Genomic DNA, 69,917 nt, shown 5'->3' with positions numbered 1-69,917 from the left:
CAGAATTGCTGAGTCCACACTGGCCTCAAAAATCAGATAATATCATGGGAAAACACAGGGATGACCCCTGGGGGAAGCAATCCTGTATTCCCAAAAGCCTTCTTGAGAGCGACTCTAAAGCTGTCTTCACTGCACATAATGCCATTACTTTCTGTAACTGCAGTAAATGCCTAGTTGTTTGAGAGCTGACTACTAAACACACTGCCTAGATCTGAGCAATTAAAAAAATACATTCTACCATCCAGCTGTTTAATTATCAAGGGTATTAAGCACAGCATGCCACTAATAGAAGAGCTTCAGATTTTCAGAACAAGCTATTCTTTCTGCTCTGCTTATTGGAAAGAATCAGAGTACATAACGGGACATGAGTGTGGTTTGTTCCCGTCGGTACCACCCATACTGGGGGCTGCAATGGAAATGCCACAGGTCTGGCTGGGTATGTGCTCTTTGGTATGCTCCCAAGGGAAAAAGTGGACTGAACTCCTTTTAAGAATTGGGCAAGATTCCCATTATGGACAGAATTCCCTTGGTAGCCTTGTACTACCCTGTTACCATAGTTGACTTTATGTCATCTCCCTGACCCCCCCTCATCTGCAGAGAGAGTTTTTGGTGGTCTGGAAGAGGGCAGTGCTGAGACCCACTGTTACTGGGGGATCTCACACTCCTCTGGCACTGGAAGCTCTCCAGGGAGATAGATAATGCTACCACTGAGCGATGAGCCCACTAGGACTGCTGACACAGCATTTCTTTTCAAATGTAAACAGTTGTTCATGGTCCAAGAAAGCATTTCACACTGCCCAGCCCAAACATTAAAAAAAAACCCTATCCTCCTCTCCCTGAGTCTCATTCAAGAATCTCAATTTAATTTTCATTAAGTTAATGAATTTGTGTTTTTCACTTGCCTTTTGGTTTCTGGACCTTCTTTGGGGTGTACTTCAAGTTTTTCCCTACAGACTTCAGGAGTAGAAATGCAGGGTTTTTTAAAGATAGCGAGCAGAAAAGAAAGCTGCAAATAAAACATCTGATATCGCAAGACATGACAAAAATCACAGGAGCTGGCAGAACTGGCAGGCTGCCCTCTCCTCCATCCATGGCCTATGTCCCTTTGTGAATTGGCCTTTGTTTGCTACAGATCCACTCTAGCGGTTTCTCACACCAGAAATTAAGCCCCATTTTATCCAAACCTAGCCCAGAGGGCCTTTGGCTCCTAGCCAGAACATACATAGCATTTATTTTATTTGCTCTTCCTTTCTCACTCTCTCTCCCTTCAGGGTCCTGTTACTATTTAAAAAAAAAAAAAATCCTGGATTTTGCTGATTAAAGTGCTTACTTTCATGTTGATACATTTGTTTTGTACTGCTTTTGGGGTCATAAGGCAGTACAAATTATTTTCGATTTAAAGGGAGCTGGGAGAAAGCTAACAAGAAAAAGGGATATTATCAAACATTCCTTTGGTACTGACACACAGGCACTGACACACAGGCACTGATATTAGCTTGGTGATGATTCAGGACTGGGGAGGGAAATGGTATTTGGATAAAATGAGATGGCCTGTGATGTGCCTGCAATGGGCTGAGGGAACACTCTGTTATCAGCAGGGCCATGCCAAAGGACGTGCTGCAAGTGTGGTGGGACATCAGGTACTGTCACAGCTGCTGCTGGCCTGGACACAGGCAGCACGCCTGGGCACAGGCATCTGAGATAGGGAGCATCGCAGTCCAGTGACTCAGCCGAGGCTGTTTCCTGAGCCCACTGCAATACACGCTGCCATTTTCCTTAGTGCCATAGCTTTCAAATTACAGGGGAAGTAGCACCCAGCAAGCTGGTCTCAGCACAAGCCTTGCATTCCAGAAGGGAAACAGATGCTTGACACCAGGGACAGTCACTCCAGACCATGCCTCTGCCAGATGGAGTTGCCTGCATCTGGCACACATGTGCAGCCAGTCTGGGCCAGACTCCTTACCCTGCTTAGATGTGTCCATGCTGCCAGGTGCTTCCCACAGGGCTGCTCCTCTCCTGCTGCAGAATGCTGGTTTCCTGGCTTCGCTTGCAGCAAACTTCTAGGCTGCTGCTGCACACCACCACCTTCCCAGAGCCAGGCATGGAGTCCTTTGCTGTTTTGCTGCTGCCCTGAGAGTTAAGAAAATGTCAAGTGAGGAATTTCTAAACAGAGACTGTCTGAACAAAGCAAAACCTGCTCTCTCAGCTGAGTTTAAGTGTAAGTGGCTTCACAGTGGGATGCAAATCTGCATCTGAGGAGAGCCAAAAAATTCTGCCCCTCTTCCAAATGTCTTCCAGAGACCTTTCTGATGTGCAGCTCACAGGTGCTGCCACCTTCCTAATTCCTGAGGTTTGAGGAACACAGTGCCAGTGGAGTCATAAGTATCCCAGAAGTCACTTACTGTCCCCTACACACTCACCCCACACAAGCATCTGTGCTCCTCAGGGATGCCAGCACCTTGCTGCGACTCTGGCCTATCTTTCTGGCTCTGGTTGCTCTCAGAGACCCCAAGACACAGGGAAAAATCTCTGAGGGGGAAGAATGACCAGAATCAAATGGGGAAATATTAGAGGACTATAGGACATGAAAAGTTTTCTTGAAGACTTAGAAGTCTTCCTTCCCATCCTCCTCTGCTCAGTTCCTTCTTCATATCTAATCACCATTCCTACCTGCAAGTTCTCTTTCCTCATCCTAGAGCTCTGTGTGCAGGCTGCTTCCAGCAGATGATTAGCTCCTACCTAACCCTAACCTAGCCCATTTCCTTCCTTCTTTCCTGCCTGTGATATGAGACCTTGTGCAATTATCTGTTTGCTCCCCCTTAAGAGCTGGCTGTACCACCTTGCCTTCACCTGATAAAACTTGGACCCTGTAAACATTTGCTGAAAAGCATGGAAAAAATAGTTACATCTACAAAGGCCTCAAGCAGACTAGAGAATGGTATCTTTATCCAAATCTGGAGTCAACTGTCTTTTAAAATCAATTTAAACGGAAATAAGATCCACTCTTCCCTTGTTCCCTCTCCAAAAATCAGCTGTAATCACAGAGCACTCTCTCGAAAAGGCTGGAGACCAGAATGTGCCTCTGACACGAGTACTGGGCAATTTATCACAGGAGATTACACTCAAGGAGGGTGCTCATGTGATTAGGATTTAACAGTCAATTAAATAACACCGACATTTCTAACAAAGAAGCTGGGATTAAGGACGGACTCCAAAATGACTCCTTTTCCTTCCCGAGACTGATGCCAACCTTGGGAATCTCCCTGTTATTAACCCAGATGTTCAATTAAAGCCAAACGGAACAAATAAAATCGCTTCTGAAATTTCACTACAATGGGAATCAGACAGTCAGGTCTGCCCTCGAGGCAGCCAGGCCATTAGGAAAGCATGCATCGGAAGCTGTCCTGGGTCTTGGACATTATGAAAAGGATTCCAGCCACACGTTTAGCGCAAGTGATTACACTGTTGCTGCTCATTTCATTTCTAACAAGCAGTCAGGGAAGTACTAATTCTTCTCAAGATTAATCACAGCCAGACAGTGAGGATGAATGCGGTGCTGCTGGTAGAAAGTACACGTTCAGCTGTGACTGCCCACGCATTTAAAAAGAACACATGGCAGTGCAGTGCTTGCACAGTGATCTGAATGTCCGGGCCCCACATAGCGTATAAATACACAAAACCTCTTCCTTCCCATTCTCTTTCAGCAGGCAGCAGTACCTCCCTCCAGATCTTAGTGTGGCTTTCCTTGAAATTTCCCCCAGGTCATGACCATTGAGCACCTCTGTCTTGTCAGCTGCTCACTCCTTCCTCACCCACTCCTCCTGCCTGCCTATGTCCGTTGTTCCTGCATTCATCCTGCTTTATCCCTCCTTACAAGCAGGGAAGGCCAGGCACGGGGAATCAACAGACCCACTCCAGATGCTCAGCAGACCTCCTGTTCTGGTGGCATCAGCTCCAGTTTCATGGCTTCCCTGCTCTTTATCTAACTACCAAACCACTCTGTCTCTCTTCACATCTCACCTCTTGATTTCTGTTCTGGTCCATTTGCCCTCCCTTCTTGGCCATGAGAGAGGGTTGCATCCAGCTGTAAAACATCTCATGCACCTAGCACAATGCATTTCAAAACAGTGCAGGAAGAAATGCATATCACTGTACCGTCTCTTCCACACTGTGTGATGCTGTATCGGGATGGTTGTTAAAATTTTAACACAAGATCACAGGCTCAACATTTAGGTAAGCAGTTCATTGCAGGACAGTAAGAGGAGCTCTGTGCCCAACCGGTATTCATCTTTCACTGAACACAAAACATTTGCATCTGCTCCTTTCTTTCAATGACTTTTTACAATAGTAAAATAATGATAGTGTCACAATTTTCTAACTTTATCAATTTCTACCTCTACATACTGCTCCCTGAAGCTGTTCTCTGGGAATACCACTTTGCACAGTGTCACCCCTGGTGCCAGAGCTGTTACAGCATTGGGTCTCAGCACACAGCTACTATCTTACCTTAGGCACAGACTATTTAGAAGTTATCTGGATATATAGAAGAACACAGCTTTTCTGACCTGAGTTTCATCACCACAGAAGTCAGGGAGGTGATATTACACATTTGTGAAGGTAGCCAAGATGCTGAATTATGGCAGAAGAACCAATCTTCCCTTCTCCATACCCCTACTTGCATTGGAAGCTGCACCACAGAGATTTGATGCATCTGTTTGATTGACTCACAAGTCCCACAGGTTCATACCTGTCCCTCCACTTTGTGGGGTGAGCCCAGAGTCTTGTTTTATAGGTTCATCCAAAATGCCAGTTATTCCCAGCAGCTTGTTCTGGAAAATCGATCCCAGCAGTACGTGACATATTGTTTCCCTAAAAGAGTATTTGATGAGGTCACTTCATCACCCTGATCTGTGTTCTGTGAGGTCATTCAAAAGTCATGACAGTGTAGGCAAAATCCCCTTACACTCTTTTTGGTGTCTTGGAAACCATAGAACTGTTTGCTGGAAAAGACAAAACGTGGCTGAAATAAATCCACAGATTTCCCCCTAATACAGTTGCTAGAACAATAGCAAGGTCATGACTCCCTCTTGCTCCTAGTAGTTGTAGCACACCCCTGAAAAGGATGGCTGATGACAATACAATTTTTTTTTTTTTCATGTAGCAGGAAGGAGCTGTTGAGGAATCACTTGGAGTAAATGAAAGTCAGTCTAAAACTGTACTTGGGACCAGCTACTTGCCAGGGAGGCTCATCTTCTCACATCTACATCATTCTTCAACAGAAAATCCATAGTTTTTCATAACAAAGCTGCTGGGTTTTTTTCCAAACAGTAAACATTAATTTTCTCCCAAAGCTCTGCCTTATTTTTATTAAGCCATAGTACTTCAAAACAAGTGCTTGAGGCAAAACCAGAGTTAAGATACATAGATTACCATGGTGTCATCTCATGTCCTCCTCCTCAAATAATCTGTATCTGCCAAGATGCAGGATAGCTCTGCAGCTGCAGTGATGATACCACAATGGTGACAGTGACGCAGCAAAGATGATGCTATCCATGTTTTCATGCTTCAAGAAGCATGAGGCTATTAGGTGTCTCATTGCAAGTCCCAGGAGAGACACTGAGTCTTCATTAAGATTTTTCGTATTCCAACAGACACTTTGGATTAGAAAATCACATCCCAAAGTCAATATGTAAACAACCTCCATACTTCTGGCATCTTGGTTTTGCCAATATGTTGTTTTACTAGTGCATTTTCCAGCCACCTTAGTGACAGCTGAACAGTAATTTGGGGCTGTGTACTGGAACAGTAACATGTTCGGCTCCTTCTCCCTAAGGCCACACAGGCACTCCAAACTAGCACCCCCGCAAACATTTTCCAGGAAGTAGTGACTTTTGGGAACCCAAAAGATAGAGTGGAAGTTGTTGAGCAGAACAAGCAGCTGTAGATCCCTTGAGGCAACACACAATGCAGAACGGGATGCTGCCTGACACTCTGTTTAAATTGGGTGGATTTATGAGCTTCTCTGGTAACAACTGTTATCTGGAGCTAGAATCAGTTACCGCCTCCTTTGCTGGAATTTCTCTTGGTTTGCTCTGTTCCCAGCTCGGAGCACTTCTGGAGAATGTCTAGTGTAGCTTTGTCTTTTGCAAATTCATGAAGATGGGAATCTAAGTCTAATCTTGCGTGAATTTGCATTAAAGGCTCCATTGACTCTAAAGATCCAAGAAGTTTCTAGACTGGGCCAGAGCACTAGGAGCAAACATGGCAGCTACAACTGTGTGCCTTGGAGCAGCAGTGAATTGTACAATGATCTGTCCCTTGTGCGATTCACGACTCCTGGGTGCCAGCAACTGATATAAAAAATGGATGACTGAGAACAGGCTCCCCATGAGTATTGCTTTTTGCATTTTGGAGTCTCCAAATACCAGAGGCATTATCTCAAGTTGCACAGCACTGTAGATCAGAGTCACTCTTTCCAGCAGTTGACTTTTATATTACTTTCCCTTTCATTACGCACCCACTAAAGGAAGAAAAAAATGCTCAGACGGTCCTACTCCCAAAAATGGTACTGGGTTCAAAACCAGAAAAAAGATATCTGGATTATTTTATCTGTATGTCCAGAAAATTGGTGGTGTAAAATTCCCCTGCTGAATACAGGATAAAACCAGGGGTTAAAATAGTAAATTAGGACATCTGCCTCTGGCTCAGCTCTGCTGAGTTTACTGCAGATCTTCTTTAAAGTATATATTACTTGTATAACAGTTATTTGAAGAACTGTGCCACCTCATACTGCATTTTCTAACCACTCCTCAAATTGATTCAAAGCTTCCTACTTTTTCATCACATCCATTTCAGAGATAGGTAAATTCTAGTGTAGGATGTGGCAGTTGGGAGGTCTTGCTCAAAACAAATGTCCCTGTCAGAAGTAGAAACTGGGTCTCCTGAGCCTTGGCCCCAGTGCTCTAGTTTTTCTGAATGCCTGTGATGCACACTTCATGGGTAGCATGCCAGGAACAGCTCTCTGCTCAGCAGAAACAAACAGCACTTTTTTTCTTTCTTTCTTTTTTTTTTAAAGGCACCAAAATCAATGAGGGTTGAGTAACAGAACAGATATGAGCTACAAGATACCTGATGAAGTGATGTAGTTTGAAATTTTTACATAACCATATGGAAAGCTGTTATACATATATGTATATGAGACTTTCCTGAATATTTAAAGTTTTCAGGGAGTTAAGACAGCAGTGAGTCAGCACTGGTTCCAACCAAGGCAAGGATTAACTGCTGTCAGGATAGTCTCAAACCAGCTTGAAAAAGCCCACAGAGATATGTGACAAACAATGTATTTTGGAAAACAAAAAATAGGCATCTGGGGCCTTAAGACCAAACCAGGTCTGATAACCAGCCATTCTGTAGCCAGGATCAGGTACACTGCCTCCTGTCCCACACCTGCAAAGCCTCCCGATCCCTAGACAAGTGCACCATTTGGGAGAAGGTTAGAAAAGTCTTATAAACATGCCTCCTTTTACCCTAAAAGGGTTTGTGCCTAACGTAGTCACACTTGCATCACTCAGCAAGAAGGTGACTGCCAAGTGATCAATTCCCTGTGTGATCAAAAGACCCAAAGCCTGGCACCATTATCTTCTGCAGGAGGCTGCAGGCTCTCCAAAGGCAGCGCTGTGTCAAGATGTGCTGGGTTTCCAGAAATACGAGCTCTGTGCTACAATGATCAAGCTCCCTCTCAGGTAATATACTTTGCAGCCTGAAAGCTGCTTCCTTAATCAGCCTTTTGTAGTTCACATTTTAATCAGCACCATCTGGGATTAGCTTCCTTTGCTTTACTTATTTTTGGGTACAGGCAGTCTTAGATCCTCAGATTTTGGTCAGCTTGCCTGGAAACTCTTCCAAGTTTGAGATTACCGCTAACGTACTGAACTCTGGGGTGACAGTTCGAGGCACTTGAGAGCAGACACAAGACAGCAGCAAAAGTGACCCATCAGCAGACACTGAACTTAACTGCAGTATCGACTTTGTAAGGTCGTTATTTCCTCAGCACAGCTGGCTTGTGGGCTGTACAGTCACAGATCTGGCTTGTGCACTTGGCTGAGTGATCTGGCACAAATGACCCCATTTTCCCAGGAATGCAGAGGGAGTTTGCTGCGAGCATGGCTCCATTGGCCAGAACAGAAATCAGGCATGTAAATCCCTTTCTTTTAGCCTCAAACTAGTCAAAGGGAGAATTAAATCCCCAGTCTTTCTAGCCCTTGTAGAGAAAGGAACTGAATGAACCAGGGACAAGCTGCAAGTAATGATCTCTGCCACCTCCCCAGTGCACTAACCAATTTATTTTGAAGCGCTATTTTTATTCAGCCTCAGACATTTGAAACACTTTGCCTAGAGCATGAACTATCACATTTCCCAGCTTGATGAGCAACCCATATAGAGCTGCGCTAAACACTTGATGAAAATGCTGTTTTGTGAAATAAAACACACAGTATCTCAGCATTTTTTTTTAACCTTACCTACTTGACAGGCACCGCAGCTCCTGAGAGTGGGTGACAATCTGAGTAACTTCCCATGGGGCTGCCAGTGCACTGCCTCTCTGTACGCATCGATAGGTGGATCAACGTGCTTCTCAGGACCCTGGTGCCCTATGAAAGCAGTGAAAAGTTTACTAAATTGAAAGCCAGACAAGCAACGGCTTAATTTTGATGTATGTGGTGTGTCCTAGCGCACAACTTATAATCAGCTCATCAAAATGTGAAGCATGACTTGCACTTCCATCTGGGCAACAATTCCCAATGAACACCCAGCACACCCAGCCACCCACCTGAGGAGCGTCCCTCATCCTTTCAGAACACCTGCCGTGGGTTAACAGATAACATACGTCCTGCTCCAGAGCTTCCAAGATCTGTGTTTTAATCCTGGTGCTATCCGCTGATGGATGGCCATGCCTCACTTTCCACGCACCATTGCTTTCCCGGCTGTGAAATATGGATAAATATACACATGTCCCCATAACGCTGGTGGAGATCTGCCACAGGAGAAGCACAACACAAACCTGAGACGTTGCTGAAGCCCGTCACCAGCTGTGGCACCAAAGGGTTTTATTTTAACCACGTTTTGAGGGGGACACGCGTTGTGCGGGGTGCGGGTGCCAGTGCTGGCGGGAAGTCTCTGTGAGGAGACTCGGGGCCGCCTCATGCAGCCGGTTCTGGCCGGTTCCGGCTGGTTCCAGCCGCCTCTGTCTGCCCCCCTCAGGGCACAGCCGGGCCACTCGGCAATGCCAGGCGCTGCTGGGAAAACCTGTGTGAGAACTGGAAAATGGGTGAGGTGAAAAAAGCCAAACTGGTGAGAGACAGCCCGGTGAGCACTGGGGGAGGCTGGGGAGCTCCAGGGGCCAGGAGCTCCGGGTGCTGGAGTGGGTGTCCCCCTCAGCCTGAACCTTGGAAAAGTGGGTGGGAGGGGCTTCTTACCATCCAACTCTGTTTTAATAAGCAATAAATTAATTTTCCTGTTTTGCCCATGATGGTAATTGGCAAGTGACCTCCCTACTTTCACTCACGAGCTCTTCCATCTTATTTTCTGCCCTGCTGAGGAGCGGGAAGTGAGGGAGCGGCTGGGTGGGTGCCCAGCAGCCAGCCATGGTCAGCCTGCCACAGGACAGCAACAACCAGCTGCTGCTCTGCCCCCCCGAGGGTCCGGAACCCTTGGCAGAGGCAGCATCTGCTGCTCTTCACAGTCCCAGTCCAGTGGAAAGAAACCACAGACCAGGTTTTATTATCAGGCTAAAGCTCAGGTCTCTAAACTGCAGAATAATATGGTTCGTTCAGCCCGGCCACATTTACTATCAGCTATCTGAGAACAGATGTTAAAATAATACATTTTTCATCATGATAGATTAAAAAAAAATAAAATCCCACATTAACCTTATTAACTATTCTTAATTCTTAAAATCTCAGTACCTGCAGTTCCTATTGAGGATTTAGTCAAGGGGAATTCCTGTCTGATATTAAACAATAGTGTATTTTCCAGCAGGAAAAAAATGCCTAATTAGTTTTCTATGTTTTTTTCCACGGATGATTAGTTTAACATACATATGGGGAAGCTGCTTCCCCTGGGATGCCTCAACACAAACAGTCACCAGTGAATTAACTACAATCAAAACCTCCCTTAACATGTTCAAGGTAATATTTGCAGCAGAGGTGTTTTTATCTCTCTGTATCACTAAGTGACAGCAACTGAACAAAACAGGAGATGGGATTAGATGGCTCTCCCTAACATCCAGCTGAAAAACAAAATTGCTGCCAAATCTAGTGTAACAGCTTAGCTCAGTCCCCCAGGCAGGCTTTCGGCAGCCTCCAGCATCACTGCATCATGCTTTAGGAAAATAAACTATATCCCTTGCAAGCTGTGCTAGCTTCTTTTCTGTAGGGAGCACTAGTGAGACAGCCTCTGCTCCACAAACTCCTTGGGAGTTTGAGCCAGGAAGCAGAGAGCAGCAGTAACAGATATACACAAAGGCAAAAGGCACTCTTGGTGTTCTTTATTCCTCTGAGTCACAGTGCCCCTTTCCGCAGTGAAGCACAAGTGATGTCAGAGAAGCATGTTGCTTCTTGTCTTCTCCCAGCCTTGGCAGCGTTTTGCCTGTTTGGCACCTTGCAAGCAAGGGCGATGTTATCAAGGCTGCTAATTCTGTGCCCCCAGGAACAACAGATGCAGTGGCCTCCTAACCCTAGACCTCTGGTCACAACACACTTACAGCCCAAATTGACTAAAGCAGCTTTTCAACACCATGTAGTTCATTAAAAGAATACCAAGGCTTGCAAGAAAACCCGGTGTTGTAAGACATCTACAAGCTCCTACCAAAAAAGACAGGTGGTTTAAGCAGTAGATGGGCTCTTGGCTGACAGCAAAATTTTGGCCAAAGACACTAAAATAGCCCCAGTTAAATCAGATGTCTTTAGGATGCCACTGCCAAGTCCTCCTAAGTAACAGAAAAGAATTTCACAACTTGGTGCAATGTAACCATGTAAGGGCAACTCTGCCCATCTTGTACAGTACAAGTACAGTTCATTCCCTTTCATGGCTCTAGATCTGAACTATTCCTGTTCCCGGAAAACAAAGCACATTTTACATCGCAATACTAGAAAATGCAACTCAAAATCGATTTTTAAAGGGACACGTGTCCTCCCTTTGATTTTTAAAGTGACACATTCTCCCTTGTTAGCATACTGCAAAAATTCTTACAAGACCTCATGTGCTATGCAGTCTTGGTGGTGAAAGTGGTGTGAACTTCAGGAAAGTGTTTAGCACAGTGCTAATCCATTACCAATTGAACTAGGGTTTAGGATATGGCACCATACCATTTCATAAGCTTATTTTGACAAGAAATTTATGAAAAAGTAATTTGTTTAAATTTTTAAAAATTCTGAAAAATGGCAACAATCAGTATTACAAAGCAAAGGAAGTTTTAAATGACAACGTAATTCTTAAAATACTTAATACAGAAGCATGTATTTGGTATCACTGTATGCTAATGGAGTCTTATTGCTTAAAAAGACATCTGAGAGACCTCAAGTTCATAGTGAACTTTAAAGCTGTCAGTTCATTTTGCCTTATGGAGGAATTCCACTGAAATCCACATGGATGAACGGAGTCTGAGGGGATTAGGAGCAAGTCAGCAATATTTAAACTCTGGTAAACTAGGCATTTATCAGCAGTAAACGATTACAGCTTTGATTTTAAGCTCTACCCTAATGCCAAAGCAGAGCAGCTAATGTAAGATATGTAAGAAAGAAAAATCAAGCCCAGTTAAAACTTAGCTCCTTTTACTGTGTACAAAGGAAAGTAATGAGATTTGGACATAAGCCAAGCCAAAATCTCTCCAGTTTGAAGACTTAATTGTTTTGCCAGAAAGTGTTTTCAGAGATTTAGCTGCTGGAAAAATGAATTATTTCCAGGAGAGTCACAGCTAATAGTGTTTGTGTCCCTGTCCCCCCTCATCTGCCCCCTCTGCCCCTTTTTTTAATGCATCTTTCATGGTTGACTTAGATGTCAGAAGAAAACATCAAAAATAAAGTGTGGGTTGGGTGGGTTTTTTTTCTGGTTTGTGGCATCTAAAAGGTATCTCTCTCACATGCTTTCTCTATTGCCAAGTTCGACATCAACATCAAGCCTTTGCTTTAGTCTTTTTAGCCGTTCCTTACTTGAAACATCCAGGAGTTTATCTTTTATAAGTTCCATTAGCTTGGAGAAGTAGTAAATTCAAGCATTACCAGTGGGAAGACAGAATGTGCAACCAAAGATGTTTTACTTTACAGCTATGCTAAAAAGGGCTAACAGCCTGTGGATTTGGGTCTTCTCTGAAGAAATTGCTCCTAAAACAAAGGTTTAGTTATGTACTTCATTATATCTATACAGTGGCTTATACTTGAAATCCTAATTCATTTTATGACTTGAAAATAACCCAAGTGAATTTAAAAAAACACACCTTAACATGGCCCGGTTTGCAATGTTTAAGATTCAATAGACGTATCTATGGTGTCAAGACAGGATCGTCCAGAGAAGTATATTGCATTTTGACATGTCTGAGAAGTAAGAAAAATACAGAAAAGGAGAAAGAATACACTTGGGTAGTTCAGCCATCCTTCTTCATTCAGAGGCGACCGCATCCCTATTCCTGTCTCTCCTGAGAGAAGTCTGAGGGCTGAAGTTTCCCACACTCACATGCATAACAGTAACTTGCAAACAAGTCAGAAATAAGCCACATGGCAACCAGCTCTACATGGAGACAGCTTAGAGCATAAACAGGAAAGCATCACCAAAACAGTTTCTATCACTTGACAAAACTTTGAGAGGGCCCATGCAGAGATTTGAGTAAGGACAACTGCAAAAATTGTCCTGGAGATGATCACACACGGTATCATCTGGATACAACCTCTCAGCAATTCTTGAGAATGCACAGATCAGAACACATCATCTGAAGGACAGCATGTGTATGGTTGTAATTATTATGAAATCAGTAAAATGCGGCTGACAACGGCAATTTTCAATACTAGTCATATCATACTAGCATATTTTAAAACTACTGAAATGATATATGAGTGACATTCTATTTAAGTGACAAGCACCAACTGACAAATAAACCTGCTGTGTGCAGAACCTACCAACACAAAAGCAGCACCTGGAAGTAAGGTTATAGCCTCTTCTTGTATCCCTCCTGCAAAGCAAAGGTCTGAGACACATCATACCCTAGAAAAGACACCATGCTTTTAAGTCCCTGTGGAATTCTAGCCAAAGTAAATCAGAAATTTCTTCCCAATAGGGGTGCCAATGATTTTAACTAGACACTTTTAAGACACAACAGCACAAAGCGTCTGTTCTTAACACCCTTCCCCTTTCCCATGCCTGTATCTTGCTGCCAGCAGATGCTTCTAGCTTAGCGCTTGCTGCAATTCCATTTCTCAATTTCTGCAGACAGTATGGAGAAAAAAAAAAAAAAAAAAAAGATTGTCAAGAGCTTTCGCGATTTAGTATGCTGCTTAACACTGTTAACACAGGAAAAAGCTGTAATACTGCCAAAAAGCACTGTGGCCCACTAGAATAACACAAGACATCTCGAAGGTTCGTTAGTACAGCTATAGCACCTTGGTATTGGAAGGTGCTATGTTCAAAGTCAAATGTGAAAAGCTGATCAAAGGGGAAAGAAAAATGTCATGAAGCAACATATTTCTAGCATATTTTGGAACACAAAGCAGGAGCAAGTTCAGAGGTGTCAGAAGATAGTACTGCAAGGTCAGGATTTTATCTAAAATGGAAAAAACAAAAGTTTTAAATTTTTTTTAAACACTTTAATTTGACAGTTCATCCATGTTCTCAGCCCTGCAGGATAACCAACCTTATTTCTATGACACTGGATTTATCAGAAGCTAACGCCTGACGTTAACTCAGCAAAGCTGGTGGTTTGAGTATCGGTGTAGTCTGACCCCCCCCAAAAAATCTTATTTTTCTTTCACAGTAACTACGTCAGAAGCTTTAAATTACCAGAAAACCAACCAGTTCAAACTAAAACTAAACACCTTAAGTACAACAGGCACAACCTTTAAGTAACTAGTGTGTGCCAGCTTAGAAGCCTGAAGTATGAAAATTAGCCAGAGAAATGAGAGATAAGAGAAGCAATGTCAGCAGATGTACTATCATTTCAACTGCTTGCCTCCTCCTTTGGTTCTGCTAGTAGGATAGCTGACAAAAAACCAAACCCACATCAGCAGGTAGAAAGTCTATCTAGCCATTAAAGGGCTATTAAGTAATTTCTTAAAATATTGCCAAATAGTCAGGTTATTTATCCTTAAATTATTTCCCTGCTGTTCAATATCAAGGTGTAATACAAGACTAAAAAGGTAAAACCTTTAAGAGTCTCTCTCACACGGCAATCAATCTGCTAGCATGCCAAGAAGTATTTCTGCTAAGTTTTCCACAAATTGCAGTTTTAATGATTTGCTTAAAGAATGTTGGTGGCAGAGTAAATACTGTGAGCCTCTATCAGCAGAAAACCCCCTGAACTTCTGCATCGTAACCAAAAGAATTGCCTTAGTCTTTCCAGTGAAAAAGCAGGAAGATGAATTAGATTGCTATATTGCAAAATGCTCCATTACAGATCAAAAAAGGAGTTGAGCTACAACTGCAAAGCTTATCAAATCCAGAAAAGAAAGATGATAGCGAACCAAAGAGTGATGTGAAAATTCTTGATTTTCAACTCTGGCACTGGCCTACAAGCTGATTCGTTTAAGAATTCATAACCAGAATTTGTGTATCTTTTGAAGACATGTATTTCTAAGTCTTTGTACACTAGCTGTAATAAATCCACTGATGTTTATGACTTGAACAAAGACACAGCACAATATAGGTTTGAACTGTTTATTTTACATCAGATGTTCCATACCAGAGTTTCTTCAGTTAGAAGTTCCTAGAAGAAAATGAAACAAACATTGTTACAAACTAGTTTGCTTCAACAGCTCAAGTAAATATTTTTGAACAACTGTGTAATCATCTTATAAATATAGTATATACATTTTCAACCCAAGAGCTAGATTTGGGTATGGGAGTGGCCCCTGCAGGAGTTAGAGGATAAGATAAACATACGTACTTGGAAACAATTCCATCATTTTTTGCCAGACGCAGAATGGAGTCATCTGATTCACCCTTTAAAAAACATAAAGATTATTCTGAAGTGACCAAGTAATTGCTGATACACATCAAAAAGAGGCAGCTGCAGCATTTAATGCTGGTAGAGAAATGCACAGCGTCTTCCACAAATCACTACATTTCATAGGCACTGATTAGTGTATTCAAAACAAGCTGTTAAATTCTTTGTCATCCTTTAGGATAGAAATAGTTTTAACTTGAAAACATATATAAGCTTGCATTAACAAGATTTATTTCTGAGTAAGCAGACTTCTGATGAACTCCAGGAAGTTTCATACCATGTTTAACAAATTTAAGCCATGGTAGTATCATTTCTAACAATTATAAACAACAGATAAAAGCCAGGTATCAGTAGCTTGGAACATTCTAAAAGAGAAAAAACAACCCACTTGCATCCACTTGCAGCGATAAAAAAAATTATGAACATACATAATTCAGAAAAACAGAAGAAACTGATTCTTCTAAGTAAATTTGTTCACATCTTTGTCCTGTCTTCATCATCCCCACAAAAGCTCTTCCTCTAGAACAAGCTCAAGACATATTGTGTTTTCAGGGCCAAACACAAATCTAAAAAGTTACTAATCAATATAAAAAGAAGCACAATCATTCTGCAGTTAAAGAATACTTTAACAGTTAAAGAAGTACTTACCATTCTACGAATTGCTCCACAAATGGCATACGTTTTGAACTGGCCATTTACTCTGCCTGTTACCTTGTCAACCTGTGATTACAAGCAAGTTACTCCATATAAATTCCTATAAAATGTTATGCTCTTACATACTTGCCAGGCACCCAAAGATAAAAATTACTTGTTAAATACTGCAACTATTTTTCTGCAAACTACATAAAACTAATGCAAATACCAAAATTAGAAAGACAACTACAGAGTATCTTTTCACAGCAAAGTTACAGTTAATTACATAGCGCAGCTATAAAATTTAATAGATCATGCAGCATAACAAGAGCACAATATGAAATAGTAGCTAAAAAAAATATTTGTGTTTTATAAAAATGGAAAAGTAAAGTTTACTTATGGATTTTACTGCCTCTGCTATTTTTTTCATGTTCCTTTTAATTAAGGTTGGTATTATGGAAAACTGAAGTGAAGGGGGCAGTCTTGTTACACAGGCAGTAAAATGCCCCCAAGCTGAGACACACAATTTGTCTCACTTCCTCCAGTTGCTGAGAAATTGAACAGGAAAAAAGACTAAACAATACAAATCATTAACAGTGTAGTGAGCCCTACAAAACCATGGGTGTGTTTTTGAATTCCGCTAATCTCTGATCCTTTGAAAACAATAGGGACCACTGAAGGAAAGAAACAGGGTGAACAAGAGAAATATTTGCCTTAACATTTACAGGAAATCAGAAACAGAGCATTTTTTTTTCAATTATTTCTTTAGTCAGACATGTAACACAAGAGACTCAGTTGTGTAAAAATATGGGATTGTAGTCTGTGGTCTCCCATTCAAGAAGAAATAAATCAAGCAAATAAATCAAGCTATATAGCACATAAGCTATAGGAACACCGAGTCCACAGAGTTCCTGCAAGGTGAATGCCAATAAACACATGGGAAAAAAAGCATGCTAAAAGGCGTTTAAATTAACTGGAGCCCTTGGGCATTAACTGGGATCCTGCAGGAGTCAAGGTCTGCTGTGGTTTTCTCAGCATGTATGTTAAGCTTGGAGGAAGTTGCAATAACACTACCCTGAGAAGACGAAACTAAATTTGGACAAGAACAAATTCCTTATGTTACAGAAAGAAAACTAAATGTACAATACCAAGTCAATACAAACAGCCAGCAGCATACTTCAGGAAAAATTCTATGCATCTAATAGCCCAAGCACTGAGTTAATGAAACCATAATGCTGCACACAAAACACATGAGCAATCTCATGTGTCACCTATCGGGAGCAGCAGTGTCAAGTATTAACAGGAAGTATTCAGGCAAAGCACAGAAGATGGCATTTTAGTTAAGCAAAGTAGACCAGAAACAGCGTTCTGTTCTGGCAACTGTATCTTTTGGATAAACTAGAAAAAGCACAGAGAAGATCAACAAGAATAAAAAATTAAAAACTAGAGCGCACAAGGACAGACTGAAGAATGGTACTTTCTTACAGACAGGTGAAGGCAGAAGGGATAAGAATCTCCCATAGACAAACATTTTGTCTCCTTCTTTCCTTCAGGACAAGGAACTCCCTAATTTATATTTTATATTTATATTTCATTAGCTAAAATATAACGTTAGGAAGTTGCATTTAGTTAAACTGTTAAGCACTGGAACAGACTGTACAGAGGTTTATGAAACTCCCTTAATGAATTATTTTCCAATAGGCTGAAAAATAACCAGGGGTGACACAGTAATATACTTGAATGTTTGAAAACCCTCAAGTTCTACACTTATATGGTCTCTAGTGAATTATTTGGAGATGCATCAAAAGCTGTTGTATTTCTTAACATCTAGCAAAAGTTTAAATGTGTAGCTCTCTGATCACATAATTCTGTTATGAAACTTACCTCAGAAATATTTATCTGAATAGAAGCATGATCCTTAGCACCGATTATTCGGTTGCTAGCAGAGCTAAGGAATAAAAAACCAAGACATATTTAAACAAAAGGAAATGGACGGTGACAATGAGAAAAAACTTAACCGCCACATCTACAAGCAAATTAAAGCTGCACAAGAAGTTCAGACCTTAACTGTTTAAGCTTTCAGTGCTTGGAACATTAAAATGAGACTTTAGGTACATTTAAAGGAGACTTTAACTTGGCAGCATCATGCTAAGTTGGGAATTATCTCTTCACTTTTTTTTATATGCCCAGTTCACCCCTATACAATGCACACACCAGCACAGCCCTTCAAAACACACAAGAGTATCAAGTCTTTTCTAAAGTGCAAACAATACCACAATGAAGGTAATTCAAGAGAATGTATTCTCTATACCTTTTTCATTGGGGCCATTACAGCTATCAAAAGACACTTGGGTTGCAAACCCTCAGAAATCACACATTGCAAAAAACATTCGACTTAACCCTAATAAAAACACATGTAACTGCTTTTTATTTTCCAGTCATTTTTTTTTAACGTACACATTTACAAAAAGCTTCTCACTGTCACTTTACTATAACCTCAAAATTGTACTTGGTTGCTGCCTTGATAGCACATGCTGATTCCTTAACAGCTTCGCTAGGACACCTTGTAGCACAGAAACACCAGCACACTGCAAACACCGCATTTACTTCTGAAACGAACCATGCGTGAGCCGTCACTGCTGCACTGTAAGGCTGACAGTTAAGCAACGGAAGATGCAGAGTATTTTCTTGAGCTTTAATCTTCCCTCCTTCACATATTTTACATAGTTTTAAAAATACAGAAACGGATAAGACCCACTTTCCTTTGCTGCAGATACTCATGACTACGAAAAGCCCTGCTCCTGCGCTGCCTGCAGCGGGCTACGGCGCGGGTCGATGCCCAGGGCCCGGCTCCGCGCCGACCCCCGCCCCCCCCAGCGCTGGAGCCAACCGCTCACCATTTGCGAGGCACGTAAAGGTCCACGAACTCCCCGGCGTCGTTCTGCATGGCGTTGTGGCTGGCCGAGGCGCAGGCACCAAGCGGTAAGACCTAGAGAGCGCAGAGCGGGGCTCAGGGGCCGTGTCCGCACGGCCTGGCCTGCGCCGAGCGCCACCGCCGGGCCCCACGGCCGAGCCGCTCCACGGGCAGCGGCCCCGGCCCGCAGCACGCTGCGGCCCCCCCGACCCCCCAGCTGCGCGGGAGGCCGGGGCCGAGCCCCCCTCGCCGTCCCCGGGGTCGCCCCGGCCGCTCCCCGCGAAGCGGCACCGCGACCGCGCTCCTACCTCGCGTGCGCCGCGGCGGAAAAGGAGGCGCGGCGCCGGAAGCGGAAACACGTCAGCGGGAGCGGACAGCTTCCGGCGCGGCGGCGGCCTCACCCGCGCGGGCGCGCAGCCGTTGAAAGACCGTTAAACGGCCGCGGTGGCCCCCGAACCCCACCCCCTCGCCGCGCTGAGGCGGCTCCGGGAGAAGGGCACCAGGGCCACCGTTCGGCCAGCGGATCGCGGGCCAGGGGCCATCCCCTGGGGGGCGGGGACCCACCCCACCCCGCGGGGCGCACCCCTCCCCCGGCGGCGGGAAGCTGAGGGGAACCGGCCGCCCCGCCCCCGAGCAGCCCCCGAAACCGACAGACCATTCCAAAACAAAGACTTTGGTTACAAAACATGTACCAAAACAGGTTTTATTTCACAGCATCTGAATTTTACAAGTTCATGGTGGAAAAAAAAAAACCCCACAATAAAACCGAACAGGCTACAACTCACGCTTTTAAATAATGGAGTAAGACAAAACCAAAACTGTATTGTTTACATAAAAATGTACAGCCTCTTATCAAGAGAGTTGTCCGTGCTGAGCCATCCCAGCAGCATCGCTACGCGGCACACAGCGCTAGGCCGCTTGGCCTGAACCAGCCTTTCCCTGCAGAGCAAGAGGAGCTGGACTGTGAGGAAACGTAAAGCCAGCAGATCCGCGTATTATTTTGGGTCCCACTTTCAGTTTATTAATGGTAATGTAATAATAGTCCTTTGCCACATGGTGGCAGCTTTTAGGTGAAAAGATAAGTATTCCCATACAGGACTGCAGGCTACACTCCGGAAACTGAAAAATCAACATATACACACACATGAGTTACCATATCTCTGCAGAAGGACTTTCTGCACAGATACCACAGCGGAGACACTGATGTACAAGCCACAGACTACACCTCTGGATGGCCCTGGCCCCACACTCTACCAGAGATGATGGTGCAACATTGGCTCCACCGCGTTGTTTTTGGCCTGCACACCCAGCTTCTAAGCTCAAGAACACTGCATGTTCCCAAGCCAACATCTAGAGTAACCTTTAGACAACATTCAGCATTCTGTAATTTAATGCTCCTTATCTTAATTTGTTCTTTTGAAAAACAAAACAAAAGCTTGCCCTTTGTGATGTGAAACCATAGATTCTGGGAACATAACTACAGCCCAAATGCCCACTGCAACCAAACTTCCACTGAATAGAGACTGCAAAGTGCTGCAAACCAAAGTATGGGTTTGGTTGTGTTTTGTTTTTTTTCCTTAGACTGTGAGAACAGGAAGTTAATTTTCTTACTTATATAAAGAGAGAAAACTCTTTATACACTAAAAAAAGAAGTTCCCAGCCATATTCTGATTTCATTCATACCAACCGGAGTGTTTTGCTAGTTCTGGAGATACCACACAAGCAATTTCTTTGCTCAGTTCTGCCTCTGTCCCCTCCCCTAATGACTGCAGGAAGTGGTGGCCCACTTCAATTGTCTTCACCACGGGTTGCTAATTTGAAGGCTCATTATAGACTAGATGTTTAGTACATCACTACTTCTTGCATGCAAGGACAGTTATATTCAGTAGAAAGTTTAACTAGTAGGCAGTTTTTCTTAAACCTTTTGGAAGATAACTGGCAAGCTTGTTTAATTTATTAGCTACAATCTCACTTATGGAGACTGGAAAGTCCTTCTGTGTTAGAGATAAATCACAAGCATATTAAATTTTACACAAATACCTTGAACCTACATACAGCTGAACACAGTTACAAAAGATTTGATAGTCACTGTAATTATTACATATGAAAAATACATTTTGAGCCCTACTTAAAGAGGAAGGGGCTCCAGTAAAGTTTGCTGCAATTCTAATGAAGCCAAATTAGCTTCAGACAAAACACAGCTGAAAAGCAAAGATTCAGCTTTGGTTTTGGCTACGACCAACATTTAATACAAGGAACAGAAATTTACATTACTTTACATATTAGATAGCAAGTCCGTTACCTCAGTACGAGATCTAGTATTTAATTTAGGCGCCAAACAAATCACAAATTTCTCAGTCGTAACAGCCAAGCATCAGTTTTGTTCCTTGCAAATGGACACAGTTACTTGTATCATAATATTGCTTCAGAAAATAAACCCAAGAACCAATATCACAGAAGGTCCCACATATAATCGAGAGTTCATTCCCAACTTGGATATTAAAAAGAATAAATAAATAAATGAAGGAATAACCAATGGTCAGAGAAGTTATTTAACCTCTGCATAAGCATTAGAGTGCTGCTGGGCACCAGCCGTTAAGTGGCTGTTCAGATGTGCCAGTTTTTATGAGGACCATCACAGTGATGCAATGCTTGGAAGAACAGAGTAAAAAGAAGTAGCATTTTAAATATTGAGCATGCTTCATGTCATTGGCTTGGTTTGACAGCAGTAACTCTACTGGCGTAAGTATTTGCTCAAAGCACATAAGACCATATCTAATACAGTCGTACTGAAAAGGTGCTTATTTCAGACTACAGAACAGTGAAACAAAAAGTCGTAAATTATACATTTGACAGCAAATTGCTCTTAGTCAAGCACTCATCTTCCACTGAGGAGTGAACTAGGATGGCAATCACTTTGCTGCAGCTACCTTGTTCAACATGTGGTACTTCATGACAGATTTTCAAACAATCTTTCCTATTTAAAGAAAAAGTATATTCTTAAGGTATTAATAGTTAACTAAATTGGAACAGAGTAATTTCAATACTTACCAATCTATAGTATAGCAGAGAATAGATGCCCTGTGTGTCATTAGTGCAGATATACTGGAATTGTTTTCCTTATATGCAAGGCCAATGCAGGTAAAGAACAGATGGCTATACAAATTCAGGATTTCCCACTAAATAACATAACTAACTTAAAAAGCACTGGTACCAGACCAGCCAGTTTTAGGCACACCTTTAAAAAAATAAAGTATGCATTTCATGAATGTAAAAATGTGAGTAGATTCTTAGAAACATCTGAATTTTATGGTGCACTGGAATGCAAGTGATGCTTCCTTTAGTTTCAAGGAATAAAATAAAGGCTTTAAAAAAACAAACAATAAAACCCAATAACAATACCATAGTATTCTTCATCGGGAAGAACAGTTTTAGTAAAACCAAATAGATAAATAAGGAATAATAAGCAGCCATGACAGCTGACTGGTGAATATTTGTGCTTTACATGTCCAAAAGAAAACAAAGTTCAACAACTCTTCTCAGACTGTCCCCCAGACTTGGCATATGCGTCCATAATGCACACCTCAACAGTTTAATAACACACCACAGACTTCAAAACTAGCTGTAGCCATGGCAGGATGCACACAGCGGCACAGAAAGGCCAGTGGCAAGTTCACTTGCAGTGTTCAGTGATGCGGTCCCCAGCGCCACTGCCTGTCAGCTGGGACATAGCTTTGGTTAAGACTGCTGTGTGAGCCGTCTGTAATGAGGTAAAACTTGGTTTTCAGGAAGATAGAGAGCCAGTTCCAAAGCTACAAGGACGGTGAATTCAAAACCAATGAGATCTCTTCTGTTGAATCTGAATCTCTCTTCTAGTTTCTATGATAGTGATAAAAAATTAAAAAAAAAGAAGGACAAGGGGAGAAGCAATCAGTTAATCCACAAGATACCAATGCACTGCTAGATTAAGTCATCATAAAACAGAAGGCAGCGGTGTGTGGCCTGAGCAGTACCTACAGAATCAAAAAGTGTTGCCACGGAGCAGACAAGTAAACCAGCTTATCAGCCCAGCTGTGACACCCACACAAGTTACATGTGTGTGTCTAAGAAACAGTAAGTGGAAAAACAACCTCACTGTAGGATCAGTAGGACATTAGACTGCATCAGTCAGGTAGTTTTAATGATATTTAAAAAAAAAAATATCAATCCCGAGAGCCCTTGATACATAAAACTGAAAGAGCTGCTCTTAAATGCAGGCATGCACTGTTGAAAATCTTGGCTTTAGTCTTTGTCTTGTTCTTTGAGCTAGAGAGGAGGTTTTGACGACACTGAAACAAGTTTCATAGTACTTACATCTATAAGGTGTTTGACTTCATGTTTCCTGAGATCACTGCTGATCTTGGCTGCAAGCAGAACGCAAGCACCAGCACACAGTTTGCGGTTCTGTTTGTTAAGTTTGCCTTGGAGAACGAGCTTCTCAAAGTAAACATATGCCATGGAGACAGTTACTGGCTCCAGATTGCACTCTTCACTCAGGTTCCGCATCTCTCGCTTTAAACTGGGAATGGGGGGAAAAAAACCACAAAGACATCTTCTCAAACACAATGGCTTTAATGAAGTGCTCTAGAAACACTACAGCATGGGAACTCAGAAGAGCATATGGGCAAGAATCCTAGCTGGAAAACTATGGTAACTATTATCCTAGAGCGAAGTCCAGCTGGCAGCAAGCTGAAGCTGATGCTCAAACTGATTTAACCTGGCTGAAAACATCTACTGTGGAAGCACAGTTCTCATCTGCCCATACACACAGGAGCTTAGCTGCCTCCCTGACACACAGGCTATCGCTGTGTGATTCCTTCTGGGCTCCCAAACTGGTTTGTGATTCACATCATAAGACTGAACCACCCTGACCTACAGAACACCACACCAAAGCTGTGCGGACCACAGCAGCTGCTGCACAGAGACCTGTCTACTACACACCTTGTGGAAGAATCAGGTCTGAGGGGAAGGCAGACTGGTTTACACACTTCCCACAGCAGCCAGCCCGTCACTTCAGCATTAAGGCAGATTTTATGGTGGATGCTACCTCTCATGGCTGCCATCCATGCTACACCTGCAAGAAGATCTCTGCACAAACACACTGCTTGGGACAGTTACAAAGAGGAGTATGCAGGACACTGGCAGAACACAGACCCTGCCTGAGCCAGCCTTCCACTTGGAGCCGAGTTACACATAACCCTGGTGATTCAGCAGAACTGTGTTTAAGCCGGCTATTTCAGAGGGCCTTAACTGCGTTAGCTCAAGTGTAATACCAGTAAGATTACAGCTCTCTGAAGGTACAACTGATCTGAAGACGTCTCACTGATGAACAGCCAGATGCATTTTCTGGAAGACTAGGAATTCTGTATGGCATAGTCCTGCCTTCAAAAAGGACTCCCCAGACCTAACACTCTTCTTTATCCCAGAATCTTTTCAGAATCCATGGCCATCAGTGAGCCTGGTAATTGAAAGGTGAAAATAGCCAGAGGGTCTAAAAAGACAATCCAGTCAGAGTGGGACTATGCTACACTACTGCCAGACAATCAGGTTACAAGTATTTGTTTCAAGGCTAATGCTGCTTCTGTTAATTGACTATTAAGTCAGTACACCCCAGCTGGTGAAATTAAACCCTTTTAAGGTGGAACTATGAAAACCAACTGTTACCCCTTCCCAGCATCCTAAACATTCCTGTACAGGGCTGTCATCCTACAGTCAGCTCAACTGGCAAAAGAGATTAGTGTTTAATCATATATACTATTAATAGATCTACTATTTGCTCCATACAAGTAGAAGATAAAGGCAGCCTTGTAGAGCATAGATGTTCTCATTATTCAGTGCTTGTTTCTTACCTCCTAATTTTGCTCAATGTCAACTTGATATGAGGAAACTTCTCTCTAAAGGTTTCATTCATATCCTTTTTAAGGTCTGAGGGCTTCACATATTCTATGACTGTAGTCTGAAATACAAGAGGCAAAATTTATCATTTCTCTGTAAACAGTACTGATGGCCAAACAAGTCTTCCAAAGACACTAATGCAAAGGCAAGCCTGAGTTTTATTATTCACAATTTAACATTTCTGTAATGTCCTAAGCAACAGATCATGATGAATCTCAACTACAAAGTCTTAAAAGAACAGTCAGCAAACTGTTACAAGCAGCAAATGGCAACATGGAGATGCATGTCAGGTTGGTCCTTGACAAGCTGAGTGTACAAACCCAACTGTTCGTACTTTTCCTAATCGATTCTCAAAAAGCCACAACCTTTTCTTCCTAGAGGAAGATTTCTTCCTCAATGAAGTTCTTTATAGGAAAATCTTAAAGACACTCACTCATTCTGTTCAGGTATGCTAGTCACTCACCATGTAAGAGGCAAAGATGAGAACACGTTTATGTTTTCCACAGGGCCACTGAGGATCATCCAGAAGATTTGGATCATACTCTGCAGCTTCCCCAGCTTCACTTCCTGAGGGAAGGAGGAAAGCACTTTTGGCCACAAGATACAGAGCTTTAAATGGCCTGTTTGCTCTTTAAAAAAGCTTTCAAACAGCCAACATCAGGAGTGTTGGGAGATCCCAGAGCAGCTATGCTCACATGTGTGCATTTCATAAATGCACCAGTCAGGTATTAGAATGATTGGGGAAAAAAAAAACCCAAACACAAACAAACCAGCAACACAGAAGCTCTTTCTGCAGCATGTGCCTGAAGCACCACTTTAGTGCAAACTAAGTTTGTCATCCACAAATATGCACAGAAAACAACCGCACAAGACAATTCTTTTGCCTATACTCTAACAGGCAGAAGAGTTGTCAGGTTTGCTCTTTAACACAAGAGAAGGGATTCTTGTCACAAACTCTTCGGCTTATGCATTGTTACTGTGCTAGAAGGCAAGGAGGCCCACCTGCAACCACGTATACCAGATGTTTCTTGTTGAATAATATAAAACTTCATATTTCCAGGCAGAAGCTTTGCACTCTTTGAATTGCATGAACAGAACAAGGCCAGATATATGGAGGATCTAAGGAATGTGTGTCAGTCTCAGTCCTAAGGCTCATCATTATACTTCATTAACAAGCCTTATTTACTAGGCTGTGCTAAAACCAGTCTCCTTCCAGATGCAGCGCATCACCATTCACAATTATTTCAAAGAAATATATTCCTTTTATGCTTTTCTGCCAGGCACACAAGCGATGGCAAAGCTGGCGGTTGTCCTTACCGATATCTGTTCCTGCTGGTATTGTTTTTGCTGTCACAGGTTTATATCTTGATCCAGGAAGACTCCGTGAAGCACTAGCTCGACAGGAGGGAACAGCACTATAGCTGTCAGCTTTGCGAACAACTAGGGCATTGGTCGGATACAGGAATTTTGCATAGGACACAACCTTGAAGGAGACAAAGTTGTAGCAGTTACAGGGGAAAATTTACTGAAGAGCTTATTTCCAAACATCTAGCATTTTCCAACTCAGAGTCCCCTGGAGTTTGTATTTGGGAGTGGGGACCTTGAAATGGTGAGACAGGAAGAAAGGGTGAAGTTGGATGAGGAATGCCTTGTTTCCACAACGACAGTGTAGAAGCACTGTAGAAGATTTGGTGGGATGGTGAAGAGGAGGGGAGAATCACATCAATAAAATTCTGGCAGTATATAAACTAGGGTATAAATTTTGCCCATATTTCTATCAAAACATCACTCATGTTGTCTGAGACACCAGAGTGAAATAAATTCTCCAGGAACAGAGGCAGAAGCGATCAGTGGCTTCAACTACTTCCTCAGAAGAGAATTGTCACCAGCCAAATGTTTCAAACTGAGCAGTTAAACTTCCACCACTCTGAGAAGTCTCAGCTCTCACTTTATGGATGGCAAAGCACGGCATAAATTAAGTGATTTGCCCCAGCATGAGATGGTTCTGGGGTGAAAGTAGCCAGCTTACCCACCTGCTGTCACCGGCTTTGGTCAGTAGTATTACAAATGCTCACTGGCATTACAAATCGAGAGACAAACAACCCCGCCAAAAAAAACCCAAACCACCAAAAAACCCTAAAACACAACACCCAACCAAAAACACAAAAGGAGAAAGTATTTCCTTACCTTGCCATCAGCACCCAGCTCTACTCCTTCCAGGCCAAGCACCATCTCAGTGGAGACTGAAACTCCCCCAGAAGGATGTCGCTGCTTCTGTCCTTCCATTTTTAGATCACTAAATGCAGATAAGAAAGTGTGCTAGTATAAAATGTGACAAGCCCAGCTTCCAGGTAAACACCACGTCCCTCCATTAGCTACAGCCAACACCACCAGATCAGAGTTGTCCTGTGTGGGAACAGGGCAATCCCTCAAGACAACGTTGATTTTTAACTACTCTCTTAATGTCAAAATGCTCATTAACCAAACAGATATAATCTCACTTTAACTCAAATCTGTTCCAATACACCTATCAAAAGTAAACTTTAACATGGTCTTTCTGCATAAAACCACACCATTCCTAACATACTACTCCCTAAACATTTAACAGCAAACATGTTTTATATTACTGGTTTTCCAGGATTAGAAACTTGCCTTTCAATTGGAATTTTCCAACTTCTGTGCACACAAGCTCAAATTAAAAATTAAGGCGGCTGGCAGAACTCTGCCTCAGTGATGGCAGCATGCAGCTTTGTCACCTCTATATTCCAATGCAAAAAAGCAGCTTTCACATGAAGAATCGTATTGCCATCTTAGAAGCAGAACGACACAGTGCTCAGAAAACTTAAATAGCTCTAGTGACCTTGCTGCTTTTCTATTAAATGAGAGAATATTTTCCCATCACCTATTTTTATGGCAAGTGTATTTGCATACAATACAATTCCCACCACTAAACATCCGTTTCCTGTGGCCATAAGTTATGTACAGGACAGAAGTGACAACACAATTGTTTTGCCAGAGTAGATTAGAATAAAATTAGTATTTTCCATGGTACGTTTGTAGATCACAGACCTTCACAGAATCAACTTAGACTCCACAAGGGGCTGAGCAAAGATGCAGGGAAATCCAGTTAGCAGGTTTTGGTTTTTGTAAGTGGTCATATTGAGAGTTCTAGACAAAAGCGTAGTACAAACACTAAAAAGCAGTTTCAATCAGTCTAAACTGTTTCTGTTCTTCTTAGATTGCAAACAGTGACATTCATGGCTTAGAGTAGAAAACCAGAAAAGCATCTTAGACTTCAGGTTTAACTTCACTATAAAGCCTTGAAGGTTTCCAAGTAAAGGCAGCAGCACCCTTCCCTGATGCTCTGTGTGCTTTTTTGCCGACACTAGAAGTTTGGTGCACCGAAGACTGTTGATTTCTGACCACTTTAGGAGTAAAGGGAGTTCTACACAGTAACAAATCACATCATTTATTCAGAGTTGTTTTCAGGGATTTCACAGGACTGGAGTGCTTTAAAATGTGAATAAACCCCTGCAAAGTCTATCTTTCTCCTATTCTTCTCCTGGAGTTTGAATAAACACTTTGACATTGTGGCAATGTTTGATTTTACTGCTCTGATAGCAGATTCTTGTCCTTGCACATAAATGGTATGTTTTAATAAGTTCACCTGCTTTAGAACAGGAGACTTACACCAACCATAGTAACTTAAAAAGATCTTTTGCAAACAACAAACCAGACATTTCACAAAGCACTTAAGGATGTCTCACCTGATCCGTAAACTCTCCCCGTAAGGTAGGATAGAAAAAGCCACACACAGTGTTCGTTTAGCACAGATTAACACTATCCTGTAAGGAGATGGGAAAAGATCAGGATACAAATTACAATTCAGAAGTTACAAAGCAGCTTTTTATGGAACAGGAACACAGACTCTTTGTATATTGCTCTGCAAATCACAGATACTGCTACCGATTTTGTGTTTTCAGGAAGGAGCACAAAAGCAAAGGTCTCATTATGACCTGTAGGTCTTTAGGACCAAGCTCTATAGCAAAACCCAGCACCCAGTAACTGCCATCACCTTGGGAGCTCCTCAAAGGCAATCCTAGTCTTTAAAAATAGATAGCTATATTTATGTAATTTTTACATAAGCTTTGTGAAAAGACATAGATTGTGTTTTACATTTAGATGAAGTCTCACACCTCTACTAATAATAAACATGAAGGCAGCCTCCCCCTTCTCTTCTGCTCAGAGCCAAGAATTTGGCTAAGCCAAGCCATTCTCCTTAAATCCTCCTCAGCTCTGACCTCTCTGCGTGCTAGAGACAAGGAGGGCGTCAGAAGAGAATGACTGAACCTCCTCACAGTAGGATGGCAGAACTATCAGAATATTGCTGCAGCTGTAGCAGATGTGAGCACCTACCTCCTTTGACAGAAGTATGCATAAAACTAACCAGACCCCAAGGACATCGCCTTATTCTCACTGATATTAAGGGGCTAATTGCATCGAACTGGAGTCTGCTTCTGAGCACCCCCTATTTCACCCCAGTACAGGGGGCACCTTGTCCTCCAGAAGTTACCTGCTGTTCTTGGTGTCATACTGCCTCATGTTCTTGATGAAGTGCATCTTCTTCAAACTTTTGTGTCTTGGAGACCCAGATATATGCTTGGTTCTGCAATTAAAAAAAACAAACAAAAACACAAACCAAAACCTGTTAAGTGCTCTGAAAAGAAGTCATGACAGTTGTATGATCAGATGGCAGCACTAGCATGCAGGACCCCAGATATTGGCGTGGAAGAGGGTGGAGGGAGGAGAGGACTGCATGCAACGAGTTGAGGTTAATGCTGCTTTTGAAAAAAGTACCTTCGTACACTGGCATATTCCACTATGTCTTCTAAAAAGTCTAGAGAGCAGCGCTGGGAGATAAAACGCCTTCTGTAAAATGTACAACACCACGAAGAGTGAACAATATTAGTTCATGGCCTCCGAGTTTATGAACTGCAACAGATCTATGAGTTCTTAGGACAAATAGCAGGGTTTTTTGATTATTTTTTTTTGTGGAAGGTTGCTTAATTAAGCATTTGAAGTTCCTAAAAAGGCCAAGAACTTGTCTCCCCCTCTAGGGCCCTCGAAATACACATTTACACCAACTTATTAACAAAAGCATTCACTATCTTCAACACATAAGAACACCTGCCTATAAGTTAAACACCTAAAAAGCTTCCAAATACTCCTTTAAAATCTTACAAGAGGTATCATCAAGACAAAGGAATAAGTAATTTTATGTCAGTCTATGGACAGATATGGTATATCTGTATGATGACTGAACATCTGTGTGTATGCTCGATCCAGAACACAGTTGTCTCCAGCTATGACAGCAGCTCAATAAAATTGACAGATCTCTCCAGAAAACAATAGAGAGGGTTATTAGAGGAAGCAAAGAGTATTCGGTACCCATGTGAAATCCTAGAATGGAAGATGCAAGGAGAATAATAGTAGGAATCATGTGAGCCTAGTGTAACAGTAATAGGATATTACATTTAAGCAAAAAATAATAGACCTTGCCAAAGCAAGACACATTACTATTGTCAAAGTCTTTCTTTGTTGGTAGAGATTTACAAACGAATTGTGAAACTATGACTGCAATTTCCATAGGAACAATGCGCTCTGATTCAACTGCCACCAGCAAAACACTGACACCACAACTATCAGATTCCGTATTTTCTGCTTTTGTTTAAGCATACATTGTGCTACATTTTTAGCACAAGCCACATGCATTCAAGTCCAAGGTTTTCTTCCAAAGCAACATAGTAACTCAACTAATGGACAATGCTGCCATGCAAGTCAATGTGGAAGCAGCATACCAGAGGAAAGCTGCATGCCTCTGGCTTGATGGGATCTGCTTTTGGAAAAAATTCAAGAGTTTAAACTGCATCAGAGCCTTGGCATCCATCAGCAAACTGCTCGGGCTCTCATGCCTGGAAGTAAACATCCAACACCAAAGCAAAAGCATGGAACTTTGGGTGGCTGCAAAGGGTGGGGCAAGGCCAAGAAAAAATGGGATTTATTAATTGTTACCAGCTATGGCAGGGTTTTTACACAGCAAAGCTTGTAGCTTCAGGTGATTCAAGTTAAAGATCAAAATAAGATACTTGGGATTAAGACTGGTCTTGAAGTTCAGCACTTCAAGATTCTGAAACAGCTGGGCAATCTGCTAATCCCACCGACTCTGCCGGTTCTCCTCTCCAGCCTGAGCAGGGTAAGAAACCAAACCACACTAGTTGCTACAGAAGAGATACACCAGAGTTCCACACACAAAATCTGCCTGCTTTTTCTTAAACCCAGTGTTTAGAAATGCAAACTGCCGAGTGACAAACCAGGTGCTTTCACCTCTCTTCTGCCGCCTTGCAAGTTATTTCTTCTCTTCCGAGCTACTTGGAGCTACTGCCTGAGCTGCCTGCCAAGAACTGTGCCAGCCAGACGTAGCAGTTCCCCTCCGCACGGCACATTGCCCTTACAGGCAGCATCGTCAACGCCCAGGACTTGCTAGAAAATTACAGATTTCCACAACAAGCAGATTATCAGCAACAGGAGCATCTGCCTCTGTTGTGTCAAGCTATACCAGGAACACGCTTCAGAAAAGATGGTGTTCTGGTTATTTTTCCACATATATTGACATAACTGTTACTTAAAATGGCTGATCTGCAGGCAAGCCTCTGCAATAAGGTCTATGAAGTTACTCCTGTAGCTGTACATACCAATGATTATCTAGAGGTTTTGCACAACGACACTTCAATCTTAAATATTCCTGACACCCGGTTAGTTCCTCATTCCTCACTACAAGTTCACGAGAAACAAGTAAACATTTTCTCTGTATTCTCAAGTATGTAAAGAGAACAAGTATCAAACTAATGAATGTTCTTCTTCCCGAAGTCTGGTTACAATCTCCTTAATGAAATATAATTAGTGCCCTTTCTCTGTGAAATTGTAATAATTTATACTCCCACATGAAACTTTATTTTTTCCGCTAGAAGGAAATTGTCTTCAGATTCTTAGCAGTGCTTTTCTGGCATTCTTAAAAGAAAAAAAGAGACCACAATTCAAACAGATAGGAGGATGAAAAATTAGTCTCCCGTTCTGAAAACACAAGAGGGGTAAATCCTCCCACTGGACTAACACCTTCGGTATTGCTAGAGACTGCCTCCCACAAATCAACCGCTATTAAGGGTGCTACTGGAGAACATTCCTGGCACAGCTTCAACACCCTTCACCAGCATTTCAGTTTTAAATTTTATTTTTTTTTCTTTTCAACGAGAACTGCACAGGAACATTTAACGCTTTCATATACACATGGTTCTTTTGTCTATTCTAGCATCCAACCTGTAATAAAAAACCCTTTGTAAAATAAAACCCTTCGTGAAACGTGGAGCTGAATCTCAAACCTCCATGAACACAGGTGTTCCCTGCAGGATCATCAGGATGTGGGACACCCCCAGTCTTCCTCCCCTCCTGGGGGAAACCTAGCTGGATGCAGACAGAAAGACACCACGTGTGGGGAGCAACGGGAAAACAGGCACTGGTACAAAGAAACCACATAAGAGAACTGTAAGAGAACACTGGTGTAAGTAACTGGACAGATTGGGAGAGACACAGTTAGACCCTCACTAGTAATGCCACGGTGCTGTGGATGCAACTGCCCGCAGCATCAAGGCAGTGTCTCCGTGGTGAAGAGCCACCCAGAGCATTACACCTTCTGGACACCACCGCCTTTTCTCAGTAACGGGAACACAAGCGACAAACACCCGAACTGGCTGCTCTACGTACGTATCTGGAAGCAACAACCTGCTGCTGCGAAGGGAAGATCCTGCCCCTTGACTCAAAACCACAATGACTCATCCCCACTCTGCCAACAGGAAACTTCATTTTTAGCTATGCTTGTAAATATTTTCGGTCCTCAAGTGAAGCTGTCACCTTGGAGGAATCCCAGTTGCTAAGCAAGATGCTACCCCTCAAATCTCAAAACAGGGTGTATGTAAAAAGGTCTCACTAACCCAGTCAGAGTGCCTGCAACAGCTTGTAGGCTCAAGCCAACTTTTTACAGCATTACTACTACTAACATACAGAACTTTATTAGGTAGTGCAGTACTTGGGAGTATGCTACAAGATTTAACACTGAGCAGTCTCCACTTATTTTTTATATACATATAAATATATATATATATTCACACACTCACTTGCTTTAGTTTGAGCGCAGCCAATCCATGCTTCAACAACAGGCTACACAGCATTGCTCCAGCGGCTGCTAGCTCTGGTGAAAAAATGCCAAGTCACATATCCTGTGCTAATCAGCTTCACTGAGGATAACACCTCTTGCTCCTGCTCTGATCCACTGGAATGCAAAGGATTTTAAGTAGTTTACACACAACATTTGTTTCCAAATGCAGCCTAAATACTAAACCAGAGTACCAACATCTGTAAGCGCACTGCAAGGTACCTTACACACACCCTTACGGACATGCTACCTGACAATAAGAAATCAGAGTATCCAATATTAAAATGTTAATGAGTTCTATGGAGCAGGATGTAATTTCACCAGTATCCTAACAAAAGTTCAAACATGCCTGTGTGCCACCACCAGCCATTTCCTTGACAAGCTACAGAGCGGGTTTGCCTGCTTTATGTCCTTGGCCGGGAGCTCACTTTTGGGTGCTTCCCCCCCCCCATTTCAGGAGCCAATAAAGCAGGACCCTCCCCAAACTTAAACATTTAAAACAGCAACTGTGTTTACACAACCAGCACCTCTGAGGGGACCCAGCAAGAGAGAAAACCACGCAGCACATGCTCAGAGATAAGGGGCTATCAAACAGAAGAATTCTGGATTACGCCTTGGCTTGTTATCTCCACGAGCACACATGGACACACACAATCCAACACCGCTGCCGAATCCCCAATGAGCTAAACATGCACTTAAAGGCCCACAGAAAAATCTTGTATTTAGATAAAAACGCAACAAATTACGTTCAGAGCTGCATTTTGACTCCCACCTGGGAAGCAGCAGCCAGCACACACATTTATCCTTTCTGACGGCCTTCCCACTGAGGAAACCCAGCTCCTGAGCACATCCAGCTACAGAGCTGTCCTCTGCGGTCCTGCCACTGTCCCTCCGAGCGCTGGCAGAGAAACCCTCTGCAGAGGGTGAACAGGCAGGCAGCACGTGGGATCCCCAGCCCCGAGGTTGACACAGCTCTTAAGTGTTCCCAGCAAAACAGGACACAGCCAAGAGCAGTCTATGTATAGCACTGGTAATCCCTACATGTCCCGTCTTAGGAATTGAAAGGAAAAAGCTGGTTAAGTCACAGCTCCAGATTAAAGAGCAGCAACCTTTCCAATGGCTGGCCAGGAGGATTTTCCACCTTCCCACCTGCAGACACCCAAGGGGACAGGGGTAAAGCTTCAGGATGCTGCTGTAGTTGGAAGTGTCCAAGGTAACCATTCTTTAGTAGACATTATAGTTGAACAAGTTGAATGCAAAAGAGGTACTACTGCTGTAATATCAGGCATGGCTTCAGGCACAGGCAAGCCTCTTCCACACCTGCTCCTGAGCCGCTGTGTCCCCTAAGGGACAGTGGGGCAGCCCTCTGGGCACCCGTGCCCCTGCTCAGCACTCCCAGGCTCGGAAACAAACAGCCCTCATGAATCTTATTTTAACCCCTAATATTGGGCCTTGCAGCAGTCAATGATCTTACTTAAGCTGCTGCGTGCAGCTGCCATTTGGCCATTTTGAAGTTTGTTTTGTCCTTTTGGTTCCTGCATTTCTGCCACAGCAGGTGAACAGACCAGCTGGTCTCGCTCCTTCCTGAAGGGTTAAATCAGACATTACTGGTATTCTCCCCTCATCCCAATTAACCCCCACCTCTCACAGGGACAGGTTTGCACCGAGCCAGTCACACAGTCACAGTGCAGTCAGCATTCAGCTGCTTCCACCAACACAGCACCTTGAGTTCACCTTCTGCTGTGACTTCTTATCCTCAGCACTTCCAGGACCACCAAGCCCGGCAACACGAGCGTTCAAAGATGCTACAAAAGCCAGGCAGGAACAGGACTTGAGGCCTCCTCCAGCCAAAGGGACCGGCAGGGCAAATTTGTTGCAAATGGAGTTGCATCCATGCATCACCCTTCTGCTGGGGGAAGGATGCTGCCACACAGCCACCCAGGCACACAGCCCCAGGCACTGGGCTAAAATTAGTGGCAAGGCTTCTATCCTCTGAGGCTCTTTAGCCACCCGTACTGCCAATAGATGGGAGGAATGGGGGCGGGCAAGGATTTTTAATTACTGTTTAAAATTAGGGGCTAATAGAATCTGGTTTCCTATTTCTCACTTGAAAGAGTTTTATTTTAATATGGATGTCCCTTTGTAAGGTTCTTCACAGATCTCAGTATCATCACAGCTGTCAAGGGACCAAGTTATTAATATAACAAGGACAAAAAAAACATTTATTGGTTTTTGGAAGCACTAGCTTAGTAACAACTGTCAAAGGCAATTTACAAAAGAAATCCAGATCTCAAATACTGTTTTTGATAGGAAGGCATACCTGTCAGATTTGTTTTATCAAGACATACCTTAAAGATTAAGCTGCATCATTTTCCTTCCTTACAGGCAAGCCAACCACCAGATATGAACTGTGTCTTTGGTTTGACTAGGTAAAATACTGGCACCAAGGGATTAAGAAAACCAGTTCCAGTTTTTAATCTGACTTTTTCACAACTGCCATTACTTACGCAGCTCAGGAGGCATTCCCCGTTTTCAGGCTTGCATTCCAGAGTGTACAAGCGTGAGCATCACTGCCCTCATGTCAGTGCCCCCTGCCTTACCACCCTCAGCGCTTACATTAATGAGTTTCCTACTCACAAGCAGATTGAGTACAGCTCACCAGCAGCAACAAGTTTTCAGTAATTAAAGCCAAAAGTAGTCAGAGACCATGTATCTAATGCATCACTATCAAAACCACATATTTGGCAAAACAAATTACTTTAATGAAGACTATGCCACGATGTGCCCAGCACCATTTTCATGGCTAAACAGTTTCAGCTCTGATGTTCAGTGAGAGGCAGCAGCAGAGAAGACACCCTGCAGAGCCGCCAGGAATCATACACCCAAGCACTCCTTTGCAAAGTCAGCTACTCACTGTTTTATGGCACCACAAACGTGCATTTTGGACTGCAGACCACTGCCCCAGGAGCTTGTTCTGACATTTATTTAACTATCAGACTGCCAGACAATAAACACAAGCCTCACAGTCAGGCTAATTTAAGTTATTCCTCCAGTAATCTTCATTTTAAAGAGTAAACCCAACATGAGCTTGCAAAGTACAATTATGCTTCAGAGCAGGTCCCTCTGAAACCTCAGGACAAGGGAGAGGGTCTAATTCCTTCACCTTTCTGTTCTTATTGAGGGTTTGTTTGCAAAGCTGACAGGGCACCAGGGGCTCTCCTGCGGGTCCCAAATGCCAGGAGAAAACCCCGCACTCCTCAAACACCAGCAAAGCCACGCTCAAGGGAAAGAATGCGTCACGCAGCCCACGGGACAGGCGAGAAGGAACAGAAACGAAGTGTAATTTGAACGGAGGTGGAGGCAGAGTAAGCGGGAAGCTCACTAAGCCTGGAGAGTTTTAAATACAAACAAGGGAAGTTAAGATACTCTTCACAGCGGCTGCTACTTCACTGCTGATTCACTACCACATATGATTAAGAGCTAATGCTACTAGGAAACAAGCTTTGTGTTCGCCGCATTTCATAAATCACATCATTTTGATGCTAAGGGTGTTTAGACAATCCAAGGATAAAACAGTGCCTTCCAGTAAGCGCCATGAAAGCCATCTGCTGCACCAGAACCACCAAACCAGATTAAGGTTTGCTGTGCCCAGAGCCCATTTCTGAACTCCACTCCTAAAATCCCTGCTGCTTCTCACAAAGCAAACTGGACGTGCTGGCCAGGACCAACCAGTAACTGTATTCCTCCGTACTTCTACCAGTTTCTGGAGGTGTTCCTAGCTCACCAGCCTCTGTGCTCTGCTCACTAAGCACTGAACTGCTGACCAAAACAGGCAAGTGAAATGTAAATTGTGTCCTTCATGACACTGTGGGCATTATGCTAAAAATATTCAGGCACCTCCCTGAGAGACGATGCTGTCATTTCATCATGTGCCTTGTGAAAGTAAAAGCCTTCAGCACAATAAAACTCTCAAGTAGGGGAAAAAAAAAAAAAAAAAAAAAAAAAAGAAAGAAGCTTTTAACTGGGAAGGAGAAGAAAATTCAAAACAGGTGACTGGAAGAAACCCAGTCAAAGAAAATTTAGAGAGGTCTCCCAGTGTTTTTATGGGCACTTGGCTCTTCCCACTGCACCATCAGTCATCCCCTCCAACCCACAATCAAGAAGTTGTAGCCTCACACCAGGGCAAAATTCTATGCTTGAATTGCAGCAGCCACAACAGAGCAAGTGTAAATGTGCCCATGCTGTCGAGCAAGAGGCTTTGACCGGCAGCAGTTCAGCCCATGCTGTGGCTGGCTAGCAAACAAAACGGCTACCCAGCTCCGAGGCAGGCTGCAGGCAATGCTGAGCTTGGGTACCCCTGGCACAAAAGGAGCATTCCCTGGGGAAGGTGGCTGCACAGGGTCAGGGTGTCCAGAGCTCCCTTGGGAAGGGCTGCCGGGATCAGGGTCAGCTGGCAGCCAGCTTTTTGTTTCGAAGACTCAGTAGGTCTTGTGAATCAGGGGCTCCCTCATTAAACGCTTTGCTTGCACTTATAAGACCAGTTTAAGGTTCTTCATTTAACACTTTTTTCCAGAGATTAAACTGTACTTAATTTACAGTAAGTTATATACACAACAGCTATAAACCAAAGGTTTGAAGTTTAAAGCTCTGCATTTGAAGAGCCAGCATGACACAGCATCGTGGCTTAACCCCAGCGGCAGCTCAGCACCACGCAGCGCTCACTCCCTCCAGTGAGATGGAGGAGAGACCTGGAAGGGTAAGAGTGAGAAAAACTTGTGGGTTGAGATAAAGACAGCTGAATAGCTAAAGCAAAAGCAGTGCACAAGCAAAGCAAAACAAGGAATTCATTCACCACTTCCCACGGGCAGGCAGGTGCTCAGCCATCCCCAGGGCAGCAGGGCCCCAGCGCGCTTGGTGGTTACTTGGGAAGACAAACGCCATCGCTCCAAATGTCCCTGCCTTCCTCCTCCTTCCCGCAGTTTATATACTGAGCATGACGTCCCATGGGATGGAATATCCCTTTGGACAGTTCAGGTCAGCTGTCCCAGCTATGTCCCCTCCCAATTTCTTGTGCCCCTCCAGCCCTCTCGCTGGCAGGGCCTGAGAAACTGCAAAGCCCTTGACTTAATATCATCATTACGTAGCAACAACTAAAACATCAGTGTGTTATCAACATTATTCTCACACCAAATCCAAAATACAGCCTTGTACCAGCTACAGGAAAGAAAATTAACTCTGTCCCAGCTGAAATCAGGACACAGAACAGCTTTAGCTGAGCACCCTCCATCTGCAGTCACCTGCTTTATCAACCATACCTCGTGTTCGTCAAAGAATCCAAATTTCATTACGCTTGTGCGCACATCAAACTGTGCATTTTAAAACTCGAACTACAGAGCCAGAAGACTTCAGAGCAATCTTCAAAAGAAGGCTCAAAAGCATCTTCAAGCCCACTCAGCCTGACAGCCTCACAGCTTGAACTGGTTGACAGATGGAAAAAAAGGAGGAACACAGGACAGCTGAAGTCAAGTCTTCCAGATTCCCAAGATTTAATATAATGAAAAAACATATACTGCAGGAAAAAAAAAATTAAGATAATATTGGGAAAGTCACTTCCCCTCCCCTCCACCTTTCCCCTGTTCCAAAGCAATCAAACTACACCCACACCCAGAGCAGAAGAGCTCATCTGTAGTTCAGGACTGTTCTTTAAAACAAAAAGCAGAGGTCCTTCCCTCCCTGCCTCATCCCACAGTTGATAGTAAATGGCAAAAAACTAAGAACCACCACTAGCAACTCTCCTGAACCGGTTTAGTCGCTGTGCTGAGAGCACACAGCAGCCCCGATGAAGAAGCTTCATCCACAGCCAGGCTAGGTGGCCGTCAGCCGGCTGGCAAAGCAGATACAAGTTTGAGCAGCCCACATCTTCGCAATTATCAAGGATTTCAGGACTAAGCGAAGTCATGTTAAGGAGCACCAGCGACCTAAACACATCCTTTTCACTGACACCCACAGCACCCAGCTGCTGCTCAGCATGAGCTCTGGGAGCTCCGAGTGCTCAGACTGAGGAGGAGGCACTTGTTCACCAACCGAGATCTGGGGGAAGGCAAGGAGGAGAGAGGAGCTAATTATTTTAGACTGTGAATCAAAGAAACAACATATTAAGTCAGTACACCAAGATCCTGCAGTCTTCAGAGTCAAGGGTTACATTTGAAAATAATGGTTCAATAAAGCTTGCATTATTTTTTCTAACTCGAAGCTTGTAAAGCAAATCTCACAAGTGAAATATTAGAAAAGAGCCATGAATGCTGTACTGCTGTGTAAGGTTCTGGCAGCACATTCAAGTCCACAGCGGAGGAGCGCCGGGATAAGGAAGCTCCAGCTGTAACACTCCTACAGGACTTGCTTACTGGAGGTCTAAAAGGGGGCCCCACCAACTCCTCCCCGAAGTTAAGCCATCCAGCTTTTTACATATAATTTGGTACCATATTCCCCTCTCAACTGATGACTTGCTGACTTGAAGTAAGACACATTCTAACCACCCTCATGCTGGCAGGAAGGAAAAAGAAAGGTGGCAACAGCGCTTCCAGAGCATCCCATTTTCCATAGCATCTCAGACGCCGCTGCCAGGGCTCCTGCGCCATTCCTTTGAAAAGCTACACAATCTGTCCACAGATAAAATCAGCTGTGAGTACAGTTTCTGTACAGACTACTCCTGCCTGAGAGCAAAGTTACTTTAAAAGCCTCTGGACTCTTTTAAATCAAAAAGTCAAATAATCTCAGTGTTAGAAGTGTCTAGGACTGCCTGACCCTGACCCATTCACAGGATACAAGTACCTGGATTTTCTAATCTCCGAGTTTCCTGCCAGGCACCCAATTTACTGCTTCTGATTAATATACCTGGCTGGGAAGGTTAGATAACAAATACTACAGGCAGCTATCAATTATAAGCATTTAATATTGGACACATGCAATTCACCTGCAGTTGCAAAGATGAGAGAAAGCTGCCGAAACAAACTGTGCTTGCCAAGGAGGAAACTGCAGCCTTAATCTTTCAGTTGATTTTTTAATAAAGTTCAGGTTTAGCACATGTTCATTTTCAGCCCCAAGCAGCACACCCCAGTCTGCTGCTCACCCCTGAAAGGTCAAAGCTTGCCAGCCCTGACAGATCTTGCTGCTTCCTGAAAAGCACCATGAGTGCTCAGGTTATTACAAATAAGGCTCAAAATCAAAACTAAGACTTTTAAGCATTATATTTCATACATCTTAACAAAATCTGTTTATTAGCAGAGTTGGTGGTTTGGGGTTTTTTGGGGGTTTTTTCCATCATAAGCATAAAAGCCTGACTAAGTATTTCTGCCCTTCCAGCCAAAGAACTAATTTGATCACACCTATGGCAACAATCCAGCATCCAATTAACACTTTAAAGTAGAGTTGGTCCGAAGGGCTGCTGTTATCAACTGCTGTTTGAACTCCCACCTTTAAATTTACCTAAATTAGCTCAGTCATTTCTGATTCATCAGCAACCGCGAACATTCAGTTCGGCTCCCTGACCGCTAAACACCAAGGACATTAAAGCATCAGTTGCAAATAATTAAATTTCTGTATTTATTCTTAGGCCCAGAAAAAATGCAGCAAGTAGATGGCAAAACCAGCTGCTTTACATTAAATTAGACCGAACCCTCAGAAGCAAAACAAACACTGACATTCAGGGTTGCTGTTCCCGTTCTTCATGCTTTCATAACCTGGCTATTTTCAGGGCCCTCTGTTATCTGTGTTTCCCCAGAAAGCTCTGCCAGTTTCAGACCCAGCTGCAGAAATTCATTTAAAAAAAAAAGTATCTGTGAATGCTGATTTGTTTGCTGTTTGCTGCATCCTGCCACTGCTTTCTGTGAGGCTTGTTCTTTGAAAGAACAAAAGAACAGAGAAAGATGGAAAAGGAGAAGGCAGGAGGGATGGCAAGCAGATTAAGCAAGCTAGTATAACACAGCATTGTAATTTAGGATCCTGTAAACAGAAGATTCCTTAGAAAAACAAAAGTGGAAGGTTAAAGTCATTAAGTTTATCATGCTCAGCAGGCAGCACAATGAAACCAAGCATCCAGACTGAACGGTGCCTCCGAGGGAGCGTGCGCTGCTTAAGTTTCCATCCTAAAGGACCTGACAGCTACCGAGCAACTCCAGCAAACTCCACATTCCATCAGCTGACCCGGTCACTCATTCCTAGGGCTGTACTGAAGACCTGCTAATAAATCACCAGCTTTAGCAGAGGTGCCGCCACAACCTGCCCTGAGCTACGCTGGTCTCATCAGCTTCTTGCAACTTCTCAATCAAGTCAAACAAGATCAAGTTTTGTAATAAAACTCTGCCCAGTGAAACTGCCAGTTGTAGATAAAGTGATCTCCAAGGATGGGGCAAGCCCCAGCGCGATGAAACCCCCAGGCACGGCACAGGACCGCAGCGGCACTGGTCAGCGAACACGGACAAAGCCGATCTGGAGACCCTTCAGCCTGTGCTCCTGGTGCATTTCGGGGAGGCTCCACCAAGGGCAACTCAAAGCAGCTCTCGACAGTGACTAAAAAAGGACTCCGAGGAGAGCAGCTGCCTTAAGTGGGCACCAAAGATTAGATGTCCAGGGTCGTGGTGCAGATTCCACCGCCTCCTTTCCTCTGCTGGCTTCACAAGCCTGTATATTTGTATGATGCACGCAGTTATGCTACCCAGGGTAGCAACATAACTCTATGGCAAAACAATATACAGATTCCAGAGTCCCATTAAAAGGAAACCTATGTTGTCATTGTTCGTTCATTTCTGAACCTTACCTTGCCAACAGCTCACCTAACACAGAAGGGGAAGCAGCACAACCACCGCTGTCCTGCAGGAAAAAAAGAGTCCCTGAATCACTCCTCATGTATTTGTAACAAGAGGATGCTCTGTCTGAGCAAACCATGGAACTATCCAGCGAAAATACAAAGTGCTCCAGGTCCCTCACTCTGAAAGTAACAGGTGAAATTAATTCCAGAAGGACGGTCCATCTCACCCCCTCCTGTGCCCAGCATGACTGGAAGGAGATACGTGGGCCCTAACACCCCCAGAGCCAGCGCTAAACTGTCCTTCTGACAAAAGACATGTGTCTCCATGTAAAGATGCGGATCTTCGGCCCGATAGTTTCAGTGGATGTTCTCCACTCACTCTTTTCTTCTTTAAAGGCAAAAAATAGATGAACTCTCACTCCAGATCACCCTCGTAAGTAGTACACAAAATGATTAACGCAACACAATCACCCTTTCAGCCATTTCTTCCAAGCTGAAAAAAATCACAGCCTTTTTGTTGTTACTCAGACAGAAGCCCTTTCATTCCCTCGATTACCTCCTCGCATTTTCCTCTACCTTTTATTTGTGATTTATCATTCTTTCCAGGTGGATTGATTAGAATTACTGTAGTGGAACATAACCATCTAAAATCAGATGCCAAGGAAGGAGGCAGAAAGGACATCTAATGAGAAGATCCTAGGAATATTTTCTTAGTGTCCTATCAACTTGGCATGTGAAAAGGAAGGATCAAGTAATTTATGCAAACTCAGCCTGGAGCTCGGTACGCACAGACACACCGAACAGCACACCCACAAAGGTAACTCTGTGTGTAAAGCTCTTGATGCAAAACCTGCCCTCAAGAGCTTTACCTACAACATGAAAGTAATGAAATGAAATTGCACAGCAAATAGTGTGCTGGCTTTTGTGGCCCGGAGCGGTGGGAAGGAGTTGTGCCACAGCCGCACTCCAGGCTCCCCTGCTTGACAGTGGCGTATGACAGCGTGATCTCTGCTCACCGGGCACCCAGCTAGCATGCCAGGCTTCAACTTCTCCAAGAAGCAAGGAAAGAAAGGTCTTTTCCATTTCAAGAAGAAAAGCAACGGGTGGTAAATGACAGTTCCAAGTTTTTTTCCTTCTTGGAAAAAAACCCAGAAAGGATGACATACAAGAGACTCCCACACTTACAAACTGCTACTGCTCTTTACATTTCCTGATTTAAATCTTCCAGAGGGTATGGGACACCTCCATCGCAGGATACACACTGCAAGGGAACACCCAGCAAGTGCGTTAGCAAAGCTCCCCAGCTTTCAAGCCCAGACAACATCTCTATTTCAGCTGGCTAACAAAGCTCTGGAAGCCGCTATAAAGACCACGGAGACTTCAAGCCTTTGATACTGCCCTGCCTACCTGCGGGCTCCCAGGGCCAGCTCACTTTACAAAGCTGTTTATGCAAGAAACGGCCTGAAAAGCATTCCTCAGAGCTCGGATCCTCAGGATGCGAGCAAGAGCCCGCCTTCCAGCCGCCTAGAAAAACCAACGCTGTCAGGCCGATGGCACGGCTGCGGCACCGCCGCGGTGAAGGGCAGCGCATCCTCCCCGGGGCCGGCTCCAAGCGCCCGGCGCGGGGCAGAGCCCGACCCAGCAAGGGCTCCGCGGCTGTTCTGGAGGCAGCAAACGGCGCTAGCGAGAAGCGGGAGGCAGGGTGCAGGGTCCCGCAGCCCCGGCGAGCGCCCAGCTCCGCACCACCCCGGCACTCTCGCACGCCGGGGCGCGCCGCGCATCCCCGGGGCCGAGCCGCACACTCCCGAGCGGGCAGCGCTGCCCGGCCGCGCCCCCGCCGGGGCTGCCCCGGGGTAGGGACCCCCCCCGGGGCCGGCGGCAGCACGGCCCCTGCCCCCTCCCACGACCGCTCGCCCCGGGGGGAGGCCGCTTCCCATGCTCCGCTCCCCCCTCCCCCCCCCGGAGCGGCCGGCCGGGAGCCCTGGGAAAGTCGGGCTCTTCCCAAGGCCCGCGGGGGGTCCCGCCGCTTCCCACGCCCCGCGGGGTCAGGGCGGCCCGGCGGGCGGGCGGGGGGGGGGGGCGGGCGGGCCCGGCGCGCCCCGTCCCCTCACTCACCTCTGCCGCTGCGCCTCCAGCGCGAAGCCGCCGCCCGCCGCGCTCTGCGTGGGGCTGAGCAGCCCCGGGGCGCCCGGCTTGGCGGCCGCCAGCATCCCCGGCAGGGCGGGCGGCGCGGGGGGCGGCGGGCAGAGCGGGCCGCCCAGCAGCAGCTGCGGCAAGAAGATGCCCCCGCGGGGGGGGTCCGCCTCCCCCTTGGCTCCGGCGGCGGCGGCCAGCGGGGACGCGCCGGGCGGCAGCGGGGCGGGCGGCGGCTGGAAGGCGGGCGGCGGGGACAGCAGCAGCGAGGGGGCTCCGGCCGGCTCCGCCGCCGCCGCTTCCTCCCCCTCGCCCGGGCCGGCGGGCGGCGGCGGCTTCTCGGTGGGCGGGCAAGGCGGGCGGCCGTCCAGGGAGATGTTGTTGAGGAAGAAGAGGGCGGCCTGCCGCCGCCGGGAGTCCCCCCGCTTCCGCGGCGGCGGCTGCTCGCGGGGAGGCGGGGAGCCGCACGCCGTGGCTGCGGCCATTCTCCGAATGAGCCGCGGCCGCCCGGGCGGGGCCGCTGGGAGCGCAGCGCGGCCGGGAGCCCGCGCACTCATTGGATGCGTCGCGCCGGAATGTAAATGAACCGGGCAGGGGCGCCGCGCTCATTGGCTCGGCCGCTCATCACGGGTAGCTCCGCGCGCCCCTCGCCCGCTGGTGGGGCTCTGCCGGGTCCTAGCGCCGGCGCGCAACGGCTCCGTCGGCCCAGGCAGCTCGGTGGTGCCCCCGCCGGGCGGGCAGGCGCTGCCCCGGGGCCGGGGCGGCCGCGGCCCGGCACGTCCTCTTCCTGGCTTCCCCCGCGGGGCCGTCACGCAGGCGCTCCCCTCCTTCCTCCCTCGGGTACTGCCCTCCCACGGCCACAAGTCCACCGTGTACCCACAAAACCACCCACCGCGTCCCCACGCATACACCCGCCTTGTCCCTTTGTATGACCCTTAAACCTCTCCTCCCCCCCGTTTCCCCACCCAAACCCCCAGGGACTCTGGCGGTCACCCGGTCCAAGGACTCCCGGCCTTCCTGCAGGACACATCTGCTAAAACCCTTGGCAGGCGGCTGTGCGCATCGCGCCGCCGCTACAGAAAGCAGATGAAGGCGGTTGCTCCTCTTGGTCCAGCAGGGGACCCGGCTCTCTGGTTTGTGGGGCTGGGGTGGACCCCAACCTGCCAGCCTGGAGGGCATGGGTCCCCGTGTATGGCATAGATCCCCATGCATGGCATAGATCCCCATGCATGGCACAGATTCCCATGCATGGCTTAGATCCCCCTACATGGCAGGAATTCCCCTGCATGGCACAGATCCCCATGCATGGCATAGATCCCCCTGCATGGCATGGATCCCCACGCATGGCCCTGAGACTCACCGGCAGCCCCTGAAACCCGTGCGGAGGGCTGAATCCCCATGCCTCCCAGCCGCTGAAGCAAAGCCGAGGCAGCACTGATCGTGGGCCGTATATGGGAAGACAGACCCGGATCTGGGAAAGCATAAACTTAGTATTTATCTCCACAAAGTGACTCAAGGCATTTCTGCGCAGCATGCTGCTTCCCAGGCTGGTTTGTTTATGCTGCACAGAATAAACATACCCCTTAGGCACTTGAACCAATGTCTGCTGCATCCCGGGATGATGCTCTGACTGCTTGCCAAGTAAGAAAGCTCTGCCCTTTCCATCATCCTCGGAAGATGCTGATGTGCACTGACGATGTCCGTACCACTGGGTCTGGCAGAAGAAGTTTGGGAGCTTTGCTGGGTGTGATGAAGCCTCTGGCACTGGGGACAGCAGCGTGTGGGTGCTGGTGGCCTCTGTGTTCCTCTGAAACAGAAATGGCCCTTGCAGATCCCCCTGCTTCCCACCTCATACGCTTGGAAGCATCTTGTGCTCCCAAGCAGGATTTTGCCCATAGACATGGACATATCAGTATGCTATTAATGAGAGACTACCAAGATATTTATAATTAAGCAGGTATTCATGTATTAGCAACAGTGGAGCCATAGAATGGTAAATGCTTTTGCTAAATATGTCCAAAGAAGCTACATGACAACTCTTAATATTGCTTGCAGCTTGTACCAGCAATGAAACTGATGTCTGATGACATGACCTGAGATAGGGGCACTGAATAAAAGGTAGATTATGAAACTGTCCTAACACATACAGGTTCTATGTCTTTTCATATGGCTTTTTCATAAGACACTTTTTGGTATACTGTTGCAAGTGGGACATCAACCCTTGTCTTACAGTATTAATCGTATTTAATAAAAATAATAATAGGATTAGGATAGAAATCATAAGACAATGCTTTCTTGTAGGCTTCCATTAAAAAGCCTACAGTGAAATATAAACTCTTCCCTTAAAAACCCAAGAACAACCTCAGTATCTTATCCTATTCAATATAGGTCAGATTTTGAGTCTAAATTGTTTGGCAGAATCATCTCATATCACAGCTGTGGAAAAAATAATCTGGGATAAAAAGGAATGAAAATCTTTCCTGCTGGCAAGCTCATCAAATAAGCCAAAGGATAGATGGGCACGGAAACCTAGCTAGGCTTGCTGCAAACAATTCTCTAGAACCCAAGACTGGATCTTCAAAAATATTTTTTTTTTAATCCTTTCCTTGTAAAAACAGCTGCAGGATGTCTATCGTCCCACTGAGTCAGTGCAGGATGAAGCAGAACGACGCCAGCCTCCATTGCTTAGTGGGCTGCTAACTTCAAAGCTGAATTTAGCGGTTTGAATGTTGCTGCTGTTAATGCTGGGGAGCTTTCATCTACGTCTGACAAGTGAACTGGCTCACACTGCATGAGTACAGTGGGCAGATTGCTGTGTTTCAAGAAATCTGCCACTAAAACAGATGGGTGGCACATCAGCATTGTTTCCACAAATGGCAGCAACTGGGTACAAACCCAAGCAACCTTTTCTCCCTGATTCCTGCAATGAGGGAACCCCCGCAGCGGGGGGACAGAGGGAGCCTGAGCTCTGTTTTGACTGGAGATGCTCCTAATTCCTGCACAGGGATGCTGTTTTGGAGAAAGGCTGGACTCATCATGGTGCTGCTGCGCAGCAGCTTCAAGTTCTGGGCTGAAGCATGCTCCACTCTTAACCACTGCAAAACCTCTGGGCAAACAGGAATGCAGGTAGTTTTGCATTTACAACAGCTTTATTGCACAAATGTAAAGTGTTACTGTGAATCTCCAACGCTCAACTCAAGCTCATTATGCTCCTGAAGCTCCTGCTCTACCTTGAAGGAAGCCCTGGGCTGTGTGGATACATGTCTGAGCAGTCAGAGCTTGCTGGGATAAGGAGCTTGTGTGGAGCCAGCCAAGCCTGCAAATCCTTATTCCAATATTATATGGGGAGTAGAGTCACCAAAGTCACCAGGATTTTTCTACATGCAAGAACTGCAGAATTTGGTCTAAGCATCTGATATGAGACAGCATTTTAAAGTACATACGTGGGCTGGGTGTTACATTTTTTGCAAAATCATGGCCCAAAATCAAGCAAAGATAAACAGGTCATAAATATATTTAGGCTGGGAACCACAAGAACAGCCTTCCAGTTGGAGGAACTGCTAGCATTGAGATAAGGCACCACAAATTTCTATACCCATCTTTGCAGTCTAAGCAGGGTGTGGATGGGGATCCAAGAATCCTCATGGGGGACCAGGGTGGTCTCTGGAAGCCTGAGAGAATGATGTGTAAGTGCAGTGTGCATCCTGAGTTTACCATTCCCTCTCTCTTGAACAGGCTGTAATCCAAGGACCTTGCCCCAAGCATGCTATCACAGTTCACCCCTTTTAAATCCTTTTTTAAAATCAACTCACCCAGGGGGACCAGTGCTCCTTGGAGCTAAGCTTCACACTCACCACATCCATCTCAAGATCAGCCACTCTGGTTTTGGGATTATGTATTCTCCTGAGCTCGTCTTCCCCCTCCTATTTAGTATGTGTCAGAAAATGCCCAGAGGTACCATTCCCCACGTTATGTATGTCAGAAATTATGAAACCCTTCCTAACCGCCATCACATGTTGGACCGCTCCTGCTCTCTGCTAACACATCTATCTCCATCGCGCTCCTCCCGCATCCCAAACCCATAGGCTGGGTTTGACTCAAGCTTTTGGCCCCACCAGTACATTAGCTGTGCGACCGACAATGGTTTTAATCCGCCTCCATTCCATTCCATTTGGGACTCCTGGTTCCCCTTGGCTGCTGCTGGAGTGGAGTAGCTGTGTCACCTGGATTCCTGGGTGCTCACCCACAGCGGGTGACGCAATCCTCTGCTCTCACTACAGATTTCCAGTTACAGCAAAATAACATGCCGAGCCTCAGGAGGCAAACGTTGCCAACAGACCTCTGGGCTGATAGCTGTGTGCCTGGGAAAATGACTCAGGCTCTCCTGTGAAGTATTATACACAAAGTACTCAAAAAACATGGAGCTGATTGATCAAATCATATAGCTTTGCACTCAGGAGGGCTGTGTGCTTGAGTCATGAAAAATGTATGTGGTGTTTACATGAGGATTTGTGAATGAATCAAACCCTCTCCCCTGAACCATGTGGTGCTGCACTACATGCTGTTATTAATAGATCAATAATTTTCATGGGAGGGTCTTGCAAAATGTTTTCTGTAGAGGTCCCACTGGAGATCAGCATATCTGGCAGCAAGTTTGGTAAGAACAGGGTGTGCAGCAGAGCCCTGCCAGAGCTGGGCAACTCTCGAAGGGTTGATGACACTGTTCAAGGCAGAGCAGAAAGCCATGATGCTCAAGGGATGCAGGAGGAACACGCACTTTGGCTCAAAAATTCCTACAGTAAACTTTGCTTGAGATAAAGGAGCAAAGAAACTCTCCAAATCTCCCTTCCAGGAGCCATCACTGCATGCTGGGTGTGCTAAACCTGCACAACTTCACAGCCTCCTTTCAAAAGTGCAAATGCTTGCCCTTGTGCTCGGTTCTGAACACCTGAGTTGTTACTGTCCCCTCTGAGCTGCCAGCTATGCACCACAGGGCTGCACGCGAGGCTGCTTGGGTGCATGCTGCCTTCTTCACACATGCAGGGTGCATCTGACCTTGGGAAGGACCTACACAAAATACCCACTTATATCCCCAAAATAGGACTTAAGCAAGACTTCAGTAATGCCTAGAATGAGTTTTCCTGCAGGGAACTGAGAAGTAAAGCTGTGTTTCCAAAGCCAGCGCTGTAAATGGGCATTACTTACTGATCAGACCTAGGTTAAAAGCATTTCACTACAGAAAAGGTGGTACTCAGTCTCATGAAAAGGGCATGAATTAAGCCACCTTCAAAATATCTATTCCCATGGAGGCAATGCCATCGCAGAAGATTATAAGGGGGAAGAATCTGACATGCATTTCTCTATATTTGGTGCTTTTGGTTCCTGCATTGCAGCCAGCTGTGTTCCCAGCACAGTTCCCTTTTGCTTCGAGCTCGTTGGACTTCCTACTTCCCTGCCCAGCACCGTCTCCATTACACACGCAACAGAGGAACCTTTGTGTGGTGGCAATTTTTGTTGGTTTTTTTTTTTTTTTTTTCCGAGCTGGAGATTTACGCTCACAGCTAGACTTGGACAAACTTATTTCTTATGAAATTTTACAAATGAAGTCTAGAGAGTAGCTGAAAATGTCAGTTTGCTGCTGAGTTTAGTGGGAGGCTGATGCACAGGGAGGACCAGGGGGGATCTGCAAGCTGAGAGCAGCGATCTGTGCTGCGAGAATGATTCAGCATGTACAGATGGTTAAGGATCAGGAAGTAAAAGAGTTGCGATGGTGTGTTATTGGAATTGTTTTGCATGACGGGCAGTAAGGGAACCAGTCGTTGCTATTTTGGATGGACTAAAAGCGAACAGAAATGCTTACACTGTTGCTCTTTCAGATTTGTGTGCAATTTCAAATCCAGCCCCTGACCTGAGCGAACCCAAGCTGTGCTCTGAACCCGTTCCTCTGGGAAACCAGTTCACTGGCCCAGCTGTCCTACCTACATTGCGTCACCGATGACATCAGAGCTATAATTTGTCTGAACAAAACAAACATGAGCTGCTGGTCTCCAGGAAGGACTGATCTGTTCATGGGACAGCCTCTCTTCTGCTTGATTGCTCTGTGGGTTGTAACTCTGAGGGTAATTTCAGTGGCTTTTTGGAGATCATTGTGTAAAACGCTCTTCTTGTGCTGAGCGGAAATGTGGCAACAAAAATAGTTTAACTCCACAAAAAGCATAGATTGCTGGGTCTGGTACACAGATGCCCCTTGGAGCCATTAGCCCAACTCCAGTGAAGTTATTGAAAGGCTGCCGGGCTCTCAGGAAGGCAGGATCAGCCTGGTGGGCTGAACGCTGCCCAAGCTGTTCCTGAAAACACGTTACCTGGAGCAGAGCTGGACCCAGGCACAGCAAACCTCTGCAAAGCTCCAGGGTTCCTTGCAGGGCTCAGATTTCTTCCTTACAGCAGAATAGTTCAAGTTTGAGTCTGCCTGCATGTCACCAAATCAATACATACATTTATCTGTCAGGAATGACTGGAACAGAAGACTGACAAGCATAATTATGAGAATTAATGGCCTTCAGCCGTTATCCATGTTTCTGCAAGGTGGTGGTGGGGTAACAGCAAGCCAGGGGCCGGGTAGGAGTGGAGTTTCCAGGGCTGGATCAAGTGCAGCATATAAAGTTTATTTCACTTCAGCTGCTTGCTCAGGGGAGCACTGCTCAGAGCTGACAAAACTGTTTTTTGTTTTTATGGTTATGGGATTGCCCTAACTATGAAATGTGTGTCCCTGCCAGTCCCTCAAATACACCCTGCATGGGGATATGGGGCATCAGCTGAAAATGACTGCTGGAAAAAGGCAGGAAGCAACATAAAAGAAAATAAAAGTCCAACAAATGAAGGTGAACTCTGTGGTGGTCTTGTGCAATGGGAGGAAAAAAGTCTCTGTAGAAAAAAAAAAAAGAAATTGAAGAGTTCATTATTTTTGGCAGGTCTTCTACACATTTTGCTTATCAAGGGTTCGTCATAGGGAGGGGATTATTTTATAGTCCCATAAAAGTTCCCTCCCTCCTTCAGTTCTCTGGAACCCAGGCTGCCCCCCTGCAGTCTGAGGGGCCTCTTTATGGGATCACATTTCGACGACTTTTTTTTTTTCCCCTGGATGGAGTATTTTTAAAAGACAGATTTATCCAGTTCACCAGGCATGTTCAGTGCTGCTCTGGGTATTGCTGCCCCCTGCAAGTCAGTCCGAGCAAGGGGCAGACACAACACTGGGTGCCCAGGACTGAAAGGGGAAGGCGAGGTGTCACTTGTGGCCCTGATCCACTTTCCGTGGCCGTGATCTGATGAATCCTTTGAGCTGGGATAAATCAGCCCTGCACCCCTGCACCCCCCACCTGCCCATCCCCTCCTTGTGCCAGCTCCTTGTGGCCATATCACAGCACTGAGATGCAAAATGAGAGATGGATGTTACCTGGGCTGAGCTGGTCCCCAGGAGAAGGTGCTGTGCAAGAAGGTGCTGTGCGAGCTGGGGTCTGCCCATCGGGTGGCTGTGCCATGAGAGCCCTGGGCTCCCTCCTGCGCTGCCTGGAGCCTGGGGACACGGGGCTTCGCTGGTGCAGCTGGTGCTGGGGATGGAGGTGCTGTTTTCTCCATTAAACCATCACAACCTGGATGTCTCAAGCATTTCCAAGCACAGACCTCCAGGACATCAGTTCCCAGAATATGCACTGCCAATGGATAACTCAGAAGCTGGGATTTTGCTCCTTGGTGCAGAGCACGACTAAAGGGTTGAACCTAAAGGTGGTTCTCCGGCCGAGCACACCTCTGCATGGAGGTGTTTTTTGGGGGGGAAGCAGTTGCCACAGCAGTGCCAGTAAACACCCACATTCCTGCTGTCCCCCAACCTGCCAACCCTCACTCTGTTTTTCGGGGTCTGGCCTGGTGGTAAGCAGAAGCTGCTGACAGTTGTGAGTTAATGTGAAGAGGAAAATCCCATCAGGGACGTGATCTCTGGCAGAGGGATATTGCCCGCCGGGGGGACGGGGAGGGTAGGAGCGTTAACCCACATGCTCTGCACAAGGTGCAACACCCCGTGCTCTGTCGAGGGTTATCTGGGGGCTGCTGCGGGTACCCCGTGGCATCCAACAAGCTCTGCCGAACTGCGGAGCTGAGAGGAGGGTGAAAGCCGTCTAAATGCATTTTTCAGCTTGGGAGGTTTAACTGCTTTGCAGTATTCTGGCAGCAACAGCCCCCTCGGCCCGCTCCGCCGTCCCCCGTCCCCCGCACGCTTCCTGCTCCTTCCCCGGTGCCGAAGCTAGCGGGGACCCCCGGTCCCCTCTCCCTGGCTCCGCAGCAACCAGGAGCCCAGCCCGGGGCAAAGCCCGCGGCCCCCCCGCGGCCTGAACCGGGAGCAGCCCCGGAGCGACGCAGCCCAGCAGGCGGCACTGCCCGCCCGCCGCACCGACTGCGCTGCCCGCACCGCCCGCACCGCCCGCACCGCCCGCCCGCCGCACCGACTGCGCTGCCCGCGCTGCCCTCACTGCCCGCACTGCCCGCACTGCCCGCACTGCCCGCCCGCCGCACCGACTGCGCTGCCCGCACCGCCCGCACCGCCCGCACCGCCCGCCCGCCGCACCGACTGCGCTGCCCGCACCGCCCGCACCGCCCGCCCGCACTGCCCTCACTGCCCACACTGCTCGCACTGCCCGCCCGCCGCACCGACTGCGCTGCCCGCACTGCTCGTACCGCCTTCACCGCCGCCGCTCCGGTGGGGCCGAGCCTGTCTCCCTCGGGAAAAACAATCATAGAATGGTTTAGGTTGGAAAAGACCTTTAAGATCACCGAGCCCAACCGTTAACCCGGCGCCGCCAAGCCCACCACTAACCCACGTCCCTGAGCGCCACATCTACGTGTCCTTTAACCCCCCCAGGGCTGGTGACTCCACCACCTCCCTGGGCAGCCTGTCCCAGTGCTGGGCCACCCTCTGGGGAAGGAATTTTCCCTAATATCCAACCTAAACCTCCCCTGGCGCAACTGGAGGCCATGTCCTCTTGTCCTCAAACACCCTCCTCCCTCTTGGGGGGGTGGGGGGGCTGACAGCCCCCCACGCAGCAGCTGCCCGGGTCGAGGCTGAGCCCAGCTGCCCACCCCAGCTCCCTCACAGCGGGGGACCCTGGGGTGGCTTTCCTGCTGCCTGCTTGCCCTGGGGAGGTGGGAACGGGCTGTGGCATGTGCAGAAGGGATGCTCTTGACAGGCTGGGTGCTCCGCTTGGGGCACTTTGCCCTTTATTCTTGTGAATGGGCAAACCAACCCACACTTAAATAGAAATAACTGCAGGTAAAGAAAATGATGGTGCACCAGGTGGGGCAGGCACCGTCTCTGGCACTTCTCCTCTGGTCTCCCTCCATTTTGGCCCTGTTCTCCACATGTGTGCTAGGAAAATCCCAGCCTGACTCCCAGTGCACTGTTGTGGCTGCAGGGATGCTCACTGCAGCCCTTCTCATCCTATCCCAGGCTAGAATTGCTGCTTCATCACTGAATTAATCACTTGATGCTGAAGGAAAACTTCCCCATGCTCAATGCATCAGAAAAAAGTTGTTTAAGAACAGTTTACAGTTTATCCACATGAAAAGAAGATCCCAGCAATCCCACCAAGGTCAGTGTGAACTGCTGAGCTGTTGCTCTGCTGTGAGCCACAGCTGGGTCTCTCACACACCCCCCCCTGCCCCCTCGCTCCCTTTTCCAGGCATGCAGGACACCGTGGGGAAAAGGAGCACACAAGTCCTCCCTTCCAATGCTCTTCTCCCTGCCCTCTCCAGGGACATGTCCCACCTGCCTGCCCACATGCTGGCTCCTCACTTAACTAGAAAAGAAAATGTCAAACAAGATCCACACGTGTATGAAACCTGGGTAGGGATTTAATCAACGCAGGTTTGTGCATGGGGCCCTGAGGCGTTCAGCTTGGTCACCATCTTTCGGCCAGCCGCAGGGACATCGTACGTGGGGAACGGGGTCTGCGTAGTCTGTTCTCCTTGCGTGAAATCCCGGGGAAGAACATGGTCTTGACCCAGGGTGAGTGCTGTAAAGAGGGCATCTCCTCTTCCTCGCAACCAGCCTGAGAGTCTGCTCTGGCACAGGGCTGGGGGTCACCGAGTGTGCTGCTCTACCAGCAGTGACCTGGCTGCTCCAGGTATCACCTGCACAGCTCTTCCTTGCCTAACCTCTCCTGGGGCACTGAGTGAGGATTTGCAGGGTGCTCTACTCATTAATGAGTCCTTGTGAACTTCCCACTGCCTGGCCCAGCACAGCAGGAGGAGTTGCTCTCCCAGGCTGGGTGGGACACTGAGGTCTCCGAGCCCTCTCCTTCGATCTGCAGTGTCTGTGCTGCTTCTCATCCTGCCCTGCTGTTAGCTCTCTTCAGAGGTATCGTTGTGGGAAGTGGAGCAGTTCTCTGGTTCCTTCGTGATCACTGCTGAGCACTGCTCTGCTTTGACTTTCTTTTTTCCTCTCACTGACTTCTTGGCTCCTGCAAACGGGAAGATGCCCGCAGGAGTTAACCATAGAGCAATGGATTTACATGTACAAGGTCAGCATGGGACAGCACAGGAGGAAGCAAAGCTCAGCAAAGGAAAGGTGAAGAGAAACCCGGGGCGGGGGGGGGGGGGGGGGGGCTGTTGTGACCCTGGAAACAGAAACAACTTGTGAAGCAGAAGTAGGCAAAGAACTGACCTGGGGCAGGAGTGTACCTGAGGGTACCCAGACCAGCAGGATGCACTTCTTGGATTTCTCTCCTTTCCAGTATGTTACACGGCACACACCACATGCTGAGAGAGGGGCTCTGCCTCTCCATCCCCCCATTCCTGCCACCGCTGCACCCAGCCCTCACTCGGGACATCCCCATCCAGCCCCAGAGGGTTGGATGCTCTCTGCCCTGGGCAGCACAAGGACAGCTTCCTCCCTGTTGATCCCAGCAGCTGGTTTTGTAGAGCAAATCCTCTTCTCACTCAGCTGCAGCGGTGTCCCCTGAGTGAGCAGGCACCTCCACAGGCTGGGCACAGCGCAAGGGGCCCTGCTCGCCTCTGGAACAAGCTCCCTTCATGCTCAAGCAACAGCCATCTCTGTGCTTGTAACTGGGTTAACACTTCCCTGTCTTTCCTGACGGTGCAAAGGGGGTTGCACGGGGTATTTCTGACAGAGCACTTGTTAAGGCTCGACAGCCACGCTGTCTTACCCTTGCCCTTATCAGAAGCAGTTTGATGCTCATTCACCTGTAGGAAACACGGGTACGACATGTTCCTTGGTCAGCAGGGAAACCTCCACAGCTGCACTGGAAGATCAACAGAGCTGGCAAAAACCTTCCTCTGAGTGTCAGTAACTCACCCCTGGGAATTTGGCCTTCTCCAGTCACCACCTCTCTGACTGGCTAAGCAAACACGAGGAACTTAGCCCTGTTAACTTAGGCGCTTGGGAGTGCTCCCCCAGCCACCGTGTCCAGGCTCCCCTGGCTAACCATTAGCAGGGGCTCCTCTGGCTGGAGACAGGACCGTTGCCAAAACATGGCACAGCGTGGCAGGGACTCGGCGGAGGATCACCCTGCTCTCTGCTGCAGGGAAGGCAGCTGGTGCCCTCAGGTGTTTCTCACAGGAGCCTCTCAGGAAGCAGCAGAAGTTGTAGCCCTGAGCTCATGCCATGAGGAATCCAGGAGGACCTCCCTACCTTTTGTCCAGGGATCCTGTCCTCTTTTTCTCTTCTTCTGCAGCGTGTGAGCTTTGTCTTTGATGCAAAAGTATTTCCCATCAGCCTGGGCTTCTTGTAGGATATCGTCTTCATATGGGGCAGCCACCTGCCTCAATGAGAAAAGCAGTCAGTCTACAAACTACTGGCTTTCCCAGGGAGCTGATGGCCCGGCTGCACTGCTGGGGACCTTTGTGACCATTGCTATGGAGTGGTGACACCTGCTGTTGTTCATAAACCCTCTTGACTAGTTGGAAAGGGTGATGTCTCTGACCCTCAGCAACGGGTTGGGTAACAGTGCGGGAATGAGGTTTGGCACGTCATGTAGGAAGAGCCATCACCTTCCGGAATGAGCTCGGGCAGGGACAACCTGTCTTACGCTTCTTGGACCTGACAGCCTAAGTTAATGGCTGAGGAGAGCAAACAAACCTCGCTGTCCGTCGTGTCTGGCTCATCGGATTCCTGCTTCCCAGAGTCAGCATCATTGTCATCTAAGGAGACACAAGAGGAAGGGGTTTTGGCTGGTGGGAGGCCCCACAAGCTCATGAGCAGATGCCACCAGCCCAGGCTCTGAGAGCCAGAGGCAAAGAACAGGTTCAGCACTGAATTGTGTTGCAAAGCAGAGGCACTGTGAAATCCGTGACCTGAAGTGAATGTTTATGGGAGATCCAGTGGGACTCTGTGGGGGGAACAACCTCCCAATAAGGCTGTCTCTGTAGGACTTTGCTACCCTGTGGTCGCAAGCGCTGCCCCAAAGTCTGGCTACATGCAGGCTGAGAAACTGTGGGGTATTTACACCCCTAGACTGCACCTGCCCGGTTGAGACCCAGGTGGGGAGAAGCGTGTCTGGGAAAAGAGGCCAGAATGGGCAATCCTCAAGCGTGCTGCCGGAGCCAGTCAGCGGCTCTTGGCAGGGAACGTGCTGAGGAGCAGAGGAAGGAAAGGCAGGGGAGCTGTTTCCCTGCCCAGCAAAAGGACTTTGCTGCACACAGGCCCCAAGGCTACACAACCTCAGACACGTACCTGCACGCACCAGACACGCACCCGACCTTTGCACGGAGCAAAGCTGCCCAGGCCAGGGCCCGAGCCTTGCTGGTGGTGGCATCACCCCATCTGCACCCACAGCGGCACACCCCTGCTGGCCATGGAGGGGCCGAGAGGGCTGGGGATGGAGCTGAGCCCTCTTCCGAGGGCCAGGGGTGTTCCAGGACCTCAACACTTCTTGCTTCTGACTGACACCCAGGTCTAGCTGGGGTGGGACTGTTGGCAGGGCAGCCTCCCTTGCTGCCCCTGCCTGGGTAGGAGAGCAGACGGCGCTGCTTTTGGGCACTCCTGGAGCCCTTGTAGCCTGATCCCGTCCTCACTGTATCCTTCCGCAGGTTAAGGTTCGCTAGAAAGTGCAGAAGTATTTGTGTATTGTTTCCTGGGCTTTGTGTCAACCTTAAGGTGAGAACTGAAGAAAGTCCTGTATTCCCACACCCAGAATGTAATCAGCTGAAATTCTTCTGCTATGATGGTATCTCCTTAGTATGTAAATCACAGAGGACTTCCCCCCCCCCTTTTTTTTTTTCCACCCTGCAAAATCCTGCTCCAGTGTTCCCAAACCACTCCGACACGCCCAGACCAACTAATCCAGGTGAGCTCAACTTTCTGGCCAAGCCAGTAAGGCTGGTACGAAGCAGCTCTCTGTAGACGTGCTTCCTGCTCCACTCCCCATGGCTGCTGCCTCCCACCTGCCCGGGCAAACCAGGCACCCATGTCCTGAGGTGGTCAGGCAGGGAGAAAGCACCGCATGTCCCCAGACTAAGGACACCGCTGGTTTTGGGAATGGAAAGAACTCTTATGGGGGATGGAGCAGGGAAAGGGAGAAGAGCATCCTGTCCTACCTGCTGCTGATACCAGCATCCCTCACTCCATGCTCAACCCTATGTGCTGTGACAGCACGGGGCATGCTTTGGAGCAAGGGGGCACACAGAGGGATGCTTTTTCCCCATGTAGTCCTGCAAACCTCTTGCATTTTTCCCATCTCTGCTGGGGCAACTTCTGAGCTTCTGCTTCCCTGAGAAGGGCAGGTAATGCTGGAGCAGCAACATTGTCTTGTCATGGCTCACTGTGGAGTGAGTTTTGTTAATGGGTTGGTGCTAAACTGACCTTTAGCTCCTGGAGAGCTCCATGGCACCCAGCAGCTGAGTTCAGGGTGCAGGGTGCGCTGCAGGGTGTGCAAGAGCACCCCATGGGTGGCACCTGGTTTGCACTGGGAGGTCAGACACTGACCTCTTCTCTGTAACAGCTGGGGTTATTTACTCCCTAGAGATAGGGAGTCTGAATTTTGAGCATCCCTAGGGTTGAAAATTGAGCCTTCAAGGATGGAAATGTGAATCCTGAAGTGTCCCTGATGACCCAAAACTGCTGACAGCTGCAAGCACCTGGGTCCCTGGAAGGGTGTCCTGTGATGGTTAGTGACTGCTTTGCTCGGTGGGGATCGCAGGTGCGTGCAGAGCCCAGCACAGAGAGCTCCTGGATGTAAGATACTGTCACCAAAATGCACCTTTTGCTCTTGCCTTCTCAAATGTCATGTTTGCCTGCGGCTTTTTACCTGCTTCTCCCTTCTGTGCACTGACATCCAGTCTCACCCCGGTCTCTGGAAGGGCCTCTGGGTCGCTCAGCGTGGAGGTGTTTGTTGGATGTGCTCGTGAGAGCGTGAGCTGTAGGATGCAAGGAGCACAAACGCTGCTTTCACACCAGGCAGGAGGAAAGGGCTGTCCCCAGCCCCTACACGATGACCATGACACTCATGGGGACGAGCATTGCAGAGGCATTTCTATGCACTGGTGGTGCGTTGCAGGAAGCCCAGCACACCTCCTGCACCAACCTGCAGGACGGGGCACAGGCACTGCCTGTCCTTGGACATGGACAGAGACCCCGTGGGCACTGGAGAGGAGGGGAGGTGGGGAACGACAGCCAGGGCTGAGCAGCTGTGGCTTTGCCCTGTGTAAAGATGTCCCCATTGGCTTCACATGCAGCAAAGCCATCCTCCCATGGGACATTAATGGTAGTCATAATGGTGCTGGACACCCTGGGGAGGGGAAGGGGCCACGGTTGATGCCAGCATGAGCTGTACTCACCACAGCTGCATCCTCCTCGTCTTCCTCCTCCTTGACAGCACCAGGCAGTGCCCGGGTGGCATTGGGCCAGTGGTAGGGGAAGAGCAAGTCGTCCCGCTCTGCCCCGTGTCTCCCACAGGGGCCGCGGGCTGCCGGCACAGCTGGGCTCTCCCTGGGGCTCAGGCGTGGGCTGCTGGACCCCCGCAGCTCCCGGCAGTTGTTCCAGCCTGTTTCCCTGCCACGGCCGGAGTCTGACAGATCCAGCGGCACGTCTGCACCATCGTCCCTTGCCGCCTTCACCTTTTCCTGGAGTTTGGAGCTGTCCCAGCTCAGCCAAACCTCCTTCTCTTCCTTCCCATCTGCAGCATCCTCCAGAAAGGACCTTTCCTCCTTGCATCCTGGCATCATGCTTGGCCATGGGGAGAGGGGCCGCTCCTCGGGCGTGAGCTTTGGGTCTCCCTCTGCCCGCTGGCCTGGCTGGCACTGCTGCATGAGGAAATGCTGCAGCCGCTCCCTGTGCTTGAGGAGGTGCAGCTTCTCCTCCAGGTGCTGATCCCTCACGTACACCATGGCGGCAGGGAGCTTCAGCAAGGCTGCGCGATCTTCCCAGCCATCATGTGACCATGTCCTGCCATCGCTATCAGTGTCTTTGGTCCGGAGCAAATGGCTGGAGAGGCTGCCACTGTCCCGGTCAGCTGAGGCACAGCTGCTCGCCAGCCCCAGCTGGTGCAGGGAAAGGTGCTTGTGAAGGAGGCAGAGCTGCTCTCTTCGGGCAGTCAGTTTTAGCTTTTCATAGGATGGAGAAATCTTGGGGGAGTCTGGTTTGCTTGCTGTTAAATATCTAAAAGAAGCAGGAAAAAAGTAATCATGTGAGTTAGAGAATTTTCATGTGATTTCCCAGCTCCTGCTGGTGATGTGCATGGTCTCTTCTGCTCTTTCTGTGCCCTGTGGCAGCTCTTGGCCTGTGCATCACACTTGTCTTCGGGTGCTGTGCTGGGGAGGAGGGTTGTGACGGCCACAGGGGTCAGGCAGCTGGCAGTGGGTCTCTGTGCTGTGCACACCGCAGAGATCCATCACTACCCCACCACCCAACAGCACTCTCCTGTCCCTGGGCCACGGCAGTTCCAGGCAGGGCTTGAGCAAGTGGCAGGGTGCAGTGACCACCCATATCAGCGCTGCTGCTGAGAAGTCACTTGTCAAACCATGCCTTACAGCCAGAAGCACCCTAACTACCCATCACTGGGCTTTCTTAGTGCCTTGGTGGGCCTGAAGACCCCCAGGACAGAGGAAGAGCCCACCCTCCCCAAATCTCACTCAATGGGAGATTTTTACAGCCATGCTTAGAAGGTTGGTACGGTGCATGAACCTGTCCTGCAAACCGAGTCCCTGCTATCGCTGGCTGTTTGGCAGCCTCTGTGTGTGTGAGCTGATCCCAGGAGCGCTTGGCAGATCTACTCCCACTCTGGGAAACTCGCTGCCTTTACAGGTGAACTCACTGGCTTTGCTCAGCCCTCTGCGCTGCTGAAATCAATGGGGAGGATAAGCTGGGGAAGTGCTGAGCCCTGTAGAAAAGCCCATTAGAATAGATAAGGAGGAGCAGGAATTGCTGCCTCCCGAAAGGCAGGTCCTTCTCCTCCCGGCTGCAGGTCAGAGACCCTGTTCTCTTTATGGGTCTGTCTGACGAAGCTGGAGTAATGAGAGCTGATCTCATCAGGCTGGATTCCAGCCATATTTTGCTGGTGTAAAGTGGGAGACCCCCCCACCCCCCTGCCTCGCAAGGCTTCTGGAGAAGAAGGTGGGCAGCTACAGTGGCTACCGGCCACCTTGTCACAGCCTGCGCAGTGGGACAGCTGCCACGGGCCATGGGTCAGGCCCACGCCACGACCCACAAGCAGGTAACTCACGCCTCGAGGCTGGGGCTGTGCTCGCGCTCCGGAGGGAGAGGAGTCTTCCTGGCTGGTGGGGACACTGCTGCCCCAGAAGGACTTTTTTCCAGGAGGCAGGGTCTGGATCCGGGTCTCACCAGGGCAATGGTTCCGTGCAGCTGGTTGGCAATCCTCTGGGATGCCTGTGGCAGAGGGGACACGGTCCGGGTGAGCCGTCCTGCTGTGCAGCCCGGGCAGCGCGTGGCCAAGGGAGCCCTGCTGCGCCGAGGTGCAGCTCTTCGCCAGCATGAACAAGACAGGGAGCTCCTAAATCCTCTGTTTGATAAAATTCTGGTCAACAGCTCAACCGTATTCCCAGGAAATTTCCCCTTCAGGTTTTCTAGCAGGATCTACAGTACTCTGTTTCCTGGCTGCACTGATTTGTAGCCCAGGAGGGCTTGTGCCTCCTTTCAAGTCAAGCCAAGTGGCTTAACCAAGATAAGACCCTGCAAATTCCCCGACCCCTAGTCAGGCCACTAGACTTCATTCATGCAAGCTCCTGGCATGCACGGGTTTGATGGGTGTATTTCCAGTCGAGTACCCAGCTGTGAGGCCAGGACATCATCTCCTCCATCTGCTGTCATGAAAGGCTCTCCACATGTTCTGACTTGACTTTCCCCTGCCCACCTGGAAATGTCACCAACCCTTCCTGTGTTCCCTATTAATTATCCTCACAGCCTGCCTGCAGCCTTACCAAAACCCCTTTTCACCTGCTCTTTCAAGTTTTCTGTGGAGTTCAGGTAAACAAAGCCTGTGCCAAAACAAAAGCATCTATGTGGGTGTGTATGTGGGCCTGAGTTCCCACGACCAGGATCCAGGTCCTGCAGTCTCATCCCCCAGTGCCCAATATCACCATATCACTCAGCTCCCCTCAGCTGACACACACACGCTCTGTGTTTTAAAGGCATGACAGGCTTGCATCAATGCACAAAATGGCAACCACTGAATGCCAGGCCCTCTGAAAATACCAATATTCATTATGCTGCAGATGGAGAGACATCTGCGATGCTCTCGGGCAGGGCTGCTGCGGTGTATTTGTTCTCAGTACCCACAACTCCCACAGTTTACATGTTCTCCAGGCTTTTCCAACACTCACAATGCTCCAGCTTCTTGCTCGCCCAGATAATGGAGAGCTAGGTCTATAACTCAGGATAAGCTACACTGAAATGTGGCTCAGCACAATCTCCCCAGGGCCTTCGCTCCTCACAGCTTTCCTCAACAAGACATCTGAGAGAGGAACCAGGGCGATGGGCAGAGGAGTCAAAGATGCTAGACGTCTTGTCGTGGGGGATAAACGCAGGACCAAAGATGCACGTGCTTACAGCAGAGAGAGGAGCCTGTGCCAAACTCCAAATGCTTAGCTTGCAGTGAGTGGCAGTTTCTGCAGAGAGAGTGCATCTGGCATTTGGTAGGTGCCCTCCTCGGCTCTGGCAACTGCAATCTGCCTGAGTCTGGCTAATTGCTTCACCTCCTAAGTGTCTCCTACTCTTTCCCTATCCCAGTCTACCTCTCTTGATCCAGTTCAAATGACCACAGCGGTAGGGAAAAGGCCCGAGGACATCAGGCTGCCTCCAGCAACTCACCATTTCTGAGAGGCTGACTTCTTGGAGGACAGTGCCTGGGGAAGTCCTACTGCTTGGAGAGCTGCTCTGTCCTGCAGGTTTTTCTGCAAAAGAGATGCAACCAGACACTGTGATGGTCCTGCAGAGCTGTTGCAGGCTGCCCTGCCCTGCAGCGTGCTGGAGTCTCGCAGCCTCCCAGGGATGCCACTGGCTGGCGCCAACCACCTCCTACTGAAGATTTTGAGCCAAAATTTTGGTCTGGCTCAAGCCAGCACGGGATCGAATGTACCCTCCATCGCATGTGTGGGTGGTGGCAAGGCAATGACATGGGCTCTTCATGAAATGGGTGGCGGGTCCACACCTGCACAGCACTTGTTTTACAGTGAGGGCACCCAAGCGCTCTTTTGCACTAATACAGAGCAGCGTGTTTCTCTTTTGACATGCATTTCCCCTCCAGCAGCTATTCTGCCCATGGCAGCGTCCACCTGAACTGCCCACAGCTTGGTCTTTGCAATCCAGACCCTTTCCCACAGCAGCTTTGCACCACGGCTCAGTCACTCTTCCCAATGCCAGGTCCCTCAAGGGTAGTGGGAGCCAGCAGCACTCACCTTCTCCCAGCTTGAGGACTGGCACGTCATGGTGGGCTTCTTCTGCTCCCCTGTGAGCTGCTTTCTCATTGCTGGTGCTCCTGCTCACTGGGGACAGTAAAGCCAAGGGGGAGCTGGGGGTGGAGGTGCTTTCCCTGGAGGTGACTCCTGGGTGCTTTGTCCTGTCCCTATTGAAAGGAGAATCATAGAATCATTTACGTTGGAAAAGTCCTTTACAATTATGTTAAGATCCTTTAAGTCCTTTTAACCCAGGACTGCCAAGTCCACCATTAAACCATGTCCCTAAGCATCACATCTACGTGTTTTTTTAAACACTTCCAGGGATGGTGATTCCACTACATCCCTGGACAGCCTTCCTGAGGACAGAAATGGATGAGAAGGGGAGGAGAAGGAAGGTTTGAGAGTCACTGTACTGGGAGCTCTGGGTTAGAGAGACCAATATATAAATATACATATTTATATATATGTGTATGTGGCTATACCGGATCCTCAGACTCACTTTCCATTGCAGCTTATCGCTAGCTCAGCTGCAGCGCAGAGCATGGGACAGAGCCAGCACGACAGCTCAAGGTGTGACTTCCCCACCTGGCTGTGGGTACCGTCGCAGGAAGCCGTGACGCTGGGTAAGCCAAAGCACAACTGCGGCTATTGCAAAAGGCTGTGAGAACCTGTGCGGCCCTGGCTGGGCTTTCAGCCTGATGCAGGGGTGGATTCAGCAGGGGGATGTGGGGCTGTCCCCCTCCACCACAACAAGCTTGTGGTGTTGATGCTCTTAGTCACTGCGAGGGAGCCACTGAGTCTTGGAGACCCCACACCTACGTCATGGACAGAGACCTGGCCGGACCCTGATGCTGAGACATGGGGATCTGGCTGGAAATGTTCCCAGGGAAAAGCAGAGCAGAGCAGAGCAGGAGCACTCAGCGCTCAGCAAACCCAGCCCGACTAACAGCTCTGAAACCCCACAGGCCTTGGGAAGCATTAGGGAGTAAAAACGAGAGTTTCTTTTTAAGCGGGTGGTGCTTTTGTGCTCCAAAGAAAACACATTTCTAAACTAATCCCTCCGTGCTAATTCCTCTGGAGTTTAAACCCTTGAGGAATGAGCTGATTTGTATATAATGGCCAGCCTGGCAGGTTACTTGGCTTTCAGCACACAGCTCTGCTGGGGTATGAACCTGTTGGTGCAGTTCGCTTCTCCCTCTTAACCCCGTCTTGGTCCCTTGCCTGTCATTCTCCTTCCCCCAAAACACAACCTACTCCCTGCAGACCCCCTCTGGCTGCTGCAGGAGGGGAGCTGGTGCCATGGGGGACCCATGGAAGCCCAGGCTGAGGTCTGTGGCCAAGGCGAGCAGCCCAGGGCTTTGCTTCACATGAGCGGTCCCCCATGGGGGGAGATGTTGAACATCCTTGTTCCCCGCAAACTGAATCCTTGGATGCAGGTGAACAGGGAGTGAGCAAAGGTCGACAAGGACTTATACGCCATTTACAGGTGTTTTGCTGTCTGACATCTACAGGAATCCATAGGAATTAGATGCTAAAATACCTCGTGGGGTGCTGCGGTCTGGACGTAGCCCTGCTCCATCCCCATGTGGGGGTGCCTAAGTCCTTACCAACACCCCTTGTAATGAATGAAACCCAAGAGAAAGCTTACTCCAGGCTCCGGAGCCTCTTCAGTTCTTCCTTGAGAGTTTTGTTCTCTTCCCTCAGGCGGTTCGTCTCATTAGCTGCAGGGACACAAGTCATGCTGTGAATTCAGATGCTGCAAGGAGAGAGCTGATGCTCCTCAGCACTTGCTGGGGTGCACGGGGGAGGAGGAGGGAATGGTTCCAGGTTTTGGAGGGATGCTGAATTCCCTTCCTTCTCTAAAAACATGCTGGGGGCTAAGGGATAAAAGGGAACAACTTTCCAATTCAGGTTTGGTCAGGCCTGGGGGACTGCTTGCAGCCTGTTCAGCTCAGGGGGGACTGTGACCCAGACGGGTCATCGTGGCACAGCAGGATGGACATGACCAGCATTCTGCCCGTGAGCACCATGGCTGCCTCTGGCAAGCGGGTGCCGTGTCAGGGTGAGGGCTGGGGGCTTCGGGGGAGAGGGGGAGAAGGCCAGAGGGAGCTGGGAGCACCCGGCAGCTGGGCACCGCAGTGAGGAGGCAGTGGGGGAGAGCAGGCAGGCTCCCGAGCAGGGAGGGCTGCCACCTCGGCTTGCTTCTGCTTGAAAGCAGCTCTCAGGGAGCAATGGCATAGCAGGGGAGATAAACAAGGGCTGCTGGCACTTCTCCGTCCCTGCTAAATGCCTTATCTCCTTTACCCCCACGACCTTCCCTGGGACAGCCAGATCCCCAGGGAAAAACACTCCAAGCTGAGCGGTGCTGGGAGCTCTGCCAAAGGCTTGGGAGAAGATCCATCACACGTGTTGCTTGATTTCCATTTACCCATGCTGAGCTGCTGCTGTGACTTTCCTGTCTTTGCCAGAGTGTTGCTTCTGTGGTGCCAAATACATCTTTTTTCCAGGCAGCTGACACTGCCTGGCCAGCCTGGGGCTGCTCTTGGCATGAGCATCTCTCAATTTCCTAGAGGTGCGGAGGGCTGCGACCCCCAAGCTCTGCTGCTTCATGTGAGCAGTTACCTCTGCTTGTGGGGAACATGGGCTGCCATCCGCAGTCCTGGTCAGATCTGATTTTTCAAGACCCACACACTTGCGTTGGCTCTCTCCCTTCTCCCCATCCCCAAACCCCTGCAGAGTGCCTGGTCACAGGGAGGGCTCATGCGCAACTCTCTGGGAGAAGCATTAACTGATCAAAGACTCAGCCAGCCAAAGCCGAGCTCACAGCAGGCATGGTACGTACTGAGGATGAAGATGTGCTGCAGGCTCTGGAAATGGGAGGTCTCATATTCATTCTGCTTCTTTTTTGCCAGCTCCTGGGTGACCATGCATCTGTCACAGAGACCTGCTCGCAGCCTGGAGGAAAACCCACAGCCGGCAGCTTGTTACCACATAGTTCCCATGGGGGAAATAAGCTCCTGCCCTCCCCACAGAGAAGCATGAACACCCAGACCATCACCCAGAATTAATCAGGGGGTTATCACCCGTGCAGCCCAGCCCTGGCCCTTCCACTCCCCAGATCCAGCCCCATCACCATCAGCTTAGGAAAGCTCCTCTGCATGTGCCTGGGCTCTTCCAGCTCTCCCAGAAGCTGAATATGAGCAAAAAAGATGATCATCTGTTACATCCTGCTTCTGGGAAGACAGCAGACCCCAAACTCCCCTCCTGGGAGGGTGCACAGCCACTGAACAGCACCCAATTGAAAAATAAATCTTACCTGTTTTCTAGCACCTTCACATTTTCTTTAAGGACCTTCTGTTGTTCCCTTAATTGGTGATTTTTAGCAAACAACTCTTCAATTCTCTGAGCATCACTAATTGAAGAAATGGAACAAAGAGAAGAGGTTTATTAGATTTCTCCGCTAAATCTGTGCCTTTATCTGCAGTGCCCTGTCAAGGGGAAGGATTTCTGCCCTGAGCCCGCTGTGCTGCTCACACTGCTACAGCTGAATTGCTTTCGTTTGTGTGGCAAGAGGGGGAAACTGATGTGTTAGAGCCCAGAGGTGCCCTGCGACACCCACCGTTGGAGTTAGCAGCTTTGCTTTGTCCCTGTTTATTCCTTCCCAAGAGATCAAGTGCCCATCGGCATGTGCATCACTTGCTGGTGGGAAGGCAAACCGGAGCTGGGCTGTGATCACCCCAAGCCCTGCCTGTGCTGGGAACTTGCATGGCAAAAGTCATCAAAAGGGTTGAATTTGGCAGAGCCAGAAAGGCGAACAGTGCTCTCTGAATCAGGCAGCCTCGGAGGAGTGCCCAGGAGGTCTGAAAATGAAGCGGTGTAACCTCCCCTCCGCCCCCCTGTCCCACCGCAGACACGGCATTGCTCACCGGCACTTCTCCGTCGTCAGCTCCGTCAGCTTGTTTTGCAGTCCTGGAATAATTAACAGGGACAGAGAGGTGGGTATTTATTGCCAACTCCCTAGCACTCCGAAACAAAATGTAATGATGGAACTTCCGCAGGGTGCCTGACTTTGCAGAAGCTCATCAATTTATAAACCTTGTTTCCAAGAAGGAATAATACATTGCCTGTGTTAATATCACAGTTTAATATAGCTGGAAAAATTGCGCAAAATATGAGCACATTTTGTATTTCCACTATTTAATGACTCTGCATTTCCCTCCCACCCTCAAAAAGTCTGTTTCAGTTTTGTTTCTACTTATTTCTTGTTACAGCACGTATTTCCCAGGTGGGCAGTATTTTATAACTCTCAGGCTGCAAATCATCTTGGAGAATATTTACAGCTGAACAAGAATGGCTTTCGTTGACGGATCTGCAGACATTACATCTTGTCAAATCCATTTTATGCAAAGTAGATGCAAACATGTGGTTTAAATTGCTCAACTATTTCCTCTAACTCTCACACGGCTTGAAATTATACAAGAGAAGAATGATTTCATAAGCCGGAATCCTCCAAAAGCGCTGTTGTTTTGTTCATAATATTGATACTGGGAATTATTCTAATAAGAAAACAATTGGATTTGGCATTTGGTTGCTTAACCTAATGGTTCTTATTTTAATAAAGTATGACCTGAGGAATAATTTATTCCCTAGAGGAATAAACTATCCAAGCTAAGGTTTTCTCTAATGGAGCCTTATACTCCTGCTGCTTCTGCCTTATAGATTATTGCATCTTTCCCCTTTCTGCTTGATCCCTCAGTATCCAGTCTGTGTTGCTTGGAGAAGATGCCCAGCAGGTGTGCATGTCACTTCTGCAAACCTCCCCATTCACCTATATCACCGGCTTCGGCAGCAGCAGCAGGAAAGGAGCCAAATCCCCCCTGATTCATGCCTGGAGCAAGCGGCATTCCTGCAGGGGCTGAGCAGCTCGGTGGCTTGCTCTGAAGGGACTCTTCTGCTCTTCCTCATTGTTAAAAAGGTTACTGATTTTCTCATTAAACCTCATTCTCCACTGATGAGAGACACCAAGGTGCCATCGGAGGATGTGCTCCCCCCAGGGCCAGGCTCTGACCCCACATGCCCCCCCATCCCCAGGGGTGATGCTTGCTGAGCTCTAATTCCCAAAGCTCCCTAACCCGCTGCTCCTCCCTTCAGGGTATTTGAAACCCAACAGTTAAGGTGGCATCGCAAAGAAATGGCAGTTTATTTACAATTACAAAAAACTTGGGTTTTTTTAATAAAACTTTTGAAATAAGACTTTTTGTGTCTTCTTACCTTGGACTTCTTTCTCATGGATTTCCTTGAGCTTATTCAGGAGCTCTGCAAAACTCTCCATGGTCATGTTCAGGGCTGTGCCTCACGCCCAGATGCTTCCAGTGTGAGAATCTCCTTTCGTTTCAAATTATTCGTGTTTCAGCCTAAAATAGAAAGAAAGAGTTCAATAAAAGAGAAGTGTCTTGTGCACGTGGTGTTCTGGGAAGTCTTAGCAACAGGAGAAAGCCCAGATCTAGAAAGTGAAATAATTTGCTAAACCAATGACGTGCACAAAGCAGCAGGCTCATCTGGGGATGCATTTTTGTCCACGCTGCCTCAGCCCCAGGCTGGGGACACAGGCAAAGAAGAAAATGGGAGAACTGAAAGCCCAGTTGAAAAATCAGGCTTTTCCTCTACATTTTGAGCTGGTGAAATTGCATTTCTCTGGGATGAGGTGGGGCAGGGCATCTTCTTGAGGAAGGGACTGCAGGGCTAGTGTCGGGACCACATTGCTGGGGACTGATGATGGGAAAACTTATGGCAGCTTTGGTGCTCAGGCCTGAGGGACCCATCTCCTGCTGGGTCCTGAGATGCTCCGCATGTGGACTCACTGTCTGCTGCCTCTTTGAACCTCTGGGGAGACACCAGTGTTATTCACCCCATTTTAAAGAGAAACCTGGAGGGGCAATGTGCAGAGCTGAGCCCCTCAGGAAGCCTGGTGGGTGTAGAGCCAGTGTGGGCACAGCACCCATGGGGCTGGACGTAAGCTGGGGCACCCTGGGGTGTGCTGGCTGCCCCCAGCCCCTCCGGACTGGGAGCAGTGTCACAGCTCCTGCCCCAGGCTCAGGTCTCTGCTCCCCTTGCCACTGTCTCAGTTTCCCCATTGAGGTTATGGGCTTATTAATGCTCCATCATGCTGGGTGCCATCGCTTAGTGCTGGCAGTTGTGTTCAATAATCCCCAAGAACAGATAAAGTGCTCTGCTTTCTAAAAAACCCTTGCTTTCTTCCTTTTTAGAGCTGAAAAGACTCCCAAACACAGGAGAGTTGGAGGGCAACCCACAACAGCCACAGCTCAGTAAGCTGGGAAAAGCAGGAGTTAAACAGCCTGATTACAACGGTTGTTTTTTTAAGAGTGTTACCCAACATTTTAAGAATTTTTAAGAGTTTTTGCCATAACTTCTAGAATTTGCCCAAATCTCTTAAATTTTGAAATTACTAGCAGGGATGGAAAGTGGAAACTTTGGAGATGAGAACTCATTACATCAGTGATGACCTCATTCCTCCCTGGGATGCTGATGTTGGGATACTCTTACCTTCCCAGCAGTCAAAGCTTTGGGGAGTTCCAGATCCCCTGAAATAGCGTGGGACCGGGGAGAGCATGTGTCCGAGCATCCCAGCAAAGCATGACGGAGGGTCCCCTGGGGTTTGGGCAGGAGGGGTGTGCAACCTCCCTGCTGCCCCAAGCAGGTCAGCAAAGCCCTGCCGTGTCCTCTGGGACCACCAACAGTGCACCGGGAGAAGAGGGACTTCCACGTGAGGACATCCAGGATTGCCACATGGGAGTTTCCCCCCCAAAGCCACACCGGGTTAGAGTCACAGCCAGTAATCCTGATCTCAACAAAGCACCTGGACACTCAGCCTGCAACCATGCAGGGATGGCCAGGAACAAAACCTGTTCAAAGGTGAAAGGCCAGGCTGGGACCTGGATTTGCAGCCCCACGGCAGCACAGGGAAGTTTCTGCTGGGCTCCAGCACGCTCCCAGCCCAGCTCCTTGCCAGCAGCCCGCCTGTGCCTTTATCTGCATGCAGAGCAGAGGTGTGCCAGATTGCCTGCATATGCAAGATGTGGGCACGCAGAGC

General features: G+C 47.6%; 3 protein-coding genes across 4 annotated transcripts; all 3 read right to left on the bottom strand.

Moving 5' to 3' along the window:
* Positions 1-14,902: 14,902 nt before the first annotated feature.
* RPS21 (ribosomal protein S21) lies at positions 14,903-19,199 on the bottom strand. Its single transcript, XM_055813822.1, has 6 exons — positions 19,061-19,199; positions 18,736-18,827; positions 17,723-17,786; positions 15,854-15,925; positions 15,146-15,201; positions 14,903-14,965 (listed from the first exon to the last, which is right to left on the bottom strand). The coding sequence occupies exons 2-6, from the start codon at positions 18,783-18,785 to the stop codon at positions 14,956-14,958; spliced, it is 252 nt and encodes an 83-aa protein (XP_055669797.1). The 5' UTR covers positions 18,786-18,827; positions 19,061-19,199; the 3' UTR covers positions 14,903-14,955.
* A 242-nt stretch (positions 19,200-19,441) lies between these two features.
* On the bottom strand, positions 19,442-44,515 carry CABLES2 (Cdk5 and Abl enzyme substrate 2). Of its 2 annotated transcripts, none has more exons than XM_055813820.1 (10): positions 43,874-44,515; positions 41,768-41,820; positions 29,260-29,352; positions 28,454-28,531; positions 26,874-26,982; positions 26,004-26,169; positions 25,150-25,253; positions 24,641-24,747; positions 23,106-23,310; positions 19,442-22,631 (listed from the first exon to the last, which is right to left on the bottom strand). In XM_055813820.1, exons 1-10 carry the CDS (start codon positions 44,498-44,500, stop codon positions 22,491-22,493), a joined length of 1,683 nt encoding a protein of 560 aa, XP_055669795.1. In that variant the 5' UTR covers positions 44,501-44,515; the 3' UTR covers positions 19,442-22,490. The 2 variants fall into 2 exon arrangements, with proteins under 2 accessions (XP_055669795.1, XP_055669796.1); XM_055813821.1 differs by lacking the exon at positions 41,768-41,820 and adding an exon at positions 29,544-29,615 and having other exon boundaries at positions 43,874-44,376.
* A 9,263-nt stretch (positions 44,516-53,778) lies between these two features.
* Positions 53,779-68,203, bottom strand: RBBP8NL (RBBP8 N-terminal like). Its single transcript, XM_005243832.3, has 13 exons — positions 68,078-68,203; positions 66,733-66,775; positions 66,123-66,218; positions 65,649-65,761; positions 64,455-64,527; positions 62,807-62,973; positions 62,220-62,302; positions 60,616-60,779; positions 58,733-59,552; positions 58,204-58,312; positions 56,037-56,098; positions 55,590-55,716; positions 53,779-54,399 (listed from the first exon to the last, which is right to left on the bottom strand). Exons 1-13 carry the CDS (start codon positions 68,142-68,144, stop codon positions 54,281-54,283), a joined length of 2,043 nt encoding a protein of 680 aa, XP_005243889.2. The 5' UTR covers positions 68,145-68,203; the 3' UTR covers positions 53,779-54,280.
* Between the last annotated feature and the right edge of the window lie 1,714 nt (positions 68,204-69,917).

This window comes from Falco peregrinus, chromosome 9 (genome assembly GCF_023634155.1).
Source record: "Falco peregrinus isolate bFalPer1 chromosome 9, bFalPer1.pri, whole genome shotgun sequence".
Lineage (NCBI taxonomy): Eukaryota > Metazoa > Chordata > Aves > Falconiformes > Falconidae > Falco > Falco peregrinus.
Note: the sequence above shows the minus strand (reverse complement) of the source record. Positions and strands in the feature narration are given on the sequence as shown.

What these genes read in the sequence shown, in the direction of transcription:
- RBBP8NL (XM_005243832.3), bottom strand. Translation starts at nt 68,144, where the DNA reads ATGACCATGGAGAGTTTTGCAGAGCTCCTGAATAAGCTCAAGGAAATC. An exon ending in CTGACGACGGAGAAGTGCCG is followed by an intron (nt 66,219 to 66,732) that starts GTGAGCAATGCC and finishes TTCTTCAATTAG; the next exon opens with TGATGCTCAGAGAATTGAAG. An exon ending in GTGAAGGTGCTAGAAAACAG is followed by an intron (nt 65,762 to 66,122) that starts GTAAGATTTATT and finishes GTTTTCCTCCAG; the next exon opens with GCTGCGAGCAGGTCTCTGTG.
- RPS21 (XM_055813822.1), bottom strand. Translation starts at nt 18,785, where the DNA reads ATGCAGAACGACGCCGGGGAGTTCGTGGACCTTTACGTGCCTCGCAAA. An exon ending in TTCAGATAAATATTTCTGAG is followed by an intron (nt 15,926 to 17,722) that starts GTAAGTTTCATA and finishes TTGTAATCACAG; the next exon opens with GTTGACAAGGTAACAGGCAG. An exon ending in GTGGAGCAATTCGTAGAATG is followed by an intron (nt 15,202 to 15,853) that starts GTAAGTACTTCT and finishes TGTTTTTTAAAG; the next exon opens with GGTGAATCAGATGACTCCAT.
- CABLES2 (XM_055813820.1), bottom strand. Translation starts at nt 44,500, where the DNA reads ATGAGCGCGGCGCCCCTGCCCGGTTCATTTACATTCCGGCGCGACGCA. An exon ending in AGCTGGGTGCTGATGGCAAG is followed by an intron (nt 26,170 to 26,873) that starts GTAAGGAAATAC and finishes GTCTCCTTCAAG; the next exon opens with GTTGTGTCCTATGCAAAATT. An exon ending in AAGTCAAACACCTTATAGAT is followed by an intron (nt 22,632 to 23,105) that starts GTAAGTACTATG and finishes TCACTATCATAG; the next exon opens with AAACTAGAAGAGAGATTCAG.